At 49.5% G+C, this 68,826-nt stretch overlaps 4 protein-coding genes across 4 annotated transcripts in view; 3 read left to right on the top strand and 1 right to left on the bottom strand.

Moving 5' to 3' along the window:
• Window positions 1-25,615: 25,615 nt before the first annotated feature.
• B3GALT6 (beta-1,3-galactosyltransferase 6) lies at window positions 25,616-26,677 on the bottom strand. The gene has a single exon (XM_054395080.1). It carries the CDS (start codon window positions 26,675-26,677, stop codon window positions 25,634-25,636), a length of 1,044 nt encoding a protein of 347 aa, XP_054251055.1. The 3' UTR covers window positions 25,616-25,633.
• A 1,179-nt stretch (window positions 26,678-27,856) lies between these two features.
• SDF4 (stromal cell derived factor 4) lies at window positions 27,857-41,925 on the top strand. The gene is made up of 7 exons (XM_054394934.1): window positions 27,857-27,898; window positions 28,750-29,123; window positions 32,821-32,957; window positions 33,811-33,924; window positions 38,813-38,971; window positions 40,443-40,618; window positions 41,726-41,925. The coding sequence occupies exons 2-7, from the start codon at window positions 28,816-28,818 to the stop codon at window positions 41,900-41,902; spliced, it is 1,071 nt and encodes a 356-aa protein (XP_054250909.1). The 5' UTR covers window positions 27,857-27,898; window positions 28,750-28,815; the 3' UTR covers window positions 41,903-41,925.
• A 3,011-nt stretch (window positions 41,926-44,936) lies between these two features.
• On the top strand, window positions 44,937-52,997 carry TNFRSF4 (TNF receptor superfamily member 4). Its single transcript, XM_054394829.1, has 7 exons — window positions 44,937-45,078; window positions 47,702-47,824; window positions 48,809-48,910; window positions 49,941-50,007; window positions 50,895-51,127; window positions 51,766-51,891; window positions 52,927-52,997. The coding sequence occupies exons 1-7, from the start codon at window positions 44,937-44,939 to the stop codon at window positions 52,995-52,997; spliced, it is 864 nt and encodes a 287-aa protein (XP_054250804.1).
• Window positions 52,998-65,865: 12,868 nt separating this feature from the next.
• Window positions 65,866-68,826, top strand: part of TNFRSF18 (TNF receptor superfamily member 18) — a 7,992-nt gene continuing 5,031 nt past the window's right edge. Inside the window, exons 1-2 of the mRNA XM_054394830.1 lie at window positions 65,866-66,034; window positions 68,130-68,264. Coding sequence (XP_054250805.1) covers window positions 65,866-66,034; window positions 68,130-68,264 — 304 coding nt within the window. The remainder of the gene's footprint in view (window positions 66,035-68,129; window positions 68,265-68,826) is intronic.

Below are 68,826 nucleotides of genomic sequence, written 5' to 3' on the forward strand. Positions count from 1 at the left end.
ACATGCCCAGCATTTCACCTTTCCTCTGTAAAATACCTTAGGAAGAACATTTCCAGAGCTCAGGCCTCCAGTGTGAAGGTCTTCAGGAAAATTAGAACACAAACCCCACCCTGGCTGCAAGAACCTCACCTCAGAGAGGTTCTAAAATACCCAAAGGTAAAGGATTAATAGTGTGTAGGGGGGAAAGATCTCTGAAATTCATTGTGCCTCCCTGAAAGTGTCCTGATGAAGCTCCTTCTTATTCCTTCTTGCTCTGTTTAAAGACCTTTCCTGTCTGCTTGGCTTCTGACACTCAGTTAATGCTGAGAACAACTCTTCTGAATCCATCAAGCTGAAGTCAGGATAAACAGAAGTCAAATTAAATCTAGCAGGAGCAAATCCCAGTCTGGTGGAAAGCTGAGATAGACTCCAAAAGGCCTCTGTCATGCAGGCATGTGCAGGTTAGAGTGAATCCACCCAAAAAAGGTGTTGCAAATTTAGGCCAGTGGCATCTCTGTGCTGGAAAGTTTGCCTGGGCTGTCACATAACATTGGGCTGAGAGGAGAAGAGGATAGAAAGAGGGTTGATTCCTTGAGGACTGCCTGGGGCCAGCTGCAATTCCCAGTGAAATAAGTTTAAAAGTGCCCAGAGATCTGGCAATGTTTGGCACATGGCTCCTGATTCCAAGAGTGCTGAAGCCAAACTGCCAGAAATGGGAGAGTCTGGAATGTGCACTAAAATAAATATGTCCTCCAAGGAATTTCTTTTGTCTGAGGGTTCCTAGGCAGGTTGGCAGAGCTACAGCCCAGCACCCTGCTTCAGCTTTCTGTCAGTTCTGCACCATGAGGCTGCTGGAACTCTGCAACAGGTTGCCCAGGGAGGTGGTTGAGGCTTCAGCCCTGGAGATATTCAACAGGGTTCTGGGCAACCTGATCTAGTTGAGGGTTCCCCTGCTGACTGCAGAAGGGGTTGGATTGGATGAACTTTGGAGGTCCCTTCCAACCCAGACCATCCTCTGATTCCATCCAGGTTCTGCCTGGCAGTCCTCTGCAGTGCATTTTGTGGCTAATCTGCTGGAGTTTTGCTCTCTCATTCCTTGTGCAGTGAGAAATTTAGCTAGCAGCTGGATTTTAGAGCTCGTGGATCCTGATGGGCAGTGGTGCTGCTCTCCAGCCCATGCAGTGACATTTGCCCAGGTACCAGTGTTCAGTCTGAGTTCTTCTGTTGACTCTTCCACCACTAAATTAAATGCATGTTTGGCTGTGAATAGCCTTGATTGGGATTTTTTCAAGGGAGATGAGGTGTTGGAATAGGAGGTTTTTAGATCTGTGAGAAGAGAGCCAATCACCAGCCCTGCAGTGTTTTTGGAGAGGATCCACTTGGCCTTCTCCTCCAAGTTGTGGAATGAGTGTGTCACAGCTTTCATTTTGCAGAACTACTTCATGGCTGGCAAAGGGTCTGGTCAGCAGATCCTTGCTAAACAAATCTCTTATGAAATCCACACACATTTTGCAAGCTTGGGCAATGAAGAGGGAGCTGTCTGTACTACCATGCCCTGACCAAAGTTGCACTGAGAAAAATTGGTCTGGGAGGAGGAAGAGAAGGACTGGAAAGCAATGGAAAGGGGGAAATGGGAAGTGCAGAGGTGGAACTGTAGGAACTGTGCTGTGTGTTTAATCCGTGGCCTCCATACATCATAGGATCACACAATGGCTCAGGTTGGAAGGGACCTCAGACATCATCTACTCCATGGGCAGGGACACCTCTCAACTAGACTCAGCTGCTCAAGGACTCATTCAACCTGGCCTTGGACACCCCCAGGGGGGAGGCATCCACAACCTCCCTGGGCAGCCTGTTCCAGAGTCTCACCACCCTTGTAGTGAAGAACTTCTTCCCCAGCTCCAGTCTAACCCTGCTCTCCCTCAGCTTCAAACCATTCCCCCTTGTCCTGTCTCTAGACACCCTCCATGTCCATGTTCTGAACTCCTCCTTGCAGTCCATGTTCTGAACTCCTTGCAGTCAGTCCATGTTCTGAATTCCTTGCAGTCAGTCCATGTTCTGAACTCCTTGCAGTCCATGTTCTGAATTCCTTGCAGTCAGTCCATGTTCTGAACTCCTTGCAGGCAGTCCATGTTCTGAACTCCTTGCAGGCAGTCCATGTTCTGAACTCCTTGCAGTCCATGTTCTGAACTCCTTGCAGGCAGTCCATGTTCTGAACTCCTTGCAGTCAGTCCATGTTCTGCACTCCTTGCAGTCCATGTTCTGAACTCCTTGCAGTCAGTCCATGTTCTGCACTCCTTGCAGTCCATGTTCCGAACTCCTTGTAGTCAGTCCATGTTCTGAACTCCTTGTAATCAGTCCATGTTCTGAACTCCTTGCAGTCAGTCCATGTTCTGAACTCCTTGCAGGCAGTCCATGTTCTGAACTCCTCCTTGCAGTCCATGTTCTGAACTCCTTGCAGTCAGTCCATGTTCTGAACTCCTTGCAGTCAGTCCATGTTCCGAACTCCTTGCAGGCAGTCCATGTTCTGAACTCCTTGCAGTCAGTCCATGTTCTGCACTCCTTGCAGTCAGTCCATGTTCTGCACTCCTTGCAGGCAGTCCATGTTCTGCACTCCTTGCAGGCAGTCCATGTTCTGCACTCCTTGCAGGCAGTCCATGTTCTGCACTCCTTGCAGGCAGTCCATGTTCTGCACTCCTTGCAGGCAGTCCATGTTCTGCACTCCTTGCAGTCAGTCCATGTTCCGAACTCCTTGCAGTCAGTCCATGTTCTGAACTCCTTGCAGTCAGTCCATGTTCTGAACTCCTTGCAGTCCATGTTCTGAACTCCTTGCAGGCAGTCCATGTTCTGAACTCCTTGCAGTCAGTCCATGTTCTGAACTCCTTGCAGTCAGTCCATGTTCCGAACTCCTTGCAGTCCATGTTCCGAACTCCTTGCAGTCAGTCCATGTTCTGAACTCCTTGCAGGCAGTCCATGTTCTGAACTCCTTGCAGGCAGTCCATGTTCCGAACTCCTTGCAGTCCATGTTCCGAACTCCTTGCAGTCAGTCCATGTTCTGAACTCCTTGCAGTCAGTCCATGTTCTGAACTCCTTGCAGTCCATGTTCCGAACTCCTTGCAGTCAGTCCATGTTCCGAACTCCTTGCAGTCCATGTTCTGAACTCCTTGCAGTCAGTCCATGTTCTGAACTCCTTGCAGGCAGTCCATGTTCCGAACTCCTTGCAGTCCATGTTCTGAACTCCTTGCAGGCAGTCCATGTTCCGAACTCCTTGCAGTCCATGTTCTGAACTCCTTGCAGGCAGTCCATGTTCTGAACTCCTTGCAGTCAGTCCATGTTCTGAACTCCTTGCAGGCAGTCCATGTTCTGAACTCCTTGCAGGCAGTCCATGTCTGAACCTTGCAGGCAGTCCATGTTCTGAACTCCTTGCAGGCAGTCCATGTTCTGAACTCCTTGCAGTCAGTCCATGTTCTGAACTCCTTGCAGTCAGTCCATGTTCTGAACTCCTTGCAGTCAGTCCATGTTCTGAACTCCTTGCAGTCAGTCCATGTTCTGAACTCCTTGCAGGCAGTCCATGTTCCGAACTCCTTGCAGTCCATGTTCTGAACTCCTTGCAGTCAGTCCATGTTCTGCACTCCTTGCTGTTCCTGAATCCCAGCAAGTGCTGAAGAACACAAATTCCAGATGTAAGCTGGTTTATAAAAACAAAGTGGCTGGAGTTGTGAAGTGCCACAAAGTAGAACACTGACTTCCAAAATTAAAAACAAACAATCCAAACCAAAATGTTTGGGTTTTGTTTTGTTTTGTTTGGGTGTTTTGTTTTGTTTTGTTTTGTTTTTTTCTGACAGCAGAGTCTCTCTCTCTCTCTTTTTTTTTTTCCATCCAGGCAGAACAGAGCATTCCTGCTGCAGGGTGTGTTCTAAACAGGGAGTTCACCACCACAGCCCTATCAGAGAATCACAGAATGCCAGGTTGGAAGGGACCCCAAGGATCATCTGCTCCAACCTTTCCAGGTGAGTTGCAGTAAGCTGGCCCAGCCCCCTGGCAAGCTGAGGCTTAAAGCTGCCCAGTGGAGGGGAATCCACCACTTCCTTTGGGAGATGATTCCAATCTCTGACTGTTCTCATGGGGAAACATTCTCTTCTGGAGTCCAATTGGAATCTCCCCAGCAGGAACTTGTGCCCATCACTCCCTGCCTTCTCCATGGGACTCCTTGTGAAAAGGGAGTCTCCATCCTCCTGGTAGCCACCCTTGATGTCCTGGGCCATGGTCACAAGGTCTCCCCTCAGCCTTCTCTTTTCTTCTCTAGGCTGAACAGCCCCAGCTCTCCCAGCCTTTCTCCGTAGTGGAGGTTCTCCAGCCCTCTGATCATTTTCATGGCCTCCTCTGGACCCACTCCAGCAGTTTGATGCCCTTCTTGTATTTGGGGCACTGGGACTGAATGCAGTGCTCCAGGTGGGGTCTCACCAGAGCAGAGCAGAGGGGGCAGAATCACCTCCTTTGGCCTGCTGGTCACACAGCCCTTTAAAAATCAGTGCCAGCCTGCAGGTGCTCTCAGCTTTACAAGAAGAGCAGATGGAATATGCCCAAATTTTGAATAAACTTGTGGTTTTTAGACAAGTTTTCTTTGGCAGACCTTTTGCAGAAAGTCAACAGTTGATATTCATCTTGGATTGTTCCTGCCCTTTGAAAGAAGCAGGTGAGGAAACAATTCCTGTGAGGCTTTGAGATGTGAATGCAACCAAATCAGTCAGTGCAGGATCCCAGCTGGGTGAGGCATGTGAATCCTCAATGGACCAGCTGATAACTCATCCCCATGGTTCATGATATGGCTTGCACAAGAGGCAGGAAATCTTGGACATCTTTCTGAAGCTCATGAGACAATTCCAGGTTAAATGGAAAATGATGAACAGATGAAATTAAATCATCTTTCCAGCTTGGTAGAAGGTTGCTGGAGGAGGCACTGTGCTTCAGGGCTTAGCATTCTGGGCTGGGAGCATATCAGACCTGGCCTTCACAGATTGCATCAGGCTGGAAGGGACCCTCCAAGGGCATCTTGTCCAACCCCCCCCTGCAGTCAGCAAGGACACCTCCAGCTAGATCAGGCTGCCCAGGGCCACATGAAGTCTGATCTTGAATGTTGCCAGGGATGGGTCCTTAACCACATCCCAGGGCAACCTGTTCCAGTATTTCTCCATCCTCATTGTGCAGAACTCCCTCCTGTTGTTCAACCTGGTTCCAAACCACTGTCCCTTGTCCTATCCCCACAGGCCCTTCTAAGCAGTCCTTCCCCAGCCTTCCTGTAGGTCCCCTTCAGATATTGAAATGTAGCTCCCTGGAGTCTCTCTGGTCTCCCTGGAGCCTTCTCTTCACCAGGTCCCAATTCTTTCAGCCTATCTTCATAGCAGAGGTTCTCCAGCCCTCTGATCATCTTTGTGGCTTCCTTTGGACCCACTCCAGCAGGTCCATGTCTCCCTTGTGTTGAGGGTCCCAGAGCTGGACACAGCATTGCAGGTAAGGTCTCAGCAGAGCAGAGTGGCAGAATCACCTCTCTCAACTTCTATGCTTCACTCTCTGAAGTGGCCAAGCCCCAGAATTTCCTTGTAGCTGGTTTGCTCAACTGTGAGCTATGAACAGCCCTCACTTCAGGATGTGTTCTGAGATCCTGGGGCAAGTGAAGTACCTGCAGATGAAGTGCAGAGCTGATCAGCTGCTGGGAGGAATCACTCTTCTTCCCATTCCCCCTGGTAGTGATTCCCAGCTTTATGGATCCAATCCAACCTGGCTTTAGGGCAAACACAGCTGAGGCTGGAGTCAAACCAGGTCAGAGCCAAAGCTCCAAGCCAACAAATCCTGTTTGGGAGCTTGTGTGCTGGAGGGAGCTTGTGTTCCTTTGCCCACAAGTTTGCAGGCTGCCTGTGTGGTTCTGTGGTGGCCTGAGCTATGACTTCAGAGAGGGCAGAGAATAAGTAGCTGAGAATGAATAGTATTCCTTTTCCACAGCTCATTAAGCCTCTAATGAGTGACTTGCTGTGTTGCTTTTGGGAGGATGCTCTGTGGTTGCTGAGCAGAAGATGACAAATGTGTTTATTTGTGTGTTGCAGCTTGGAAAATTCCTCCAGTTGTCTTTCTTTGTTGTCTCTGACCTCAGTCAGAGCTGACAGTGTGGAGTCTGCCCAAGCTGGTGAAAGGGAAGGCAGGCAGCAGATCTCTGGTGCTGTGGATACCTCACCCCTACCTCACCTAGCAGAGTGCTCTTGACATGGAAGCTAAGCTTTTGAGTGGGTCAGATGATGGCTGCCAGTAGTCTTTTCAGCCTTTCTGCATCCTGCATTTCATAGGATCATTAAGGTTGGAAAAGCTCTCTGAGATCATCTAGTCCAAGCACCAACCCAACACCACTATGCCCACTAAACCCAATTGCCATGGCCACAGGTTTCTTGGCATGGTGACTCCACCACCTCCCTGGGCAGCCTGTTCCAATCCCTGACCACTCTTGAAGCATAGAAATTGTTCTTAATACCCAACCCAACCCTCCCCTGGTGCAGCTTGAGGCCCTTTCCTCTTGTTCTCTCACAACTTAAGAAGAAGAGACCAACCCCACCTCACCCCAACCTCCTTGCAGGGAGTTGTAGAGAGTGAGAAGCTTTCCCTAGGTTTCCTCTCAGTCTCTTCTTCTCCAGCAGAAGCCCAAACTACCTTCTTGGCAGCCTAAAGCAATGTATGAAATCAACCTCTGCCTGTCAAAGCCACCAGTATTTCATGGCAGAGTGCAGTTAACTGGCACCACACTGGGCTCCCAGTTTCACACATAACAGCTCACAGGTTGCTAAGCAAACAGCAGCAGTAACTTGAGAAGTGCAGCTCTTACAAAATGAGCTCATGTCCCTTCCACTTCTAACACAGAGTTTGTTCTGCACTGGCCTGACACAGAGATGGGAGCAGCTGACTTGTTTCATGCTGTTTTAGCAAAGAGCTGGCCCTAACCAGTGCTCAGTTTGGAAGTTCAGTGTTGCCAGGAGCAAAGACAAGGAGGTTCAATCCTCAAATTTAAAGCAAAAACCTGTGCAGCACCCTTAGGGTTGGCCACAATAAGCAAAGGTGATCCAAGGGCTGGAGCAGCTTTGCTGTGAGGACAGAATGAGGGAGCTGGGGGTGTGCAGCCTGGAGAAGAGAAGGCTCCAGAGGGACCTTAGACCTTCCAGTACCTGAAGGGATCCTACAGGAGGGCTGTGGGGGGACTTTTGATGAGGGAGTCTAGAAACAGGCCAAGGGGGAATGGTTTGAAGCTGAGGGAGAGCAGGGTTAGACTGGGGCTGAGGAAGAAGTTCTTCAGTAGCAGGGTGGTGAGACTCTGGAATGGGTTGTCCATGGAAGCTGTGGGTGCCTGTGGAGGTATTCAAGGCCAGGCTAGATGAAGCCTTGAGCAGCTGAGTCTAGTTGAGAGGTGTCCCTGCCCATGGCAGGGAGGTTGGAGGAGATGATCTCTGAGGTGCCTTCCAACCTGAACCATTCTAGGATTCAGTGATTCCAAAGTTCTGCAGTTTTACCTTCAAAGTAGACAGAATATGACCTAAGAGGCCACATCCTAGACCCTCTTGCTTCTGCTCACACTGTAAAGGAACACCTTGCTTCCCTGTGGTCACTCAGGGCATGGTCCACAGCTCCTTTCCAACAGGACAATGGAAACCAGGTGATAAAATGTATGGACAATGGAAATCAGGTGATAAAATGACAAACTGTGAGTTTGTCTGGAGAATTAAATTTTCCAGCACATGAGGGAATGTGATGGTGTTTACCATCAAGAGATGATTGGAGGCCAGTTGGATACAGAGCTCAGTGTCAAAAGATGATGGAGAACTGAGCACCATTTATGGAGGCTTTGAAAGGGATAAACAGGAAAGCGAACGTCAGAGAGGGAAGGAATTTGCCTTCAGAATGGAAGGCCTCCAAAGCCATCTGCTCACAGTCTAACCATGATAATGATTTATTGTCTCCTTTGGGCTGACTTGAACCTCTCTTGGCTGCCAAATGCAGAGCACAGGCCTGCCTTGCCCCAGGGAACACGAAACACAGACTCGCAGCAGAGATGACAACCAGGGAGCAAGCCCAGGAAAGGAGCTGATTTTGCCAGGTATGGATCTTTTGTCTGGCCTGGGAGGAATCTAATCCCTCCCTCTTCATTCCAAAGGGCTTGTAAAATTGGTGGCTTTCAGCAAGGCAGGAGCAAATTGCTCTCCAAACTAAGGGAGTGTGGTCATGCAAAGGGCTGCACGCCTCCAGCAGTGGGGAAATGAAAACACATTAAAAGGTAGGACAGGGCCAGTTCCAGGGGTGGTTATTGGAGGGGGATTGAGGCACTAAAGACAATTCATTAACTTACTTGCTGTAATTAATATCTAAGTTCTACGCATTTCTGGCCATTTTAATGGCCATGGTGGTCTTGGGCTGATGGTGGTCTTAGCTTGGACTGGATGATCTTAGAGGTCTTTTCCAACTGAAACAATTCCCATTCTATATGGCAGAACCAGCAGGGAAAATCAGCTGCTCTGCACTCACAAACCATGAGAGAACTTCTGACAGGTCCTTGGATGCATTCCTCAGAAGGGAAATGTGGCAGAGTAGCCTGGAGGTGTTCAAGGCCAGGTTGGATGAGGTCTTGAGCAACCTGGGCTGGTGGGAGGTGTCCCTGCCCATGGAAGAGGGGTTGGAACTGGATGATCTTTAAGACCCCTTCCAACCTAAACCATTCTATGATACTGGGATTTCAGTGCTGACAGAACAATACCTCCAACTTCTTATTTCACTCAGTGCTCAGTGCCAAACTTCTTCCTCATGGGGAGACACAGTGTTGTAGAAAGAAATTCTTCACAGTGAGACACTGGAACAGGTTGCCCGGGGAGGTTGTGGCTGCCCTCTCCCTGGAGGTGTTCAAAGCCTGGTTGGATGAGGTCTTGAGCAAGCTGGGCTGGGGGGAGGTGTCCCTGCCCATGGCAGGAAGGGTTGGAAGTGGATGATCTTCGAGGTCCCTTCCAGCCTAGATTCTATGCATCTCTGAAATGTCTGAGTCAAGGGGCAAACCATGCAGGGAACTGGCATCCTGAGTTCTGCAAATGACAAAAAGGGGTCCTGTTTCTACCAGATTTAGTCTGGTACACTCACAGAGCTGTGGTAGCCACCCAGTATCTCATGCCTAGAAGCATGCCTAGAAAAGGTCTGAGTGAGAGGTAGAGAACCATATAGAGAACTTCCATGGACTATGACTTTTCTCCTTGGGGGGGGAAAAAAAAAAAGTGAAAAAGATTGATGGAGCCAATAAATGTCTCTGAAAGCACAAGCAGCAGAGAGGGGGAACAAGGTAGAGACAGTTTCTTGTAATCTGCGGGAAAGCAGAATGTGGACCCCAGTCCTAGACTCTCCCCCTGCCTCCCTGTCATGTGTTGACAAGAAGATTTCAGAAAGGCAGCCAACACCCTCAGAGCACAGGGTGGGAGAAGCACGTAAGCCTGGCTTTGCCCAAAGTGAATCAAGATGAGATCCAGGCCAGGAAATTTGTTTTCATTCACTGGAGAATTTAATTAGCCATGGAAGGAACTCTTAATTACACTTAAGAAAAGAGGCTTTGGGATGCATGTGACTGAGAGCCAGTCATGTTCCACTGTCCTGAAAGTAAACACTGGGGGCCTAGGCAATTTTTTAGCTCATCTGAGTTGCAATGAAAATAACAGAGATGGATAAAGTTGATTCAAGCTTTAAGGAGAAGAAAGGGAAAAAAAAAAAAAAAGAAACCCAAACAAAAAAAGGCAATGAGGTACTTCCCAGGAGCATGGTGCTTGCATCTCCTCACAGGAACACTTGCTAGCCAAGCTACAGCTTCATCACTTCAAGATCAGAGCATGCACCAGTGACTGCCTTGGGCCAATCCCACAGGAATGAGCTCAGACCTTCACTTTTCCTTTGAATCACAGAGTATTAGGGCTAGGAAGGGACCTTCAGAGATCATCAAGTCCAAAGTGCCAAAGCACTTAGGGCAGGCTGCACAGGAACACATCCAGGAAAGTTTGGAAAGCCTCCAGAGAAGGAGACTCCACAACCCTTCTGGGCAGCCTGCTCCAGGGCTCCAGCACCTTCACCATAAAGAAGTTTCTCCTCATGTTGAGGGGGAACCTTCTGTGTTCTAGCTTGTACCAACTGTTCCTTGTCCTGTCTCTAGGCACCACCAGTTGGAGCCTGGTGCCTTCACCTTGACATCCACCCCTCAAATATTGATAGACATTGATCAGGTCCCTGCTCAGCCTTCTCTTCTCCACACTAAACAGCCCCAGGGCTCTCAGTCTTCCTTCATAGGATAGATGTTCAAGTCCCTTCATCATCCTCATAGCCTCTGCTGGACTCTCTCCAGCAGACCCCTGACCCTCTTGAATTGGGGAGCCCAAACCTGGACACACTGAAAGGAGATATTCCTTGGCTAGAGCCACAGAAGAAGCAGGCAGTGGAGGTGCAGGATGCTGGGGAGACTACAACTTGCTGCCCACTTAAAATGCTTATTTGGAGTCTTTATAATGAGGTTAGAATGAATTCACTTTTAATAATAATAATAATGAACAAATCCAAGTCTAAGTTTCCTCATTTAGTTCCCTGGCCTATATAACTCTTCAAAACTAAAGAATTGGAGATCCCAGAGGAATCTGGCATTAATAATAGATCACATTAAGAATAGATCTCACCCTGCCCAGGTGATCTCAATAGCTCTCCACAACCCTGCCCAGGGCAAGTCACTTTGCTTCCCACTGCTTCAGTCTTTTCTGCTGTACCTGAGGTAGAAGAAATCCTTCCTTGCCTTACAGATGTGCCTGTGAGGTTTAATGAGGCTTGATGAGTGTTATCAAAGCACTCAGAGATCTTTGATAGGATAAGAAGCTTCCCAAATGCCAAGCAGTGCTCTTTCCAGCTGAGTTAGGTCTAACTCAATAACTCTGATAGCACACAGATGGTATTTCCCTTGGTGATATTGTTGAATTTTGGCTATGAGGAGAGCTCTTGGGTTCTTGGCTACAGAATTGTGTAAGACAAACATCCTGAGGCTGGTGACCATCTGGGAGACTCTGATTAGTGGTAACATCTGCCTTTAGTCTCTGGATTCCAGATGGCAGAAAACAGCTCAATATACTGTCCAGGAAAGGCAGGAAAACCCAGAAGATCCCTTCTGCTGGTAGTTAAAGCACCATGGTAGAGTCTCTTGCTCTGTATTATGTGTTAGAGGGTCCTGCAAACAGCTGTAATATCACCCAAGGTGAAGAGACTTGCTCTGTGAGAGATGGAAACCAACCTAGGGGAAACAAGGCACATCCAGAGGGAACTCCAGGACCCTCTGCAATCATAGAATGGCTTAGGTTGGAAGGAGCCTCAGAGATCATCAACTCCAACCTGCCATGGGCAGGGACACCTCTCAGCTAGGCTTGGTTGCTCAACCTGGTCTTGGGCAGCTCCAGGAGGGAGCCATCCACAACCTCCCATGCCAGGGTAATGTCAGTGGCATCATCTTCATACTCAGAGTTGTAGGGCATAGTGCAAAGAGAAGGGGAAAGGGGCAACAAATCCACTGAGAGCTGTAGCTGCAGGGAAAGGGCATCCCCAGCCTCCCTGGGTTTGTTCTTTATCAGGTGGAGTTTTTCAGCAGCTGACACCCCCAAGGCCTTCTCCTCCAGAGTGGATCTGTGCTTGATGAGGACTGCAGGATTTCAGTATCCCTGAACTCAGACTTGGCCACCTGGGCACTGTTGGCTCATATTCAGCTGCCTGTCAATCAACACCCTGAGAATCATAGAATCATAGAATCAGTCAGGGTTGGAAGGGACCACAAGGATCAGCCAGTTCCAACCCCCCTGCCATGAGCAGGGACACCTCACACTAGATCAGGCTGGCCAGAGCCTCATCCAGCCTGGCCTTAAACACCTCCAGGGATGGAGCCTCAACCACCTCCCTGAACAACCCATTCCAGGCTCTCACTACTCTCATGCTGAAGAACTTCTTCAGAGAAGGTCTTTCTCTGCTGGGCAGTTTCCAGCCACTCTGTCCCAAGCCTGGAGCATTCATGGGGGTGTTGTGACCCAACCTGGAACTGACCTCAGCCTGTGTCCAGATCCCTCTGCAGAGCCCTCCTACCTTCAGGCAGATCAACACTCTCACCCAACTTGGTGTCATGTACAAACCTGGCAAGGAAGCACTCAATCCCCTCATCCAGATAAGACAGTAAACAAGACTGGTTCGGCCTTGGGAAACTCTTCCCCATCAGCCATGGGCTTCCACTGCTTTGCAATGGTTGTGCAGCTCTTATCTTGTCCCCTCTCTGGCTGTAACTCTGCACCAAGACAGGAAAAGTGTTTGTCCTGGAGCTGTGTGTTTTGGTGTGGCTTTGGTTGGTGGTGTTTTGTTTTGGTGTTTGTTTTTTTTTTTTTTTTTTTTCTTGGTGGGCTCTTCAATAACAGCTTGCACACACCAGTGTTATTCCATCCTTCCTCTATGAGCCCAGGGCCCTGCTCAGAGCATGCTGGGGACTGGAAACCACAGATGAGAGTAGGAAATGAAGGCATAAATCAGAGCATTAGCACGGCGCCCAGCTAGCAGTGCCACAGCAGACAGAGGACACTGCCTGGCATTGTCTCACCCATAAACCTCACTGGACGGACTTTGGAAGCTTCTCCAGCTTGGCCTCTGAATCCATCTCTACAGAAGGTTTGGCTTGAATGGTGGTGTGGAACTTGAGGGGAGGAGGGGGAGGGAAAGCAATGCTGGGTTTGAGGGCTGGGAGATGATTCTCTTTTGTGCTCTCTGTTGTTTTACAGCTCTTGCAATGAAGCACACAGGAGAGGAAAAGGAAAAAAAAATAAATAACCAATTGGTTTCATTTAGCAGAGTGGAGTTTCTCAAAAAAAAAAAAAAAAGTCAGAGCACAAAGTGGATCCATCACTCCTGCTTCTTGGCGGGGGAAACACTTAGATCAAATGCTGATCTATTCCCTCAGCACCAAAACTCCAATTATTTCTCATCAAAGAAAATCAGATTGCATGGAGTGACCAAATTTCTCTTCTTCTATTCCTGAGGGTGAAGTTTCCTGCATCCCCAGCAGGCTTTGGCTCAGCTAAGCAAGCCCCATCTGATAGGTGGAGGTGAGCATGGTGTGAGGACAACCTAAAGGACCGTGAAGCCTCTTCCTGCTGCTAAGTGGTGAGTTCACATCCATGCTGGGCCAGTACTGGGCAGCCACTGGGAAAGGAGAGATTGAGTTCAGCCCAGCCTGCAAACATCAAATGTTTTTTGCTTGCTGGTGGCCTTGGCAAATCAATCCTGTTTGGAATGGTCTCTAAGAGGTGGATTATGTCAGTGTCTTCCCCAGGGGCCCCTTGGAAGAAGAGGGCACACAGAAAGAGCTTTGTCCAGGGTGCCATGTCTCAGCACATTGCTGGGACAAGGGACAGAGGAGAGAAGCAAATGGCATCTCCCTGCCTGGCCTGTGCCCTGAGCCAGCAGCACACAATCTTCTCAATCTCCTGAGAAGAAACAGAGCCTAGGGTCAGTTTGCCAGTGATGGTCAGCAAGTGCTGAGCCCTGCTCTTGGGGCTGGCATTGTGATGTGTGTGTGTGAGGGGAGTCGTGGTGGCTGGGAGGGCTCAGCCCTGCAGAGAGCACAGCAAGGTCCTGAGCACCATCACCTTCCCTGAAGCCTTTAGGCTTGGAGAGTGCTCAGCCCACTGCAGGATCAGGCCCAGCATGCCTCATCTAGGCTGACCTAGGATGCAGTTCCCAGCTGTGTGCTGAATGTCCCAGCCCTCTGTGGGTTGGGCAGGGGCTGAACGTTGCTGCAATGTCCTCTTTGTTGGTTTAATTTTCTAATAACATATTTCCCTGAGCAATGCAGCCAGGCTGGAGCCATAACCCAGAACAGCAGTTGGCATGAAAAACTCTACTGTATTTCTGACACTAGGGTCTTTTATAGCCAGGCTATGATGGTTTCAGCACCAGTGCAATTGCAACCAAGTATTAAATATCCCAATTAGTGCAATTCACAGTTATTGACAACGCTGTTTTCTTTCCAACATTCCCCAAGGACAAGGAAGTGGTTCTGTGTCAGGCTGAAAGCTGCAGAAAGAGGAAGGAGTTCATCTGGAGGATGCTGCTGTGGGGCATGGATCTTCAGAGCTGGCTTTGGACCCCCTTGCTCTGTGAAGGAGATTGAGAGGTTGGAGTGTGTCCAAAGAAGAGCAACCAAGATGGTGAGTTTTTAATAGCATAGAACCATGGAATAGGTTGGGTTGGAAGGGACCTGAGAGATCATCCAGTTCCACCTCCACTGCCATGGGCAGGGACACCTCCCACCAGCCCAGGTTGCTCAAGGCTTCATCCAACCTGGCCTTGAGCACCTCCAAGGAGGGGACATCCACAACCTCCCTGGGCAACCTGTTTCAGTGTCTCCCCAACCTCTCTGGAAAGAATCTCCAACATAAATGTCACTTGGTGCAATTTGGGGCCATTTCCTCTCATCCTATCACTTCTTGTTAGGGAGAAGAGACCAACACACACCTCTCCATCACCTTCTTTCAGGGAGCTGTAGAGAGCAATGAGGTCTTCCCTCAGCCTCCTTTTCTCCAGACTAAATAACCCCAGGTCCCTCAGCTGCTCCTCACCAGCCCTGTTCTCCAGACCCTTCTTCCCTGGACCCACTCCAACCCCTCAGTGTCTTTCTTGGAGTGAGAGGCCCCAGACTGAACCCCAGGTGCAGCCACCTTCAGTTTGTGATTGTTACCCAGTGCAGCTCCATTCAAGCTCATTTCACTGATTTGCTCTAGATTTGCCCTGAAGAAAAACATAGGGGGGGGGTGGGGGGTGGTGGTGTGTGGAAATCTTCACTTTTCCTTCCCTCTAAGGAAACCTAATGGTATTCACAGACAAGGCTATGATCCTCCAAACACTCACACAGTTCAGCATACCCTGCCTGTGAAATGCCTGCAGGACTCATTTCAAAGCTCAAGAATTCCTACATGATCAATTTATCCCAATTTCTAATCTTTGATTCGATTTTTCCTTTTCCCCCTGCCATCCCTTTCCACCTTCAGTTTCTTGCTCCTGTAAAGCCAGGGTTAGGAAACAGCTGAGATGCCCAAGAGAGGCTGGGCTGCAAGAGTTAAAAATGTGCCAGTGAAATAAAATAATCCTAAGTGCCTTTTAAATAAACAGCAGTGTTACTGATGCAGTTGTTTAGGACTCTCTGTTCCAGCCCATTTCACTGAGCAAAGCCAAGTGAAATGAGCATTTGGTGCCTGAAAAGCAAGGGGGAAAGAGCCACAGGCCTCACATGAAAGGGGAAAGCCATGGAGTAAACAAACTGATTACATGCAAGAGGTTCTGTGTTTGCTGAGAAAGAAGTCAGTGCATCACAGCTTGCCTTCAGCCAGGGGAAGAAAGGACAGGTTCTGGAGGATTCAAGGAGTAGGGACACCAAGGGGAATCCAAGATCTCAGTGCTGCTGCTGGGCAGCCTCACAGCTGGGGTCAGGGTAGGATCAGGAAGATGTGGCTCAGTTCTTTGATTCGTGCTCCTGATCAGCAATCAGAGAATCACAGAATGATAGAGGTGGGAAGGGACCACTGGAGATCATTGAGCCCAATCTCCTTGTCACAGCAGGGTCACCCAGAGCAGGTTGCACAGGACAGCATCCCAGGTGGGTTTGGAGTGACTTCAAAGATGGAGACTCCACAACTTCTCTGAGCAGCCTGCTCCAGTGCTGCACCACCCTGAAAGCAGAAGTTCCTCCTCGGGCTTAGATCACAGAATCATCAACCAGGTTGGACAAGACCTCAGAGCTCATCAAGTCCAACTTATTACCTAATACCTAACACCATGGCTCCAAGTGCCACATCCAATCTTTTTTTGAACCCCTCCAGGGACAGTGACTCCACCACCTCCCTGGGCAGCACATTCCAATGGCCAATTACTCTTTCTGTGAGGAACTTTCTCCTCACCTCGAGCCTAGGTGGAACCTCCTAGGCTCATGTTTGTACATGTCCTCGTCCAGTCACTGGGCTCCACTGAAAGAAAAATCCTGGCCCCATCCTCCTGGCACCCACCCTTGAAGGAGTTTTGAGCATTGAGAAGATCTCCCCTCAGTCTGCTCTTCTCTAGGCTGAGAAGCCCCAAGGCACTCAGCCTTTTTTCATCAGAGAGATTTTCCAGTCCCCTCAGCATCTTCTTATCCCTTTGCTGTACCACCTCAAGCAATTCCCTGGACTTCTTGAAACACAGAGTCCAGAACCAGCCCTGGTACTCCAGATGACGTCTCACCAAGACAGAGGAGAGGAGGAGGAGAACCTCCCTCAACCTGCTGGCCACACTCTTCTTGATGTACCCCAGGATGCCATTGGCCCTTTTGGCCACAAGGTCACAGTGCTGGCTCATGATGATAGCTCTGAACCTCTCTTTTTTTCTTGACTCTGAATAATCCTGCTCCCAACTGCTGCTAACTCAGCCTCTTACAATTCCACATTCCAGGAATGTGCAGCCACTTCCAACCCGCTCCTGGCTTCTGCCTGTTCTTTTGTTTTTTTGCTAGGGGGTTCTTCGGGAGTGCACTTCCCATATCACGAAGGAATCCCTGATCGATATGAACCCCTGGCCTGAACATGGAAGTGGAAATGCAGTGGGAGGAAAGGGAATTAGGGCCTTTGATGTCTCATTTCATCTGGAAGGCATTGAGAGGCAAATGCTTTGGCATAAACAAGCTGTCAGAGGTAGGGAGTGAACGGATCCACATGGATCGGGTGGGATGCTCTCCCCACGAGCTGGTGTGGAACTGATGTAAGGCAAGGGATGGGATGGCTCCCAAGCATTCCCCTGCCTGCTGATGTAATCTCTCATTTGTCATGTGCCTTGGCTAAGGCTGATCTCTAGGCATGCCAAGGATGAGTGGAGGCAGACCTGCTGTCAATCCTGGGATAATTAACATTGGAAGAGACCTCTGGAGGTCTCTAGTCCAACCTACTGCTCAAAGCAGGGTCAGATCTGGGGGCAGATCAGGTCACTCAGGGTTTTACCCAATTGGGTTTGCAAAATCTCCATAGCTGGAGACTACTCAACCTCTCTGGGCAAGCTTTCTAACAACTGACTGTTCCCATGATGGAAAAAACCCCTTCTTTCAATCCAGTTTGAAGCTCTTTTATATTAGACATGCCCATTGTCTCTTGTTCCTCCTGCCATAACATCACTGCAAAAAGCCTTCAGCCTTCTTCTTGCTAACTTCTCACAGGTATTGCAAGCTTGCTATGAGCTTCCCAACAAATTTCCTTCTCCAGGCTGAACAAACCCAGCTCCCTGGGCCCTTCACCATATTGCTTCTCAGCAGCTTGTACCTAGAAAGAGGTAGCTGAAGGCTGCCTTGGCAGTGCAGAGAGTGTCCTGGGGTCCTCAAACAAGGATTTACAGGCCTGTGGTCAGGGTAAGGCAACTGCAAAGAGTGACCAACACACAAACAAGAAGTAGAGGAAGGAGTTTTCAAAGCAGGGCACCCATTGCACAGCTCATAGGCAGTGGGCTTTGGGGATCACATTGTCTTTAGTCACCAGCCTGTGTTTTGCTTCCCAGGGTGAGCAGCTCTTCCCAGTCAGATAAGCAAAATCCTCCTCTGTTCCCAGTCCCTTCATCTCTCTGCTATGCTCATGCCAACTTTACCCTTCCTCAGCTCACCAGACTTCACCCAGGTGATCTTGGAAGTCACCCCCAGAGCTCATTTGGAACCACTGCCTGCACTCAGGCACTGCCCACTTCTACAGGTTCCTACCCCTTGTCTCTGGGCTAAACATGGCTCTGGGTCTTCTGTGAGTCTTTTCCAAAACAAACAGAGCTGTTGCTGCACTGTAATGAAGATCAAGTTCCCCTTGTCCCAACTGGAATTAAAATCAAAGTAATTTTACCCCTTCAAGTTCCTCCTTTTCCTCTCAGTCCTTCCCCAGACAGGGACCTGTCTCTTCTTTAGCGACCTCAGTGCTTAGGACACCTGGGACAGGACATCTCTGCCTAGGTTGCTGATTCCACCCAGTTGCAATATTAATGCATTTCTTGCTGTCTCTCCCTCTCTGGGAGCCTGCAGCTTCCTGATCACTGCATTTCATTTGTCTCAGGTTTTAGAATTTATTTTGGTGACTCCAGCCCTGATGTCTGAGACTGGCTGAAAATAGTAACTGAGTCTGATCTTATCTGCAGCTATTAGAGACTTCAATTATACCCTCCCGGGACTATCTCTTACTCCTAAGAAATTAGATCTTGGTTATTGTTTTCTTACCCCTCTCTCCCTGTCCTCATAAACCTCCTAGCCATGGGCTTTGCTCTGATGAAGCTTTTCAGGAGCCAGCTTGGACTTTTACGAAGTGTAAGATAATCAGGCACTTCCCTTAGGTCCAGCCATGCCTGGATCCCAAAGGCCTCTGAGAGCCCTGGGAAGAGGTCATGCTGTTAGCAATTCACTGAAGGGAGGGAAACTGAGGCACAGAGTAGCTCTTAGTTTCATTTTAAGGACTCTTTTTAGTGGATTCTGTCAGAATGATGGATCCCCAGCACATTAAAGACTCAGAGCATCACAGACTCCAATTAATGGCTCACTTCTTCCTTTATAGTGAAGAAGTGGCCACCCTTGCAGGCTGCACTGGCCAAAGTTCAGCACCAATATCTTACTGCTCCACAGCAGATGCTACTTTGCACTTCCAGGAGCTAGAGAGTGTCAGGAGTAACTGCATCTTCCAGCCCCTGGTTAAGGAGTTGGCTAAGCTCTTCAAATTTGAACGTGTGGAGAGCAGGATCAGTTGGACTGGATGGTCTTGGAGGTCTCTTCCAACCTGGTTGATTCTGTGATTCAGGATGTCATAGAATCACAGAGTGGGAAGGCTTGGAAGGGACCTCTGGAGATCATCTAGTCCAATCCCCCTGCCAAAGCAGGATCACCCAGAGTAAACCACACAGGAACTCAACCAGGAGGGTTTGGAATGCCTCCAAAGATGGAGACTCCACAACCACTCTGGGCAGCCTTGTTCCAGGGCTCTGCCATCTTCACAATGAAGAACTTTTCTCTTACATTTAGGTGGAACCTCTTGTGTTCCAGTTGTGTCCATTGTCATTGGACACCAGTGAGAGGAGCCTGTCTCCATCCTGTCTGTTCACAGTTCATAACCAGTAGCTCTTCTTTTTGCCAGTGCCTCTGGTTAGGTCACCCTTTTGCCATTCAGTCACATCTCCTGGAGGCAGGAATCTCTCTTCTCTGTCTCTCTCCAGCCTTACACTGCCACCCATTGCTCTCTGCTATAGGACAAGAAGCAGCAGCAGCTGAGTGCCCCACCACCCTGAAAAGCTTTGCAGAAGAGTATGATAGAAGGTGAGTCAGAGAAGAAAGATAAAGCCCCACCACAATTCTGACTCATCTCTGTGAAATCAGGGCTTAGGAATGGCAAAGGACACCAGAAGAGCTTTAACTTTTCTAACTTCTTGTGCACAGCACCTCAACTTTGGGGAAATCCTTGGATGGCTGAAGATTTCCCCTGAAGTTCTTTGCAGCCAGATGCAGCAGGGTTTGTTTTTAGAAAGGGACACAGAATAGGACTCACACAGAAACCACTTGCTAGGGATTAGCTGCATGTTAGGGCAGGGACAGCTGAGACAATGGCACAGGCAAGCGTGCAGTGTGCAAACATCTAGAGAACTCCAACAGATACCAGAATTAATCTGGGTTAGCTCCTGGCCTCCTGGATCTTGGCAGAGCCACAGATTCCAGCCTGGAGCTCAGCACATTTATAGAGGTGCACAAAACACTTCTTTTATTGAGGTCAGGGCATGGAAAGAAAGACAAATATATTAGACAAGATAAGGTCAGGAAGATTAGACCCCAAAGTCCAGATCTTAGCACCTCAGTGGCTGCTGTGTTTACAGGCAAGATCTCCTATCTCTGGCTTGAGTCCTTCTCTAAAGTAAATAGGTGAAGTAAATATTTGTGACTCTGGTGGCTGGGATCTCATCTGGAGAAATGTTTTTTGCAGTCTCTTGTGTTATGATGCTTCAAGCCAGCTGGGGCCACCTGGCACTATCTGTTGCTCACATGGGCTGCACCTTGCCCCAGAGCCTCTTAGTGTGGAACTTCTCTGCTTGTCCAACACTTTAGATCCCAGCACTGCACATCAGCTTGCTGCCTGGAAAACAAACAGATGCTGTCACAGGACTCATATTCCCTGGATCCTGGCTGACAAGCAAAGCAGGGAATGACATGGACCACCAGAGGATGGGGCTTGTGGCTCTAAGTGACTAAATTCATTGGATGCTTTAGGTTGGAAGGGACCTTAAAGCTCATCCAGTTCCAACCCCCTGCCATGGGCAGGGACACCTCTCACCAGCCCAGGTTGCTCAAGGCCTCATCCAGCCTGGCCTTGAACACATCCACAACTAGATTTCTGTCCTGAACAACTCTTTCTACACTGCTGAGGTTCCTGCTTTGAGCCTCTTCTAACCAAGGAACAGATCTGCTTATGTCTCTTAAAGGCACTTGGTGACATCTAGTGACAGAACTGCATAGGGCAAGTAACATGGAAAAAACTAGGGAGAGTTCCAGTTGGATTCCTTGCTTCAAAGGCCTGCTGCAACAGAAACTTGGTTTGGATTGTTGATAGAGAAAAAAAAGAAGAAAAAATGTCTTTTTTTAAATGACAGGATCACAGAATGATGAAGTCTGGAGGGGACCTCTGGAGATCAGCCAGGTCAACCCCTGTGCTAAAGCAGGGCACCCACAAGCAACTTGCCCAGGATCACAATGTCCAGGTGAGTCTTGAATCTCTCCAGGGAAGGAGACTCCACAACCTCTCTGGGCAGCCTGCTTCAGGGCTCCAGCACCCTCAAAGTGAAGGATGTTTTCCTTAAGTTCAGGTGAAACCTCCTGGGTTCCACATCCCTGGGTACCCTCTTGCAGTATCTCCCCACTCTCATTGTGCAGAACTCCCTCCTGCTCTCCAACCCAAATCTCCCCTGCTTCATTGCCTCTCATCCTATCTCCCCAGGCCCTTCTAAACAGTCTCTCCTCAGCCTTCCTGTGGGTCCCCTTCAGATATTGAAATGCAGCTCTAAGGCCTCCCTTTTTCTGACATCATCACAGCTTAAATCATCCCCAATATTGCTCCCAAAGCACAATCAGGCTGAAGAGGGCTGTGTATTTATATGTACAAATGTGACCCTGGCAGGCTGATACCACCACACTTACGGATTTTTTTCCCCCCTTTCTTACATAGAACAATAAATCCCCAATACAGCAAAAATCTTTTATTAAAAACCACAGCACACAGATATCCTTTGGCCACCAAAGGCATACAGGGAAGGACATAAATAGATACACAATACATTTAATGTAATCACCAAGGGTTTTCAGCATCACAGAGAGCTTCAGCTTTCTAGCAGTTTATTTCCTATATCATAGAATGGTTAGGGTTGGAATGGACAAAGAAGACCATCCAGTTCCAACCACCCTGCCATAGGCACTAGACCAAGGTGCTCAAGGCCCCATCTGACCTGGCTTTGAAAATGTCCAAGCTTGGATTCTCCACAACTCCTCTGGGCAACCTGTTTCCAGTGCCCCACCACCCTCATGGGGAAGAATTTCATCCTAAATAGAAACCTTGGCAAAGAAGCAGTGTGCCACACCCCACCCCCAAATGGTAAAGTCATGTGGCTGCAAACAAACAAAAAACCAAAAAAGTGCAATTTCAGTCAGCTGCTTGAAACACTCAGCACAGCACCCCACACCAACTCTCTGTCAGCAAGGCACACTGAAGTAGCTCCCTTCAGCTTCAGACAGGCTACAAGAAACAGACTGAGCTGTTGCCAAGTCTCACTAGGCATTAACTACATAGTTCCTATTAGATACTAAAGTCAGAACTGGTATGGCCTGTTGGCATAAAGTAGTTCCAGTTCCAAGGTAAAAGCTTATCTTACACAGGTACAGGCAGCAAGAGATTGGAGACTTGCAGGTAGGGTGCTCTAAACAAAATATACATAGAATGGCTTGGGGTGGAAGGGATCTCCAAAGGTCCCTGCAGTGAGCAGGGACATCCTCCACTAGATCAGGTTGCTCAGAACCATGTTGAGCTTGGCCTTGAACATCTCCAAGGATGGGGCCTCAACTACCTCCCTGGGCAACCTGCTCCAGAGTCCCATCACCCTTGTTCTTCCTCAGCTCCAGTCCAACCCTGCTCTGCCTCAGCTTCAAACCATTCCCCCTTGGCCTGGCTCTAGACATCCTCATGAAAAGTCCCTCTGCAGCCTTCCTGCAGGATCCCTTCAGCTATTGGAAGGCAGCTCTGAGGTCCCCCTGGAGCCTTCTCCTCTCCAGGCTGAACACCCTCAGCTCTCTCAGCCTGTCCTAATAGCAGAGCTGCTCCAGCCCTTGGATCATCTTTGTGGCCTCCTCTGGACTCACTCCAGCAGCTCTGTGTCCTGACACAGAAGGGGACACCAGAACTGGATGCAGTATTGGAAGTGAGGTCTCAGCAGAGCAGAGTCAAGGGGCAGAATCCCTTCTCTTGCCCTGCTGCCCACACTCCTCTGGATGCAGCCCAGGATATGACCATGACCAGTTATTTTCTCTCCAGTATCAATGAGCTCTGCTGGAATGCTAAAGGCCTGCTTTTGAATTTAAATAATTTGCAAATAACAACAAAAAGCTCAACAATGTTACAGGTGAACTCTACAGGAGTCCTGCATGGCTGCCAACAGAAGCCTGGAGACTCCACACAGCTGCTTAACTTGGGGGTGTAACACTGCTACCTGGAACAGCTGAGGTGAGGATTTTTCTCCATGCTAACAATAATACTCAAAATGCAAAATATTTATGAAGAAAAAAACCCTTAGAAACCAGCATGATCTCACTAGGGCAGAGCAGAAAGGGAGGAGAACCTCCCTTGACCTGCTGGTCACACTCTTCATGCACGCCAGGAGAATGAAAACCACTTTGGTTTTTGTGGGGAAGAAGGTAAGGATGGGACAATAATGTAAACAATTCTATGAACGGAGTTCTGGGCAGAAATGGGTGCAGAGCACAGGACAAATGGGTTCCCAGCACAGGTTCTGGACAGAAATGGGTGCAGAGCACAGGACAAATGGGTTCCCAGCACAGGTTCTGGACAGAAACGGGTGCAGAGCACAGGAAAAATGGGTGCAGAGCACAGGTACTGCACAAAACATTCTTCCTAGCTTGAAACATGCAGCAGACTCTTGATGTGCAAGTTCAGACCCCAGTATTTTACCCAATGGCTTGCACAGCAGCAAATTCAAGTAGAGCTTGACAGGTAATTCCCCTGGATGTTACAGTACCTCCTTAAATGTAACATGACACTTAACTACCTTATTTTTTCCTATAGAGAACACATTGGCAATAATTATAAATAAATACCCACATGACAGGCATTGAAACACACACACACACACAATATTCAGCAACCCCAAACAGCACACAGAGACTTTTTAAGATGCTAAACCAAATGTAAGCTTCCTGCAATCTGGTTAAATTGTTGGTTATGAACAGTAAACCTTGCTGGAAAGCAGAGCTGCCTATAGAGAAGCAGGCCTTGGAATAGGCACATGCTAAAAGAGCTTTTTGTTGGCTTCAATGAAGATTGGTTTAGAAGGGAGTCAAAGATTTGCTCACATTTTCCAGAGGGAGAAAGATTTGTTCAAATTTCCCAAACAGAGGAAGATTTGCTCAAATTCTTCAAACAAGAGAATGAGTTTCCTCTGCAGAAGACTTTTCTTAACCCTCAATTTAATTAAATCAAGAGTAGAATAACCAAAAAGAACCCAACCCCATAGCTGATCACTGTGGTATGAATTAACCTGCTAATTTAAGATGCAAAAAACATTGGCACCCCTTTTTTTTGCTTTGCAGTTTGTCCCTTCCTGCAAGTGGGAACAGACACTGAGCTAGGGAGAGGAGGGAATGAAATGGTTTGAAAGTGCAATGTGCAAACAAAGAGGAAATCTCACCCTTAAAAAAGCCTTTTAGGCAGAAAACCCAAAAGTTTTGCCTCTCCTGAAAGATCTGTAGCTGACAAAGGTAACTGGAAGCCAGTAGCTCTGTAACAGTACTGGAGAAAGGAATTCTCTCCATGTGTTAAGAGGACCTGCCACTCAAAAATGTTGGGAATTACAGCCTTACCTAAAGGTCTGAAGAGAAATAAGATGGTGACAGTGTGGAAGTGATCTGTTCTCCAGCCACGAATGTCCTGCCTGCACTCACTGCTCAACACTGCATCTGATGCTGACAAGCTCCTGTCAGTACTGGAGTTACCTGTGGTGTAGACTAAGGGACATCATCCCACTTGCTGACAGAGCACTTGAACAATCCACTTAGGCTGCCTGTGAAACTATTTTTAGTTCCACTAAAAAGTGCTGTTGGAGAGGAAGGTGGAATTCAGAGTTTAGCTTCAGGGATCTCAGTGTGGCTGTTGGGAGATGAAGTCTCTTAGACAGCAATGGATCTCCTGAAAGGAGAGACAAAGTTCTCCTCAAACAGGAATGTGGAAGGTGGAGGAACCTATTTCTGTTGAGCAGACACAGAGTTTACTTTCTTAGCTGAGGTACCCATGTTGTGGCAACCTTGTCTGAAATTCTGAGTAGCTTCCACTGATCTAATCCTGCTAATTTACACTTTCCAGGAGTAATCCAGAACAATATAAACCTGAAGCCTACAATCTCTGACCTTGTAGCAGTCAGTGAGATGACAAACTGTTGGGAGAGGAAATGTTTCTCCATCCACAGTGTGTTTGGAGGATAAGCTAAGAACAACACCTATGCCTAAGGTTAGCTTGGTAGCAGAACTATTTGTTCCCCCCACCAAAAAGAGAATATATTCTCTATTTGCCAAAGCCCACAATTCATCTACCTTTCTAACTAGAGACTTACTCCATAGATGCCAGGTGATTTATGTACAGGATGTCTTTAAAACAACAAAAAACTTACAGACAACTGACACAGAAGGTCTAAGAACTCCAGCCCTGTCAGTCTGAGCACCTGCCAAGGATCAGACTCTCTTCCTCCCCTACCACAACTATCCCAGGTAATATTTTTTTCCCCTTCACTTGACTGCTTTTGTCAGTAACCAGCCACCTCTTCCCACAGCAGCAGATATGCTGCCCCATCACAGTCTTCAAAACCTTGCTAAGCAACAAACAGCAGATGCTAGCTTCACAATCTTACAGACAGCATAGAGGCCTGCCATGATCTTTAGCAAATAAATCCTAGAATCTGTTAAAAAGCTTCCAGCAACTTTCCATTCAAGTGATGTCCCCCAATCTTTCTGTGCTAGCCATCATTTGCAACCTATTATTTGCCTTCAATCCTGTCATGAGCCTTTTTTGGTTGCTGTTGTCACATTTCTCTGCTCTTTTTTTTAAACACCTCTACCTCATGCCACATCAAGTAGCTGTCAGGAGTTGCAGGGTTTCACTGATTGTGACATAATGAATCGTGCAAAATCGTTTGGAGTAATTTTTGTTTTTAAGCCCTAGTTACTGGGATTCTCACCCTGGAATAGTAACCAAGCTGACAGAGTCCCAACAACATTCTGCCTTTTCCTTCCTCAGGCTTCTCATGGGATGCCATCCTTCCTTTGGCAACACTGTGAAGGAGGCACTGCCCAGTCATACATGTAGGAAAGCCTGAGCTTAACCTCCTCCTTACAGAGCTTCCCTTCTTTAGCCAGGGTCTGGTGCTTTTCCAGCATGTCCTCGATGCTCTGCTTATGAGTTACTATGTACTTATTGTTGCAACCTCGCGACTTATACTCAGTGTCAAAACGAGGGTCGTGCACTCTCTTCACATCGATGGGGGCCAGCCACACCCCCAGGGAGACATCCTCACTCTGCCACATGTTCAGGTAGTCTCTGCTCAGACGCAGATAGTGCACCAGATCGGCAGAAATCACATAGCCACCACCCAGGGCGTATGGCAGGTAGTAGTCACAGAGCACCCAGGCGCTCTCTTTCCATTTGCCCCCCGATTTCACTCGGCCACGGCCAGAAAAGAAGCCCCAGTAGAGGCGCCGTGGCTCCTTGGCTCTCAGCTCTTCCACCAGGACATCCAAACGTACAAAGGTATCATCATCAGCCTTTAGGGCAAACTGGAAATCCAGGTGCTGATCCAGCCAGACGTAAGTGGCCAGGACTTTTGCAGTCAGGTTCTCGTAGGAATCCCGCAGCTCCGGCAGCAGGAGGAGGTCTCTGTGCCGGCTCTGCTCCACCTCCAGGCTATGAAGCTCCTCTGCCCCCAGCCCTGCGGTGCCGATCACAAAGCGGCTCCAGATGTCGTCATGAGGAGGTCGCCCGGCGCCCGACAGCCACGTGCTGCGGATGATGCTGCGACGCTCGCTGTACTTGGGGCCACTGGTGATCAGCACGGCCAGGAAGGCTGTTTCCTCAGGGGAAGGCGGTGGGACTGCGGGGAGCTGCGGCCCTCTGGCACCCCGAGGTGACAGAGCTGCAGGCTGGTTGTGCGGCAGCCCACGAGAGGCTGGCAAGGGTCGCAGGCCCTCCGAGGTGCACTTGGCCAGGTAAAGCAGGACCACGGCGAACAGTGACAGGCCGCCCAGGCCCAGGGCTGTCTTGTGGCGGCACAGCAAGCGCAGCAGCTTCATGGCTGCAGGGCCTCGATGAAGCAAGCGGGCCCAACCGCAGCCCCCTGCCTCTCAGGGACCCCCAAAATTTAGGCGGGAACGGCAGGAGTCCCGCCCCCGAAGGGCTGACAGCTTACGGCTGCCGAGAGGGGACAAGCTTCCAGGGGCAACCTCACCGCGCTTCGCCGTTCCTTAGAGGAGGTTCCATATCTCCTTCTTGCCTTGTCCCCTTCTCCTCGGGGAAGCGGCGGCTCAGGTCGGGAGGAGTGGCTGTGTCCCTGCTGGGCCTCCGACTCTGGCCCGGTGTGTGACAGCGGCCTCCGCTTCGCTCGCCGCTTGCCTTGTGGGGCAGGAGGAGTGGCTGCGCCTCGCATCATCTGACCGCACACGACAGCGCCTGTCAGCGGCCATCTTGCAGCAGGGCAGGAGAGGCTGAGATGCGGCCATTTTGGTTCCGGGCACAATGTGCTGTGTTGGCAGGTTTTGGGTCAGGGCAAGTGAAGCCGCGGGAGTTGCGTTTTGAGCCTACAGAGGAGCTGCGCCTCGGCTGGCTGGGCTTGCAGCCTCGATGGAGGCTTTGGTGCTGCGTTGTGGCGCAGGAGAGCACGTTGCCTTGTGAAAATAGCTGTGTGTTAGCTAGCTAGCTGATGTTCTGATTTCATAAGCTTTGGTAGCGGCGTGTTACATATTTTAGAGACTGCCGAGCGAAACGGGTAAGCACAAAACTAGAGATACACGTATAGCCAGGACCTGACAGGGAAGTAAAAAGTCTTTCACGCTTGGAGAAGGAAGTCTGCCTTATCATTAACTGAGGTAAGGAACAGCGTGCGACAAAAACTATTTAGAAATTTTAGCACTGCAGAGTTTCGTCTTCCTTCTTTACCGGGCCACGGCAACCTGTCAGGTCTTATGGATCTGGAAGGACCTTCTGTGAGGGAACAGGGCGCTTCCTTGCCCGTCTTCAAGATGGCCGCTCCCACACGCACTGCGCTCTGACGTTATTTAAACGTAAGTGCGTCTTGCCCGCCCTGTTCTCCTCCCTCTGGCCGGGCGGGAGGGGGCTCGGGGACCTCCGCACCGGTGACGTCCTTCCGTTAGCAGCCACCGCGGGGGCCGAGGCATCAGGGTGAGGGACGGTGAGGCTGAGGCTGAGGCTGGCTTCCCCGCGGCCTGTCACGGTTCTAGAAGGTCGCGTCCCCCTCTTGCAGGGAGGAGACCACCGCCAGCGCCTCGGAGATTTCGGTGAGTGCGTGTGGCCCTTGCTGGAGCGGCGTGAGGACCGCCACAACCCTTGGAGTCGGGCAGGGCAGGGCAGCCCCGGTGGAGAGCTGGTCTGGGTGGGCTCCCCTGCCCGGGGCTCTGCTGTGTTCCGTGGATCTGTGGACTTCATGCTCCTCGCCGCTCTGTCTGTTGGGCTGAGGTCCTGTTCCCTGTCCCAGCGCCCTCCGAACTCCTGTGGCAGTGATTTTCACGCGGCGGCAGCAAGCAGCTCATGACAAACCCGCCCCTGGGGGCTGCTTTTTCTGCCGGCTGTCGCCTCTGCCTTCCTAGCTCCGCTTTGCACGCTGGCGTTGGTCATACAAACTCGGCCATCTCTTTCCGAAAGTGACCTTTCCGTCTTCTAGCCTTTCTGAAGAGGTGATCTTGTTGAGGTCTGTGGAGGCTGTTGTGCTGTCGTGGCTGTTTCTGCAGCAGTGCTGCTATTTGGGACGTTGCCACGGGCTGAGCTTGGGTTGCACATTCAGACTCTAAGTGCTTCGTGTGCTAAATGTTTAGGTCTCAGTTGCCAGGCCAGCACATGCCATGGCACCTGAAGGCAGCTTTCAGAGTATAACCGGGCCCTTTAAAGGATATTATCATCCAAAGTCCTTTGGCAGAGGTTGTGGCAGACTGAAAGCTGATACAGCTTCATTTTATTATTCCCATAGGGTTTTGGTTTTTTTTTTTGTTTGTTTGTTTGTTTGTTTTTTTAGTTCTTCCACAGCAAATATTTGTGTGGGTGGACTTCTGAATGTTAGGAGATCTTTTATTAGTGACACAGTTTTCCAGAGTTCCATTTGCATCTGTTTCTTCCTTTTTGTTTTCTTTTTTAGGATCGTTTTAGTCCATTTGCAGTCATTTAATCAGCAAATACTTGGAATAAAAAGGAGGAAAAAAAAATGATGTCAAGACAGGCCTTTCTCTGCAGTTTGGGATCTCTCTATTTGTCCCTTCTCTTTATATTTCTTTTGATGGATGTGTATGCAAGGCCTGCAAATAACTCTGCCCTCAAAGAAAAGCCAGCTGACAGCAAAGATGAGAATGAGATCTTGCCCCCAGATCACTTGAACGGGGTCAAAATGGAGATGGATGGACATCTCAACAAGGAATTTCATCAAGAAGTTTTTCTAGGAAAAGAGATGGAAGAGTTTGAGGAAGATTCAGAACCCAGAAAAAACAGGAAGAAGCTCATGGCCATCTTTTCAAAGTAAGTTCTGTGCAGTGCCAAGAACTGTGCAGCATCCTAATTTGCAGTTTTTTCTGTAATGCTTGGAAATTGTAATAATGAGGGGGAAAGCCCTGGGCCACAAATCTAGGCTGGGTGCAGAGTGGGTTGAGAGTAGCACTGGAGAAAAAGACCTGGGTGTGTATTGATTGATGAGAAGCTCACCATGAGCCAGCAGTGCCTTCATGCAGCCCAGAAGGCAGCTGTGTGCTGGGCTGCAGCAAGAGGAGTTGTGGCCAGCAGGGCAGGAGGGGGGATTCTGCCCCATGACTCTGCTGAGACCGCAGCTCCAATAGTGCAGTCAGTTCTGGTGTCCCCAGCATCAGAAGGACACAGATCTGCTGGAGTGAGGCCAGAGGAGGCCACAGAGATGATCCAAAGGTTGGAGCAGCTCTGCTGGGAGGACAGGCTGAGGGTGTTCAGCCTGGAGAGGAGAAGACTCCAAGGGGAACTTAGAGCTGCCTGCCAGGGCAGGCCAAGGCCACAGTGAGGGTGTCTAGAGCCAGGCCAAGGGGGAATATTAGAAGCTGAGGTAGAGCAGGGTTAGACTGGAGCTGAGGAAGAAGTTCTTCAATACCAGGGTGGTGAGACTCTGAAGCAGGTTGCTCAGGGAGGCTGTGGATGCATCAAGGCCAGGAGATGTTTAGGTCCAGGTTGGATGAGGCCTTGAGCAGCTGAGTCTAGTTGAGAGGCATCCCTGCCTGTGGTGGGGAGGTTGGAACAGATGATCTCTGAGGACCCTTCCAACCTAAGCCATTCCGTGATCATACTTTGTTCATGTTATTAAGGTGTAAGGTTTGTGTCAGCTAATAGGCTGCCAGATGCTTGGGGGTCAGGAAACGTGGTGGAAATGACAATCAAAATCTGTGCATTGGAGACACAAGGTGGCAGAATTGGATTTATTTGCACTTGGGTAGGATCAGAGACCTTTGGAGGTCCCTTCTGTGACCTGCCAGCATGGTACCAAGCAATCAATCCAAAGCTTACATCCTTATCTCACAGGGTGACTGAGAATAAAGTTGAAACATGGAACAAAAGCTCTCCAAGCTTTTCTTTTTCATTTTTTTTTTTCATCCTAGGCAAGCAGGCTGCACATGACTGAGAGAACAAAAGACATTTTGCCACTCTTTATTATTTCATTCTCTGAAGTCACTTTAGTGGGATGTTTTGTTAGGAGTGCTTTGGGATGTCCCACTCTTCACTACCACCTTTGGAGTGCCCAATGCCTGCCTCAGAACACAGATTGCCCATCCCTGTGTTAGAAAATCAGTTTCCCTTATCAGTGTTAGGTTGTTTAGCAGCACACAATTATCCCAGCTGGTTATTGTTAGTGGAAGTGCTTTCAGCAGCCCTTTTTGAATAGGTGGTTATCTAGGCAAGCCTGGGCAGGCCTTTCTTCTTATCTCCTGAGGTGGTAACCTCACAGCAGGTTGTTTCAAATGATTTTAAGTGTTGCTCTCAGAAGCAGAAGTGCTGTTGGTAGACACTGGAAGGATTTCTGCCTGCTTGGTACAGTGAGTGCCTGGTAGCTCATTAACATCTGAGTCACTGCAGGCTTCTTGTGCACTGTGGCAGCAGAGCATAGGTGGACTTCCAAGAGCTGGAAGAGCAATAAGTGGGATGATTGTTACCTTCTTCTCCAGCTATAGAATCATAGAATTGTTAGCGTTGGAACTGGATGATCCTTGAGTTCCTTTCCAACCCCCCTGCCATGGGCAGGGGCACCTCACACCACAGCAGGTTGCTCACAGCCACATCCAGCCTGGCCTTCAAAACCTCCAGGGATGAGGCTTCCATCACCTCCCTGGGCAACCTGTTCCAGTGCCTCACCACCCTCATGGGGAAGAATTTCCTACCATCCAGTCTGAATCTCCCCATTTCTAGTTTTGTTCCATTCCCCCCAGTCCTATCACAACCTGACAACCTTAAAAAGTCCCTCATGTGATGTGATTTAGATGGGAAGTACAGTTTGGAAGTAGTTAAGTTTGATGGCTTTGATCTGAGGAAACTAGAATGTTAAATGTAGAGGGGGGAAAATGCTTTGTTTTCCCTTTTGGTTCCATATCAAACCCCACATTTCTTCACCTGCTAAGTGCAAGGTGGTGTGAGGGAAACATGAGCATTTTCCTGGGCTGGCCATTGACACTGAAAAGTCACTGGTGCAGAGCCTGTGCATGTGTGGAAAGATGTGAAGCTGGAGGAGGGCAGATTTAGCTTGGACATCAGGAAGAAATTCTTTCCAGTGAGGGTGGGGAGACACTGGAACAGGTTGCCCAGGGCAACAACCCAGTGGCTGTCCCTTCTCTGGAGGTGTTCAAGGCCAGGCTGGATGAGGCCTTGAGCAAGCTGGGCTGGTGGGAGGTGTCCCTGCTCATGGCAGAGGGTTGGAACTGGATGATCTTGAAGGTCCCATCCAACCCAACCCATTGTATGTGTCTGTGAATATTTAAACCACCTTAATGCTGCATTTATTAATAGAGCTCAGTGTTGTCAAAAAAACGAGGTGCTGGGGTTATTTTGCTTAAGCCTTTAACATTTAGTTGACATTTAACAGCAAATCACATACTTTATAACTTCAGTTTCAATGCTAACACTTCAACACTGTTCAGGCAGTGATTAGAGAAAAAAAAAAAAAACAAACCCAAAACACGACAGATTAAAAACCAAAGACAGTGAGAAAAGATAAAAACCAGAACCGAACTGGGGATTTTTTTGTTGTCTTTGTTGTTGTTGTTCTTAAAATTGAACAAGAGTGGGTTTGCTGTGCTTGAAATAGAGCCCTGCCTCATAAATGTCAGTGATGTCTTTGCAGTTTCAAGTACTGTTATGTATTTTTTAATAACTACTGAATAAGCTGCTCCAAACCCCCTTCAAGTGACATGCAAGCCTTTGGTATTTGTTCTTCAACTCTGATTTTTATGTTTAAGAAGTACAGGTTGCCCAGGCAGGTGGTTGAGACTCCATCCCTGGAGATGTTCAAGGTGAGGCTAGACAAGGCTCTGAGCAACCTGATCTAGTGGAGGATGTCCCTGCTGACTGCAGAGGGGTTGGGCTGGATGACCTTTGGAGGTCCCTTCCATCCCAATCCATTCTGTGATTGTATGGAAGCCCTTGCCCCAGGGTTACTCATCTTACTTTCATTGTTCTTGATGGTCAGGACAGTTGTGGTGGGATTTAGGCAGACACAGAGATATCTTGGAAGGTCCAGGTAAAAAGGACTTGGACAAGAGAACCTTGAAGAGGGAGTTAGTGGTTTGAGAGAATGTTAGAGATGGAATTTTTTCCAAGCAGTGGAAGTCTGCAGCAGCTGAGCCAAGAGGGAAAAGAGCTGCTGTGCCATGAGTGATGTGTTTGTGGTTTCCTCAGCCTCACAGAGTTACTCAGAAACAAAACAGTGAAATGAGTTAACTGAGAGCAAAGTGAAGTGTTCCTGGGTGTTTAAACTGAGGACTAACCTACATGTTGTAGGGACTTAAATTGAATGATGAAATTAATTAATTATTAAATAAATGGCTGATTGGTTCACCCTGTACTGGAAAGAATGTGCACATCCAGAGAGGGTTTCTAGATTGATTCTTTTCTGCAGCAGCCTTTGTGGATTATAAAGCAATTTAGAGTTTAAAAAATAAGTTGTTCCTCATCTCAAGCCTCAAATCTAAAAATCTTCCTTCCTCCACAGGGTAGATATAAATAATGACAAAAAAATAGGGGCAAAAGAGATGCAGCGTTGGATCATGGAGAAGACAGATGAACATTTCCAGGAAGCTGTGGAAGAAAATAAAATGCACTTCCGAGCTGTGGACCCTGATGGGGATGGTAAGAAGCCCCCCAGCACCCCAGAACCCCAACACCATACCATGGCAGAGGTTGGAAGGGACCTCTGGAGGTCATCCAATGCAACCCCCCCTGCCCAGGGCAGGATCATTCAGAGCAGGCTGCCCAGGCTGCCCAATTCCTCCATCTCCTGATGAAGTCAGTTGCTAGGTTTTGGCTGCTCTTCACGTGGGCTGTGGCAAACCCCAAGTGCCTCTGGATTGCTGTAGTCACAATTTGGATCCCTACAGAAGACAATAGAGCGAATGAAGCAATCCCACACCCCAGCCAGCACTGCAGTTCTGTGGTGACTGCTGTGGTCACAGGAAATTGTAACAAGTGGCTCTGGCAGGGATGGGGTGAGGAGTGTGACAGAAAGAAGTTTTATTTTTGTGAGGCCTGTGTCTGCTTTAAAGCAAGATAAAAGGGAATTGGGTGATAGTTTCCGTGTTGCCATTCAGGAAGCTCAGGGTGGTTTTTACAGTGCTGGACTAAAAGATCTCAGCAGGTGCTCTTAAGGAATTTTAGCAAAGGTTTGTGGTGATAGGATGAGAGGGAATGGGTTGAAGCTGAAAGAGGGCAGATTTAGATTGGAGATCAGGAAATTCTTGACAGTGAGGGTGGGGAGACACTGGAATGGGTTGCCCAGGGAAGTGGTGGATGCCCCCTCCCTGGAGGTGTTCAAGAATGAGGCCCTGAGCAACATGGGCTGGTGGGAGGTGTACCTGCCCATGGCAGGAGATTTGTCACTATGTGATCTTGAAGGTCCCTTCCAACCCCAACTGTTCTATGAATCTATGAACTTACTTAAACAAAAGTTTGTCATTTAAGTGCTTTATGTGACTCTTTCTTACAGGCCACGTGTCCTGGGATGAATATAAAGTTAAATTTTTGGCAAGTAAAGGCTTCAACGAGAAAGAGATTGCAGAGAAGATCAGAAACAACGAGGAGCTGAAAATAGATGAAGAAAGTAAGTGCTAATCATTGGAAGTGTGTTGGGTTTTTCTTTTCTGATGGCAAAACCCTGTTTGTTGATACAGAAGATGAGTGTTTGAGTTGTTCTTGTGCTTCTACACAACTAATGTCTAAATCTTAAGGCAGAAGTAATCATTTCCTTTTCCAGCTCAAGTCTACCATCCTGACACTCTCACTGTAACTACTGAACACTGAAAAAATCTTGGTTGCTTTGTGCCTATTTGAACAGTTTGCAGTTCATTTACTGGTAGCAGCCTGCTAAACTTTGTCAGATCTGTGGCCCATGGAGCTGTTAGCAGGGGAGCCAAGTCCCTTGGTGCTCCAAAGGGAAGGGAGCTGCTGTTGACAATTCCTGCTCTAAATCTGAGGGGTGCCTGTGGCCCCCAAACAGGGTTGTGTTAAATAATTACCTGCTGAGGGACTGCAAAGCATCCTAGGAGCTAATAGCAGAAGGCTGCCTAACAAATCTTTCATGGTTCATTTAAGTTATTTAGAGAGAGAAAGAGATTCTAGTTTATTAAGGGAGGGCTTTTGGAAGTGGGGAAAGGATGGAGGAGGAAATGAGATCTTAGATTCAGAAGTAACAAGAAAGAAATGATCAAGCATTCATCTGAATCTGTTTTTTCACTCTTCACAGAGTAATCTCCCTGCTTCCCCCCCTCACTTTCAAAGTGTTTAAACTGACTGTGCAGTGCAGCACTAAAGCCTTAGCCTTTCCTTGCAGGAATTAGTCATTGAAAAGGGGCTGATGTGATATTTTCCATTGATCAAAAAGCAACTAAAATGCAAATGAGCCTTTGAAGTTTTCTCTGGCAGGGAAAACACCTGTGCAGCGTGTTCTCTGGCAGTGTGGTTAAGAGCAGTTTACAGGAATGCTCATCAAGATAGAAAAGATTTGCTGAATAAGGGAAGTCTGCACAGAGTCAGTTTCCTACCTGGGTAACCAGCCTTGTTTGGGAAACTCAAACTGGTTATCTACCTCTTCCTGAGGGTGGTAGCCCAAAGTTATCTCTGCACTCTAGTGTCAAAGTCTCCTTTTTGGGGCTGTATGATGAAAAATAATTGAATGTGTGGAGCTTAAGGAGTGTTCTGAAGCTTGTGCCGGGGCACAGGGCGGTTTGGGTGCCGGGGCAGAGGGCGGTTTGGGTTGCAGGGGCAGAGGGCGGTTTGGGTTGCCGGGGCAGAGGGCGGTTTGGGTGCAGGGGCACAGGGCGGTTTGGGTTGCCGGGGCAGAGGGCGGTTTGGGTGCCGGGGCAGAGGGCGGTTTGGGTGCCGGGGCAGAGGGCGGTTTGGGTGCAGGGGCACAGGGCGGTTTGGGTGCAGGGGCAGAGGGCGGTTTGGGTGCAGGGGCAGAGGGCGGTTTGGGTGCCGGGGCAGAGGGCGGTTTGGGTGCAGGGGCAGAGGGCGGTTTGGGTTGCCGGGGCAGAGGGCGGTTTGGGTGCAGGGGCAGAGGGCGGTTTGGGTGCAGGGGCAGAGGGCGGTTTGGGTGCAGGGGCAGAGGGCGGTTTGGGTTGCCGGGGCAGAGGGCGGTTTGGGTGCAGGGGCAGAGGGCGGTTTGGGTTGCCGGGGCAGAGGGCGGTTTGGGTGCAGGGGCAGAGGGCGGTTTGGGTGCAGGGGCAGAGGGCGGTTTGGGTGCAGGGGCAGAGGGCGGTTTGGGTGCAGGGGCAGAGGGCGGTTTGGGTTGCCGGGGCAGAGGGCGGTTTGGGTTGCCGGGGCAGAGGGCGGTTTGGGTGCAGGGGCAGAGGGCGGTTTGGGTGCAGGGGCAGAGGGCGGTTTGGGTGCAGGGGCAGAGGGCGGTTTGGGTTGCCGGGGCAGAGGGCGGTTTGGGTGCAGGGGCAGAGGGCGGTTTGGGTGCCGGGGCAGAGGGCGGTTTGGGTTGCCGGGGCACAGGGCGGTTTGGGTTGCCGGGGCACAGGGCGGTTTGGGTGCAGGGGCAGAGGGCGGTTTGGTGTGCAGGGGCACAGGGCGGTTTGGGTGCAGGGGCAGAGGGCGGTTTGGGTGCCGGGGCAGAGGGCGGTTTGGTGTGCAGGGGCACAGGGCGGTTTGGGTGCCGGGGCAGAGGGCGGTTTGGGTGCCGGGGCAGAGGGCGGTTTGGGTGCAGGGGCAGAGGGCGGTTTGGGTGCCGGGGCAGAGGGCGGTTTGGTGTGCAGGGGCAGAGGGCGGTTTGGTGTGCTGGGGCAGAGGGCGGTTTGGGGTGCTGGGGCAGAGGGCGGTTTGGGTGCTGGGGCACAGGGCGGTTTGGTGTGCAGGGGCAGAGGGCGGTTTGGTGTGCAGGGGCAGAGGGCGGTTTGGTGTGCAGGGGCAGAGGGCGGTTTGGGGTGCAGGGGCAGAGGGCGGTTTGGGTGCAGGGGCAGAGGGCGGTTTGGTGTGCAGGGGCAGAGTGCGGTTTGGTGTGCAGGGGCAGAGGGCGGTTTGGGGTGCAGGGGCACAGGGCGGTTTGGGTGCAGGGGCACAGGGCGGTTTGGGTTGCCGGGGCACAGGGCGGTTTGGGTGCAGGGGCAGAGGGCGGTTTGGGGTGCAGGGGCACAGGGCGGTTTGGGGTGCAGGGGCACAGGGTGGTTTGGGGTGCCGGGGCACAGGGCAGTTTGGGCACCCGGGCTACAACAGGTTGAGAGAGTTGGGGCTGTTCAGCCTGGAGAAGGGAAGGCTTCCAGGGACGCCTTAGAGCAGCCTTCCAGTACCTGAAGGAGGCTACAGGAGAGCTGGGGAGGGATTTTTGACAAGGGCTTGGAGTGAGAGGATGAGAGGGAATGGATTGAAGCTTGAGGAGGGGAGATTGAGACTGGAGATTTAGGAAGAAATTCTTTCCAGAGAGGGTAGGGAGACACTGGAAGAGGTTGCCCAGGAAGGTTGTAGATGTCCCCTCCCTGGGAGTGTCCAAGGCCAGGTTGGATGAGGCCTTGAGCAGCTGAGTTGAGTTGAGAGGTGTCCCTGCCCATGGCAGGGGGGTTGGAGGAGGTGATCTCTGCGGTCCCTTCCAACCTGAGCCATCCTAGGATTATTCTCTGTCTACTTCTGTCATTGCTATAACTAAAACTTGCCATTCACAAACCTGCCCCCCAGATTCATGTTAAGTCTCTGAAGGTTTTCTTTACTCTTCACAGAAAAACATTCCCTGAAGACCAAACCTTTCATGGCAACTTGCAGTTCAAAAATGGAAATGCAGCCATTGGTGGTTTATTTTTTTTTTTCCCTTCCTCTTGTAACTCAACAACCCAAAGCATTCAGGAACTGTTTCAGACAGTTTAATCCACTTCTAAAAAGTTGGTTATGTAGACTTGAAGTCTTTCAGAGTGTCTTTAACACCTGTGGGAAAACAAATGCTTCAGGTTAGACTCTGAATGTCTTTGGCAGATAGGGGAGTGTGCTCCTGACACTGTTTTTTCCACTGTGTCATTTAGAAAATGCCTACAGCAGTCAAAATACTCCACACAGGTGGTTTTTCTTTACTCTCTGGTTATGTACAGGAGTACTAGGTGTACCCAATGTGTTGTGTTTTGCAGGGGAGGATTGCGTTTTCTGTTTTCTTCAAATCAGATGCATATTTTTAGCAGCAACTCATTTACAAGTCATGATTCTCACTTGACCTTAAGACAGATTTGCTTCAGTGCTTGTTGGCAAGGTGTGAGGTGAAATGAAAGAGGTGGAAATGTGAAGAGATGGTGATGCTGAGGTGGGACACCTGGACTTCAACTTGCATTTGCTCCTTGCAGCAAAACTATTTCTCTCCTGGGGAGGGACTTTTTACAAGGGCTTGTAGTGACAGGACAAGGGGCAATGGATTTCAGATGGAGGAGGAGAGATTGAGACTGGGGATTAGGAAGAAATTCTTTAGAGTGAGGGTGGGGAGACACTGGAACAGGTTGCCCAGGGAGGCTGTGGATACTCCCTCCCTGGAGGTATTCAAGATGAAGTTGGATGAGGCCTTGAGCAACCTGGGCTGGTGGGAGGTGTCCCTGCCCATGGCAGGGGGTTGGAATTGGATGATCTTTGAGGTCCCTTCCAACCCAACCCATTCTGTGAATACACTAATAAAATACAGGCAAGGTTCAATAGTCAGAATGGAACAGACAGCTGAAAGGAGGAACAAGTGCTTGTGTCTTTCAGTAACAGGACTAAAGGTATTTACTGGCACTTAGCTTAGCATCTCTCCTTTATTTCCAGGCTTTCTTTTCTCTTAACCCTCTTAGAGTCCAGATAAGTCACATTTTCAGGCTTGAAGTACTGCATGGTGCCTCTGAGTGCAAGGATGTTAAGTTCTCTCTGGGTAGGCAATTCTTTTAAATTCTGAACTTTTGACAGGATGAATGAAGAAAGAAGGAGCAGGGGCAGGGCAGAAGCCTCCTCACAGCTTTTCTAGTCTTGCTCTGTGCCTTTGCTTCTATTATTGTTTCAATAGATGCTTTGTAGAGAAGCTGTCCAAGTTCCCCTAGGCCTCAATATTTTGACTGTGCCATTGTGCAGGACTGCTTTGAGGTAGGACACAAAAATGATTTATTCAGAAGCAAGCTGTTGAGGCAGGTGAAAGATTTGTGTTTGTAGTGGGCTTCAAAATGATGAAAATAAGGAGAACAAGAACTGCTGAACAAAGCTGGATTAGAACCAGCTCCCAATACTGACAGGACACCACTTTTCACTTGATGTGGTAGAGTTTTGATACAGGTGCAGCTAAATCTTTATTTTCATCTCCTAATTCCAGTTCAGTTGTTTGCTTAAAGGACCTTTCCCAGTGTTTCAGCACAAACTAATTGCACTTTATTTCCTCCCAAGCACTAATTTCCCCTGGGTGTTGAACTCAGGTGATCTGTCAGATAGCAGAGGTCATCCCTGTTGGAACTTTAATCAGATTGAAGGTGACAGCATCAATTTGCTTCCATTTCTAGCTCAGGAAGTTCTGGATAACCTGAAGGATCGGTGGTACCAAGCTGACAACCCACCTCCTGATCTGCTCTTGAATGAAGAAGAGTTCTTGTCCTTCCTTCACCCAGAGCACAGCAGAGGAATGCTGAAGTTCATGGTGAAAGAAATCATCAGAGATTTGGGTATGAGATTTTTGAAACACACTTCCTGGGGAGCTGTTGACTTGCAAATCATTTTGCTGTGTAGATGTGAACTGTGTCAAAAGTGTGCCCAGCAGGATAGGGAGGGGATTCTGCCCCTCTGCTCTGCTGAGACCCCACCTGGAGCACTGCCTCTAGTTCTGGTGCCCCCAGCATGAGAGGGACATGGAACTGCTGGAGTAGGTCCAGAGGAGATGGTCAGAGGACTGGAGATCCTCCCCTGTGGGGACAGACTGGAAGAGTTGGGGCTGTTCAGCCTGGAGAATGCTCCAGGGAGACTTGAAGCAGCCTGAAGGGGACTACAGGAGAGCTGGAAAGGGACTTTTTACAAGGGTTTGTAGTGATAGGATGAGAGGAAATGGATTGAAGCTTGAGGAGGGCAGATTTAGGCTGGAGATTAGGAAGAAATTCTTTCCAGTGATGGTGGGGAGACACTGGAACAGATTGCCTAGGGAAGTTCTGGATGTCCCCTCCCTGGCCAGGTTGGATGAGGCCTTGAGCAACCTGGGCTGGTGGGAGATGTCCCTGCCCATGGCAGGAGGTTGGAACTGAATGATCTTTAGGGTCCCTTCCGTCCCAAACCATTCTGTGACTGTGTTGTTAGGGCCTTGCACTGTTGTGGATCAGCCTGCAATTTTGGCACATATTGTTTGCTCTGCTCTGCACATCAGAGGATGTGATGAGTAAGAAACTGTTGGCACAAATGCTGGCACCTCTATGGAGTTGTCTGTGTGTCTCTCAAGACTAAATTTAGACTCTGGGTGGTAAAGAGCAGCACAACATTAGATGTTGGAAGGATATTCTGAGTACCTCACACAAAGAGGATCAGCTGACACTGCTTTACACTGCAGTGCTGCTGCATTGTAGGGTTGCTGTAGCTGTAGTAGATGTATAGTAAATAAATAGTCAAGTCCTGTAAACCATGGACATGTTCTGAAGGGGAGGGCACTGATTGCTTTGTCCCTCCCCAATACAGCAGCTCTGTAGGAATTGTGATGCACAGCCATGACCATGGAAATAAATGGCTGAGGGTTCTAAGAAAAATCACAGATTCCCAGAATGGTTTGGGTTGGAGGGGACCTTAGAGATCATCTAGGTCCAACCACCCTCCCACTAACCCAGGTTGCCCAAGGCCTCATCCAGCCTGGCCTTGAACACCTCCAGGGAGGAGGCATCCCCAACCTTCCTGGGCAACCTGTTCCAGGGTCTCCCCACCTCCCTCTGTCATGAATTTCTCCCTGGTGCCAGTGTGTCCTTCAGGAAAATGATATTTTAGTATATTCTGTATGGTTTTTAGCCTTCCAAAACATTTTATGTGTGCCACAACACCCAGTTGTGGCTGATCCAAGATAGAAATGGTAACTCTTCTTTTCTCTGTTAGAGTCAGGATTGTACCAGTGGCATCTCTGACACAAAAGCAATTCTTTTCAGTTTCTGTGTGCTCCTCTTGCAGATCAAGATGGAGATAAGAAGCTCACCCTTTCAGAATTCATTTCCTTGCCTGTTGGGACTGTAGAGAACCAGCAAGCTCAAGATATTGATGATGACTGGGTGAAAGACAGAAGGAAGGAATTTGAGGAGGTCATTGATGCTAACCATGATGGCATTGTCACAATGGAGGAGCTGGAGGTAAGTTCCTCACATGGTTTGTTCTAGGGTTTTGAAAACCAATAGTTTGTAAACACAGGATTGAAACTGCTTCAGTGGAGTCCAAAACTATTTGAACTTCCAGTGTGTAGAAGACTTTAGATTGTGGTGGTGCTCTGGAGTGCTTGCAGGTGGTGTTAATGCTTTTTGTTAAGAGTTTTCCTCCCCTGATTGTTGCTCACAGGGTTTTGGGTCACACAGACACTTGGGTGGATTTGGGAGTGGATGAAAGCAAGTCACAGACTTCATTAGGTGCATTAGTTAATGGGACAATGAGTCACATTTTCTGTTACTAAAGGTGTAACTTACAATCTGTATTATTCATTAAAAAACAAACAAAACAAAACAGCCAAAAATAAAGCAAACAAAAAAAACCAAAACCCAAAACAGCAAACCAACCCCAAGGACCAACAAAGCCTGAGGCCCCAGCAGCCTAGAAAATGGCAGAGATCTCCTTTTTGTCACAGGCTTTTTCCTCTTCTAACAAAACCAAACTGTTTTTGAGTGGTAGATTCTCATTTATGGCCTTTTTGGACTTTGGTGGGCAGAAGTGAGGCTTAGATCTAATAAAGCTGGGAGCAGGCTGTCCAGAGAGATTGTGGAGTCTCTTTCTCTGGAGACTTTCAAGACCCTTCTGGATGCATTCCTGTGTGACCTGCCCTGGGGGATCCTGCTTTGGCAGGACCTCAACAGATCATCCAGTCCAACCTTTCTACCAGGGCAGGATCACCTAGGGCAGGTCACACAGAAACACAGATCACAGATGGGTTTTGAACATCTCCAGAGGAGACTCCACAACCTCTCTGGACAGCCTGCTCCAGTGGTTCTGTGACTTGGTGTTCAGAGGTCCCTTCCAACCCTCTTACCAAAGCAGGATCAGTTAAGGCAGTTCACAGAGGAACACAATCAGATGGATTCTGAATGTCTCCAGAGAAGGGAGACTCCACAACCTCTCTGGGCAGCCTGCTCCAATGATTCTGTGACCCTCATCTCCAGAGGAGCCTCCCAACCCCCTACTGTTCTGTGGCTCTGATGTGCAGAGCTGTGTGCTTAGTGATGGGAAATGATTTTTCTTGCCTATTTTTGTAGGAATACATGGATCCTATGAATGAATACAATGCCCTCAATGAAGCCAAGCAAATGATAGCAGTAGCAGATGAAAACCAAAACCACCACCTGGAGCTGGAGGAGATCCTGAAGTACAGTGAATACTTCACAGGCAGCAAGCTTATGGACTATGCACGCAACGTCCACGAGGAGTTCTGATCCTGCTCTCTTTTTCCAGAGCTCTCAAGCACTTTCTTGCTTTGAAAACAACAAGAAAAAGAGGAGAGAAAAAAAAAAAAAAAAGAAAACAAAAACCCACCCAACCCTCCAAGAGACAGAAAATTACTTTGCTGCTATCTGTGTTAGTCTGCCTCCAGTGTGTTGTCCTAGGCTCCAACCTTCCGTCCATACATAGATCTGCAGCCTTCAGTGTGAGGTGGTGGTGGGGAGGGGGTTGCAAAAATGAGTCCCTGAAGAACAGGACATGTACTGGACTTGCATCAGTTTGTGCAGTGAATGCAACTGGAGGTTCAGCTGCTGAGCATAACTGGGTGGAGGCTTCTGGAATATTCAACTCTTTGTTGCCCTCGTAGCTGCTGATCTGTGGAAACAGAAAGTGACACTGAAAGATGTTGGCTGAAGGGGACTGTTGTGGGTCAGCCAGGTTGTGGAATGATGCAGTGATTGGCTGATCTTCCAGCTTCTCAACCTACTGATGTGTTGAGAATGAGTACAAGGTCTTCTTCTCTCACTGAAGTGGGAGGTGTGGGGAAGAACTTTTATTTTAAATCATAGAATGCCAGGTTGGAAGGGACCCCAAGGTTCATCTGGTCCAACCTCTCTGTTCTAGAGAAACTTTTTCTCTCCTCTATTTTGTAAAGCAAACTGGTTCTGGAGTGGCAGGTTTTGTGTTTGTGACTGCACCTAGAATATGAGGGACTTGAGATTGCTTCTGTCTTAGGAAAAAAAAAAAATCACATTTCATCTTAAAATGAAACAGCAGGGAAGGTTTCTTTGTGGTCTTAAAGATGTTGGATAGGATCATGGAATGGTTCAGGTTGGAAGGGACCTCAGAGATCACCTCTAGTGTGAGGTGTCCCTGCCCATGGCAGGGGGTTTGGAACTAGATGATCCTTGTGGTTCCTTCCAGCCCTGACTGATTCTATGATCATCAACTCCAACCTCCCTGCTGTGGGCAGGGATGCCTCGTAAATAGACTCAGCTGCTCAAGGCCTCATCCAACCTGGCCTTGGACACCCCCAGGGAGGAGACATCCACAACCTGCATGGGCAGCCTGTTCCAGAGTCTCACCACCCTCCTACTGAAGAACTTCTCAGCACTCAGCTCCAGTCTAAGCCTGCTCTGCCTCAGCTTCAAACCACTCCCCCTTAGCCTGTCTCTAGACACCCTGATGAAAAGTCCTCTCTGCAGCCTTCCTGTAGGATCCCTTCAGAATGTCTGGGCTTGGAAGGGACCTCTGGAGATCATCCAACCCCCCCTGCCAAAGCAGGATCACCTAGGGCAGCTCACACAGGATGACTAAGATTCCTTTAAGTATGGTTACTACCTACCTTTAAATTCATTGTTAAAACTGATTTTAACTGCTTGCTTTTGTGCGGGTTGATGATGATGATGATGATGAAGCTGGGGGAAACACTGGCTCTGCTTTCCAACTGCAACATGCAGTCAGCACTTGGGAAGCTTTGGAATCAGTCTGGGTTTTTTGGTTATCTGTGAAAAGCATCTTGTAACAGAAGGGTCATATTCACTACTGTCTAAAAAGAGAACATTTTATTTTTGCTCTGGTTCCATCTTTACTGTAAAGAATTAAAACCAAACCCCAAACCCTCTTTCTGAAAAAAAAAAATCCAAGTGAGATGTTATATTTGATTAAATTTATTCTCTTATTATAATGTAAATAGAAATATTGCTCTCTGTTTCAATCTTCCAATATTCTCTCCTTTTCTTTTTTTTCTTTTCTTTTTTTAGGGAGAGGTGTTTTGGTTTTGTTATACAGCTTGTATCAGAGTCTTTTTTTTTATATATACACATAAATCTCTTTTCATTAAATATTTTTTTTTTCCTCCATGCTTTGGAAATGTTGCTGCTTTTAGGATTGTTAGTGGGAACAAAAATCATTCAGAGGATGAAGAAATTGAAGTAGGGTTTGGAAAGAACTGTTAGGGGTGCATTCAGTTGCTAATCTTGTCTGAAAATGAGTTTGCTGCATTAGTCAGAGAATCATAGAATGGTTTGGGTTGGAAGGGACCTCCAAAGCTCATCCATCCAATCCCCCCTGCAGTCAGCAGGGACATCCTCCCCTCGAGCAGGTTGCTCAGAGCCTTGTCCAGCCTCACCTTGAATCCCAGGCATGCTGAAATCTCAGCACCCAACAGGCAGAGGCACATGGGGTGCTGGTGCAGAGTGGGGATGACAGGCTGAGGGAGACAGGGTTCAGCCTGGAGAAGAGAAGGCTCAGGGAGACTTTAGAGCAGCCTTCCAATAACCTGAAGGGACTGTGAGAAAGCTGCAGAGGGACTGTTTGCAAGGGCCTGCAGGGATAGGATGAGAGGCAATAGTTAGAGAAGAGCAGATTTAGATTGGATGTGAGGAGCAAGTTCTGCACTATGAGGGTGGTGGAACACTGCAATAGGTCACCCAAGGAGGTAGCTGAGGCTCCATCCCTGGAGATCTTCAAGGTGAGGCTGGACAAGGCTCTAAGCAACCTGCTCTAGTGGAGGATGTCCCTGCTGACTGCAGGGGAGGGTGGGGTAGGTTCCTTTTACTTATAGCTCTTATCTGTAAAGGTTTTCAGATCTTGCCTCTGAGCTGCTTTAATACTCTTCACAACCAGCAGGATCCTCTCTTGGAGTTCTCCTGGTGTTGAAGGCTCTAATTCTGTGCATGGAGAGGTCTGTACCTGGCTGGAGACACTCTGCTTTTAAGGCTATAAATAGAAATCTTTAAATCTTTTCAGCTTGCTGTCTTTCTGCCTATGATTTTTTTTTTTTTGAGTTGTGAGCTGGAAAAAAAAAAAACCAAAACAAAAACCAAACCACCAACAAACCCCAAAACCCCAAAATTAGGTATGTAGGGTGTGGGGTAAAAGGATGGGGGCGTGGAAAACCTGCTGGGAATTTCCCAGTGCCTGACACATGAATTTTGTTCTGGTCACCAGCAGGTTTAGAAACACTTGGCCAAGAGTTTGCCAGCAGTTAAGGCAGGATTTGGCTGGGAGAGCAGAGGCTGCACCATGGGAGCTGTAGGTTTTTACTCAGCCTTTTCTGCTCTCCTGTTCTTGCTGCTGGCAGCCAGCAGCAGCCCCTGCTTGGGGTTGAACTGCAAGGAACATGAACACGTTTATGGTGGGAAGTGCTGCAAGGACTGTCCCCCTGGTAAGTCATTTTCCCTGGATTTTGGTTATATTTGGCATAGATATTTGTAGCAGCTCTTGGTTTCTAGCCCCTATAGAGGCTGGAAAGCAGCTGGGTGGAAATATTCAAGTCTAGGAAGTTTAAGGTTGGAGATAAAGTGTTTGATGAGGAGCCTTCTATCAATCTAGACTGGCAAGGATTAGTTCTGTAAGCTCCTAACCTTAGGAGAGTTCTCTCTGTGGGAGCTGCACAATCCTGAACACCTTCTGTGGGGCTCAGCTTCCTTAATGTGTCTCTGGTGCCTTTTCACTGAGTGTGAGCTGAGAAAAGGGAGACTCAGAGTCCTTTGGGTCAGAAATGATCTCAATCATTCTCTAACTCTGCCAAGGCTGGAGCTAAGCCTCAGCACCACATCTCTGCCTCTTTAAAACCCCTCCAGGGATGGGGATTCAACCACCTCCCTGGGCAGCCTTGAGCAGCTGAGTCTAGTTGAGAGGTGTCCCTGCCTGTGCTGGGGAGGTTGGAGGAGATGATCAATGAGGTCCAGCCTGAGCCATGCTATGCTTCTATGATCATAGAATTGTGGAATCAGTCAAGGTGGGAAGGGACCACAAGGATCAGCCAGTTCCAACCCCCCTGCCATGGGCAGGGACATCTCACACTAGATCAGGCTGGCCAGAGCCTCATCCAGCCTGGCCTTAAATACATCCAGGGATGGAGCCTCAACCACCTCCCTGGACAACCCATTCCAGGCTCTCACCACTCTCATGGGGAAGAACTTCTTCCTCACATCCAGCCTGAATCTCCCCACTTCCAGCTTTATTCTATCCCCCCCAGTCCTATTAGTACCTGACATCCTAAAAGGTCCCTCCCCAACCTTCAGGTACTGGAAGGCTACAAGAAGGTCACCTTGGAGCCTTCTCCAGACTGAACAGCCCCAACTCTCTCAGTCTGTCCTCATAGGAGAGGAGCTCCAGCTCTCTGCTCATCCTCATGGCCCTTCTCTGGACACTTTCCAGCATGTCCATAGCCCTCTTGTAATAGGGGCTCCTATGATAGATGAGGCTGCCCAGGGCCACATCAAGTCTGATCTTGAATGTCTCCAGGGACATTCAACCACAGCCCTGAGGAAACCTGGTGCAGTGTCTCACCACCCTCATTGTGAAGAACTTCCTCCTGATGCCCACCCTAACTCTGCCCTGCTCCATTATCAGACCATTGGCCCTCGTCCTATCCCCACAGACCCTTCTGAACAGCCCCTCCCCAGCCTTCCTGTAGGTTCCCTTCAGATACTGAAATGTAGCTCTAAGGGTCTAAGCTGCAACTTCAAATCTTGCCTGGGGTGTTCTGCGCCTCTTTCAGGGGAGTTGCTCTCTCTATCCATGAGTCTGCTGCACAAAAGCAGATCTGGTATGAACTGATGGCACTGCTGTGAGCTTCAAAGACACCAGCTGGAATAAATCCAACTTCCCACTTAAGACCTGAGGCAGTTTTTATTGCATTATCCTCACAGTACTTAAATCTGAGGGTTTCCAAACCCCATTTAAAGGATGTTTGCATGCAGATAGCAAAATCTTTTATCTCTGTAGGTTTTTCTTCCTCTTTATACTGAAAGAACTTTTATCAGGCTTTTTTTTTTGCTGCTGCTGAGGAAACATTTCATCACAGTCTCTTCCTCGTTGTAATATAGTAAGAGTGTAGAAGTGTGCTGCATAGTTTTTGGGCACCAGACAAGTCTGTGGCAGCAGTTAATAATGACTCAGAAATGGAAGGACTGAGCCAAGAGACTTTCAGTCCCTGGATGGGGCTACAAGAAAGCTGGGCAGGGACTTCTGACAAGGGCTTGGAGTGATAGGATGAGAGGGAATGGATTGAAGCTTGAGGAGGGTAGGTTTAGACTGGAGATAAGGAAGAAATTCTTTGTAGTGAGGGTGGTGAGGACTGGAACAGGTTGCCCAGGGAGGTTGTGGATATCCCCTTCCTGGAGCTGTTCCGGGCCAGGCTGGATGAGGCCTTGAGCAACCTGGGCTGGTGGGAGGTGTCCCTGCCCATGGCAGGGGGTTGGAACTGGATGATCTTGAAGGTCTCTTCCATCCCAACCCATTCTGTGGATCTATGACTTGGTGCTTATTGTTCACCTAGAGAGTGGGAGAATGGAGCAGAAACCCAGTTTGTGCTAAGGAGGTATCCAAGCTCAGCTGTGGAGCCTCTGCTCATTCAAGCTGTCTGTGGAGAGCAGCTGGGGAGGCAGAAGGAGCATTCCTGGTTCCTTTTCCAAATTCACTGTTAGCTTAGATTCATAGAAGGGTTTGGGTTGGAAGGGACCTTAAAGTTCATCTAGTTCAACCTTCCTGCCATGGGCAGGGACACCTTCCACTAGCCCAGGTTGCTCTTTTGAGTCAGCTGGGGCAGTGCCTCAGCTCTCAGCAAGTCACCAGGCTCCTGCTAGCCCATTTTAGCTGCCTCATTTGCAGTGGTGCTCTGGGTTCCAAAGCTTTAGGGATCCTGGCCATGTCTCCACCTGCTGAACATCTTCAGTCAGAGTGGTGAGTGGCAATGTCACTTTGTGGGCCACTCTTTCATTCAGATACCTGAAGATGAGGAGGGTTCCCTCCTGAGAGCAACCAGGTGCTCTTTCTTTCAGGTGAAGGGATGCAGTTCCGCTGCACTGCGACGGAGGACACAGTCTGCAGGCCCTGTCGAGATGGACACTTCAGCAGTGAGCACAGCCACAGGTTCTGCAACAGCTGCACAGTCTGTGACACCTGTGAGTCAGCTCCAGAGTGGTCACTCCTTGATGCACACCCTAGGGGGGGAAGCAGGCCCCATGTGCTTTGTTATCTTTGCAAGGTTGATACCATAGAGACCAGCAAGTCCAAAGTCTGGGTCAGCATTTCAGTAGCTGACCTCATTCATGGAACCATTTGGGTTGGAAAGATCATCACTGAGCCTTGGCCTTGAAGATCATCCCCTCCAACCATTCCCTAACTCTGCCAAGGCTGGTGCTAAACCATGGCCCTCAGCACCACAGCTCTGTGGCTTTGAAGCACCTGCAGGGGTGGGGATGGAAGCACCTGCAGGGGTGGGGATTTAAGCTCCTCTGGGAATGGGAATTTACACAGAATCACAGAACTGTCAGGGTTGGAAGGGACCTCAAGGATCCTCTAGTTCCAACCCCCCTGCCATGGGCAGGGACACCTCACACTACAGCAGGTTGCTCACAGCCACCTCCAGCCTGGCTGCAAAAACCTCCAGGGATGAGGCTTCCACCACCTCCCTGGGCAACCTGTGCCAGTGTCTCACCACCCTCCAGGGATGGGCATTTAAACACCTCTTGGAATTGGGCATTCAACCACCTCCCTCAGGAGCTTTTTGCAGTCTTTGAGAAGCCTTTCAGTGAAGAAGTTTCTTCTGATGTCCAGCCTAAACCTCCCCTGGTGCAATTCAAGGCCATTTCCTCTCCTCATATCACTTGTTACAAGGGAAAAAGCCCAACCCTCACCTCACTCCAACCTCTTTTCAGGGAGCTGTAGAGAGTGAGAAGCTTTTCCCTCCTGGGCTGGTCCTGGTTGGTACTGCTGGCAGAGCCTTCAAAGGGCAGCAGTCTGGCACTGCCTGGAGTCTGCTGTTTTGTGAGCTGCTGCTGGACTCTGCTCTCTGCAGCTGGTTTTGCACACAACAGGGAGGCACTGGGTAATTTATTTTGTTCTTTCTTTCCTTGTCTGTCACTCACCCTGAATTCTGCTGCTAGGGAAGGGCAGTGTGGAGGTGAAGAAGTGTGAGATGACCTCTGACAGGATCTGCAGGTGCCGTGCAGGTTACATGCCCGTGGTGGGGACCACACCAGGAAGTGGTAAGGCAGCGATGTCTCAGACTCTTGCTTCCACTTCAGAGGAGGTGGTTGGTTCCCCTCATGTAAAAGCCTTTCTCATTGATCTCATTGCTGTCTCCACACAAGTGTCAGAGCAGGGGCACTGCGCACATCCTTGCTGAGAAATCTTGGTGTTCTCCTTGCTGTCAGAGAATTGTCAGGGTTGGAAGGGACCTCAAGGCTCAGCCAGTTCCAACCCCCCTGCCATGGGCAGGGACACCTCACACCACAGCAGGTTGCTCACAGCCACATCCAGCCTGGCTGCAAAAACCTTCAGGGGTGAGGCTTCCACCACCTCCCCTGGCAATCTGCTCCAGTCTCTCACCACCCTCATGGGGAAGAACTTCTTCCTAACATCCAGCCTGAATCTCCCCACTTCCAGCTTTATTCCATTCCTCCCAGTCCTATCCCTCCCTGACACCCTCAAAAGTCCCTCCCCAGCTTTCTTGTAGCGCCCTTCAGATCCTGGAAGGCCACAAGAAGGTCTCCTGGGAGCCTTCTCTTCTCCAGACTGAACAACCCCAACTCTCTCAGTCTGTCCTCATAGCAGAGCAGCTCCAGCCCTCTGCTCATCCTCATGGCCCTTCTCTGGAGAGCTGAGTCCACAATGAGCCAGCAGGGAGAACAGGAAATCTTCCCAGCTGCAGACTAAAATGAACCATTGAGCTCTTCATAGGTTCCAGAATGGTTTGGGTTGGAAGGGACCTCAAGGCTCAGCCAGTTCCAACCCCCCTGCCATGGGCAGGGACACCTCCCACCAGCCCAGGTTGCTCAAGGTCTCATCCAGCCTGGCCTTGAACACCTCCAGGGAAGGGGCAACCTGTTTCAGGGTCTCCCCACCCTCACTACCAAGAATGTTGCATCACTTCTGACCCAGTGACTGTGATTTAGGGGGGGGGGGTGGTGGATTTTGTTGGGGGTGTTCTGTAAGCTGGGCTACTCCTATAAGCTTATTGCTGTACTCACCGTGTCACTGGCATGACCTCAAACTCTACCTCTTTCTTTTTCCCAGTGTGCTCACCATGTCCTGAAGGATCTTATTCCCTGGGGCAAAATGAAAACTGTCAGCCTTGGACCAAGTACGTAGCACTGATCCTGACAGGGTCAGAGCAGCATTTGGGGGTTTGCTTCTGTAGCAGGTGGTGCCCAGGTGGCTGTGTGTAGAGTAAACCTGGAGTAGGTGCAATGAAACCATGTTCCTTGTGGATTCATGGAATGATTTGGGTCTCAATCTGCCCTCCTCAAGTTTCAATCCGTTCTCTCTCATCCTTTCACTCCCGGCCCTTGTCAAAAGTCCCTCCCCAGCTCTCCTGGAGCTCCTTCAGGTACTGGAAGGCTGATCTAAGGTCTCCCTGGAGCCTTCTCTTCTCCAGGCTGAACAGTCCCAACTCTCTCAGCCTATCCCCACAGGGGGAAGGTTCTCCATCCCTCTGATCATCTTTGTGGCCTCTTCTGGCTCTGCTTCAGCATCTCCATGTTCCTCTTAAACTGCACCAGACCTGGGTGCAGTGCTCCAGGTGGGGTCTGAGCAGAGCAGAGGGGCAGAATCCCCCTCCCTGGTCCTGTTTGTGACTCTCAGCAGCCTTGAGCAGTCTGTGTACTGACCTGAAGCATTTCTCTGCCTCCTACCCTTCCTCCCTTCACCTACATCAACAAAATTTTCCTCAGCTTTTATTTTTTTTTTTAATGAGAAGGTTCCCTTGCCAAATGTACTTGAAGGCTGTGACATGTAGAGATGCTAAGAGAAACAGAGGATCAGGGTTGGGGTTTTCTTTTTTTAACCCAGTGATAACTTCAACCAGTTTGGTTGTTTTTTTCCATATCTGTAGACTCTAGGAAAGGTGAAGCTAAGCTCCTGCTGTTAAAGCAAGGATTAGAAAGTTCCCTCACTTGTTCCATAGGGATCCCTTTGGAAGTCACTCTTGAGCTGTCTGCAAGAGAGCACTAATTTATTTTCCATCTCCAGCTGCAGCCTTCTTGGGAAAACCACACTGCAAGCAGGAACACAAACAACTGATGCTGTGTGCAGCAACCATGCCACACATCCGGCCAGCCCTCAGAGTGCAACACTTGCTCTGAACCTTTCCACCACTGACCACAAGGACAACATGTCAACAGCAACCTCCTCACCATCCAGACCCAGCCTGGGTCCTTCCATCTGCCTGGACACAGAGAGCAGCCCCACAGAAACCAACTGGGGTAAGGAGAGGCAATGGCCAAGTTTAGTCTCTCTGTTTACTGGAGCTGCTCAGGAATTTTCACTTGAAACTGGTTTTGCTGGAAGTGAAACCACTCTTCCTCACAAGCCCTGTCTGTAGATCAGGGAGACATGCACAACATTCCAGCCATGGAAGGGTCTTGGCCATGGCCTTGAACACCTCCGGGAGGGGACATCCATGACCTCCCTGGGCAACCTGTTCCAGCGTCTCCCCACCCTCACTGGAAAGAATTTCTTCCTACTCTCCAGTCTAAATCTGTCCTCTCCCAGCTCCAAGCCATTTCTTCTCCTCCTATTTCTCCAAGCCCTTGTCAAATGTCCCTCCCCAGCACTCCTCCAGCCTCCTTCAGCTACTGTGGAAAGCTGCTCTAAGCTCTCCCTGGAGCCTTCTCTTCTCTAGGCTGAACAGCCCCAACTCTCCCAGCCTGTCCCCACAGAAGATGTTCTCCAACCCTGTGATCATCTTTGTGTCCTCCTCTGGACCTCCTCCAGCAGCTCCATGTCCTTATGCTGGGGACAGCAGATTCCTTCTTCTGAAGCTGGGAAGCCATGGAAACTCCAGCTGGATCCATCAATCTTTGGTTTTGGTGTATTTGTTTGTTTGTTTGTTTTCTTCCAGGCTCTTTATCCCTCATCCTCATCTGTCTGATACTGCTTCTGGTGAGTGGCATCTCCATCCTCCTGCTGGTTGTCCAAGCAGCCAAAGACCAGAGCAAGAAGAGGCCTTGCAGAAGCAACCTTCAGCGTGAGTTGGTTTTGCTGGGGGGACAAATACACAGGGGAGAGAATACTTAGAGCTCCTCTTTGAACCTGGATTATTGTTTCAGTCACAGTGAAGCCTTGCCTGGCATCTGCACTTGTGGCTGATCCTCTGTTTAGTTTTTGGGGCACTAGAAGTTAAATGTCTTGAGTTTGCATTCTTACAGAGCAGGGGTTCCATTCCTGTTGCCATGCAGAAGGATCTTCATCCCCCTCTCCCCCCCCAAAAAAAAATGGTGAAATGGTTTTTCTGCAGGGAATCCTCTTCAGTACAGAGGGAATCCAGAACCAACAGTCTTTAAATTTAGAGTACATTGTGGTTTGGGTTTGGGGTTTTTTTCTGTCTGCATCGAAAGGGAACTGTCTGGAAGAGTCCTCTACAAACACAGGCAAGGTTTGAGTGAGAAGAGCTGAGTCAAGTGGCAGCCTGGCAGCCCACAGCTGCCTTCTCTTCCATTCCCAGAGCAATGGTCAAGTGTATTCTCAGTGCTCCCTGTGCTTGAGGTTTCCTAGCACTGAGCCAAATAGCACTCAGAGGTACCAAGACCCCCATGACCCTTGAGCAGTCCCTGGATTCCCTTTTCCTAGAGTCCTAGAATGGCTCAGGTTGGAAGAGACCCTAGAGAGCATCTCCTCCAACCTCTCTGCCATGGGCAGGGACACTTCTAGACAAGGCTTCATCCAACCTGGCCTTGAACACCCCCAGGGAGGAGGCAGCCACAGCCTCCCTGGGCAACCTGTTCCAGACTCTCATCACCCTCCTCCTGAAGAATTTCTTCCTCAGCTCCAGTCTAACCCTGCTCTGCCTCAGCTTCAAACCATTCCCCCTTGGCCTGGCTCTAGCCACCCTCAGGAAAAGTCCCTCTGCAGCCTTCCTGCAGGTTCCTGCCCTGTTCTACTCTGTACCCTCTCCCTCTCCCTCTCCCTCTCCCTCTCCCTCTCCCTCTCCCTCTCCCTCTCCCTCTTTGTTGTTCTTCATCTTGTTGTTAGATGATGATGATGATGGTTATCTGTCTTTCAGAACCACAGAGCTGCCGAATTCCTATCCAGGAAGAGCAAATTGACTCCAATTCCACTCTCATCAAAAACTGACTCCACCTCACGTTAAGCCTTCCCTGCACTTCTGAGCTGATCCATGGTAACCTGTGCTATGCCTTCCTGCAGGTTCCTGCCCTGCTCTACTCTGTACAGTCTTTTTTCCTTTTTCTCCTCTTTCTCTCTTTCTCTCTTTCTCTCTTTCTCTCTCTCTCTCTCTTTCTCTCTCTCTCTCTTTCTCTCTTTCTCTCTTTCTCTCTTCTCTCTCTCTCTTTCTCTCTTTCTCTCTTTCTCTCTTTCTCTCTCCCTCTCTTTCTCTCTCCCTCTCTTTCTCTCTCCCTCTCTTTCTCTCTCCCTCTCTTTCTCTCTCCCTCTCTTTCTCTCTCCCTCTCTTTCTCTCTCCCTCTCTTTCTCTCTCCCTCTCTTTCTCTCTCTCCCTCTTTCTCTCTCTCCCTCTTTCTCTCTCTCCCTCTTTCTCTCTCTCCCTCTTTCTCTCTCTCCCTCTTCCCCTCTTCCCCTCTTCCCCTCTTCCCCTCTTCCCCTCTTTTCCTTTCCCTTCTGTGGCTACCTGCGTGGCTGTAGGCAGCTGTCTCATTGCACTGCAGTTCCCTTGGGTCTCCTTGAGTGGCTCCTTTGGCATTAGAACCTGTGGGAGTAGCTGTTTTTGGTGGGATCAGGAGGTTCTTTCTCTCAGGCAGGTGCTTGTCTGCAGCATCCCCCTTGTCAGGGCTGAGCTGATGCAGTTCTCAGTGCATTTGCAGCCAGGGCTGTGTGTGGTGAGGGGCTTTGGGCTGCTGAAAGCAGACATGAAGCTCCCAATGCTGATCACTCAGCAAGGAAATTGAACCCTCTGATTTCTGACTGGGTTTCTCCCTTGTGGTGCAGTTCTGAGGGGCTAAGCTGAGCACCTTTCTGCTCAGTGCAGACATCTCTAGGGTTTCAGTTTAGCTCCCAAATCAACTCTCCTCACTTTAGAGCACCCCCCGATGAACCCAGCCAGCTTCCTTTCCTGCTTTCATTGTCCAAACTTATTCCTTCTGGATCCAGTTGGGTGGCACATGGCAGATGTGCCCCCAGAGAGAGTTGTCACTGCTGGTGACCCTCAGGCTGGCTGTGCACCTGAATTCTGGTGCTTGCCTGTGAAGTGACAGCTGAGAGATGACTTTTCACTGCCACTTCTCTCTTCCTGCATTTCTTCAAGCACCCCCCACTGAGCAAATGTCATCTCAGAGGCACACTGAGCACTGCCAGGCTGACAAATGGAATTACTCATGATCCCCCAGGCAGCTCCAGAGCTCCAAGTGCTTGGAAAATCTCCACTTGTGTGTGTGTGGTAAGCAGGTTGTGTGGCTTACCAGAAGGCAAAGGGTATGGTGACTGCTGATTAGAGCACTGTGAAGTGGAAACTCTGGTTGAAAAGCAGGGGAAAGGGCAGGGTGGCTCTTGCCTGCCCTGTGAGCTTTAGTGTTGCCATGGATGAAACCATCAGGAGCCTTCTTCTGCAGCCCACACAGCTTGTGCTTCCTCTCAGGGGCACATCCTGTTGCTGGGCCTGTCTGAAGCAGCCAGGCTGCTGCAAGTCAAGCTTTGGACATCTCCACAGTGAAATTGCTCTGGAGGACTTGATTGCTTGCTGTGGATGTGGAGAGAAAGCCACCAAGTGAGTTTGGTGCTGGGAAAGTCTGCTGGCTTCAGTTCAGGAGCACCTGTGTGGACGTTTGGAGTTCTGCTGCTGCTGCTGCATGATCATTTTGGGATGGTTTAGAAAGCAGAAACTCCTTGGGTGTCCTCTGGTGATGAGAGGACTCTTAACACACTGCTGTCTGGGCCTTCAAGGGTTGCATTTGAGCAAAGACCTGCAAAGATCATGGAAGAGTGGAGAGATGTCTCAGCTGTCTGCCCATCCACCTGGTGCATGCTGGCAGTGGAAGCTGCACTCAGAACTGTTCCTGCTTTGGTCTCCCTGCAGTTCAGATGAATTGCTTGGGATGAATTTTACCTCTGCCACGTTTCCCACAGGTTCATTGCTCTGCAGTTTGGGCCAGCATTCAGATATTTTTTTTTGTTTAGATTAGCAAGTTCCAAAGTGGCTGTGAGGAACCTTGCAGACTTCTAGCTGTTGGTGGCATTTAAATACCTCAGTGTCAGTGTTCAGGGAGAAGAGGAAGAAGAAGAAGAAGTGAATTAGAAAGTCAGAGTCACTGAGAAGTAATTTTTTTTTTTCACTTCAATTAGAATTCCTTGATAGAGGAATCATTAGAGAGGAAGGGATTTTTATACCCATGTGCCCAAAGAGGCAGCAGGCAATGTGCTCAGGAATACAGCTGGTGTCTAGGAGCATGTTTTGAAACATAGAATTTCCTTATATGTTATACATATGGTGGCCTTTGGTTGCCTGGTTTTCAAGTGTATATATACAATGTATATAAACACCTCTAGTGTATGCCAAGTCTGGTGCTGACTCCTTGGAATAAACCCTGCTGGCAGCTGGGATGCACCTGTGTGCTGTGGCTGATTGGAGAGCACAAAGGAGAGAAAAAAAACAAAACCAAAAACCAACAAAAGAAAAAGTCCTTCCAGTCCTGGAAACAGGCTCAGCAGGCTCTGAGGTCACACAGCACTGCTGCTTGCCCCTGGATGTCTCTGTGAGCTCAGCAAGCTCTGGCTGGTGTTTGTGAATCCAGCCTGGAGCTTGCTGGGATGTCTGAGATCATAGAATGGGTTGAGTTGGAAGGGACCTTAGGGATCATCCAGTTCCACCCCCCTGTCATGGACAGGGACCCCTCCCACTAGCCCAGGTTGCTCAAAGCCTCATCCAGCCTGGCCTTGAACCCCTGCAAGTTTGGAGCTTCCACAATTTGTCTAAGCAACCTGTTCCAGTGTCTCACCACCCTCATAGTAAAGAATTTCTTCCTCACCTCTGGTCTAAATCTGCCCTGCTCCAGTTTCAACCTATTCCTCCTCATCCTATCACTCCAAGCTCTTGGAAAAACTCCCTCAGCAGATTTCCTGTAGCCTTCTTCAGGTACTGGAAGGCTGCTCTGAGGTCTTCCCGAGGACTTTTCTTCTCCAGGCTGAACAAACCCCAACTCCTTCAGCCTGTCCTCATAGTAGAGATGCTCCAGCTCCTCAGCATCTTTGTGGCCTTGTCTGCCCCCTCTCCAACAGATCCAAGTCCTCCTTGTGTTGGAGGCTCCACATCTGGATGCAGTACTCCAGGTGTGCTCTTACAAGAGCAGGTCAGAGGGGCAGAATCACTTCCCTTGACCTCCTGCCCACACTTGTGATGCAGCTCAGGATACAACGATGAGCATCAGCCCCTCACCACCCCAGAGCCCCTGCTGGGAATGCAGAAGGTCTTTGAAAGTGTGCTGGGGCCTGAAGGTTGTCATCTTGTGGTGAGCTGGCTGGGCAGGGGTGAGGGGATGGGGTGGATGACTGCCCTGCTGGAGAGCAGCTCCACAGAGAAAGACCTTGGGATGCTGGTGGGCAGCAAGTTCTGCAAGGGACAGCAATGTGCCCTTGTGGCCAAGAGAGCCAATGGCATCCTGGGGTGCAGCAAGAAAGGTGTCCAGCAGGGCTAGGGAGGTTCTTCTACCTCTCTACTCTGCCCTGCTGAGACCACACCTGGAATGCTGTGTCCAGTTTGGGGCTGCCCAGGTCAAAAGAGACAGAGACCTGCTGGAGAGAGTCCAACAGAGAGCCAGGAGGATGATTTGGGGACTTGAGCATCTTACCTGGGAAGCCCTGGGGGCTGTTTAGTCTGGAGAAGAGAAGGCTGAGAGGGATCTGATCAATGTCTATCAATAGCTGAGGGGTGGGTGTCAAGGGGAGGGGGCCAGGCTCTTTTGGGTGGTGCACAGTGACAAGACAAGGAACAAGGGGTTCAAACTAGAACAGAGAAGATTTCAGCTCAACATGAGAAGAAACTTCTTTCCAGTGAGGGTGACAGAGCCCTGAAGCAGGCTGCCCAGGGGGGTTGTGGAGTCTCCTTCTCTGGAGACTTTCCAAATCCACCTGGATGCATTCCTGTGCAGACTACCCTGAGTGATCCTGCTCTGGCAGGGGGGTTGGACCTGATGATCTCTGGAGGTCCCTTCCAGCCTCTGATATACTGTGAGACTGTGAATCTGAGCAGTGCATTAGAGCTGAGCTGGCTGGAGGGGTGGTGTGGATGCACCTGAGCAGTGCATTAGAGGACACAATCCCAAGCTGCAACCAGGGGAGGGTTCAGGCTGGGTGTTAGGAAGGAATTCTTCACAGCAAGAGAGATTGGCCCTTGGGATGGGCTGCCCAGGGTGGGTGGTAGAGTGTTTAAAATCAGACTGGATGAGGCACTCAGTGCCATGGGTTAGTTGATTAGATGGTGTTGGGTGATAGGTTGGACTTGATGAGCTCAAAGGCCTTTCCCAACCTGGTTCATTCTGTGATTCTAGGGAAGAGCCAACAGCTCCTCAGAAGTGATGCCCCTCGAGGGTGGAGGCTGCTGTGCAGAGGCCATGAGGCACCTACTGCATTGCCACCCAACTCAGTGAGGGGCAGACAAGCAAAGAGCTCTCTGAGGATGTGGCTGACAGGATGAGAGCAGCCCACAGTGACAGAGGAGCTGGTGGCTTGGCACCAGTGCTGCTGTGGCAGCAGAGCTCCTCTGTGCTGTGGCCTCTTCAGCTGTTCCCATGAATCTTCACTTGGGTTTTTTGCTGGTGGTTTTGGGGTTTTTTTTTTGCCCTCTGGCTCAGCTGCAGAGGAAGATGCCTCAGGGTCTTCTGCCTTCCCAGCAGGAGGTTTCCTGCCAAGTAGGACAGAGGTTCCTTCTGGCTGAAGAAGGAATTAATGCTGACCCTGGAAGTGCAGAGAGGCATTTATGGGTTTTGAGGATTTATTGGTAGATTCATGGAATGGTTTGGGTTAGAAGGGACCTTAAAAATCATCTAGTTCCATGGCAGGGACCCCTCCCACCAGCCCAGGTTGCTCAAGGCCTCATCCAGCCTGGCCTTGAACACCTCCAGGGAGGGGGCAGCCACAACCTCGCCCTGGGCAACCTGTTCCAGTGTCTCCCCACCCTCACTGCAAAGAATTTCTTCCTAATCTCCAGCCTAAATCTGCCCTCCTCAAGCTTCAATCCATTCCCTTTCTTCCTACCACTCCAAGCCCTTGTTCAAAGGCCCTCCCCAGTTCTCCTGTAGTCCCTTCAGGTACTGGAAGGATGCTCTGAGGTCTCCCTGGAGCCTTCTCCATGCTGAACAGCTCCAACTCTCCCAGCCTGTTCCCACAGGGGAGGTTCTCCAGCACTCTGATCATCTTTGTGGTCTCCTCTGGACCTGCTCCACCAGTTCCATGTCCCTCTCATGCTGGGGGCCCCTTGGGATTTGGCTGTTAGGATCTTGTTGATTTAAACCAAACCAAGGTGGATATTTCACTTTAAGTAAAGGAATAACATTTCTTTTTCTTTTTTCTTTTTTTTAAATTGCCATATTCAGTCCTTGTCACTCCTTCATGAAAAACTTGCTAGGATTTTATGTTCCAGTCCTCCCTAAAATGACAGAGAGGAGTTAAAATCAGTCAGAGAGTCTTGAACAAATTGGTGCTGCCTTCTGCCCACGCTCACCTTCCTATGTGCCAGGAAGGAAACTTTCCCTTCTCAAAGGTCTGGGCTTGTGGCACCAAGTTTCTGGTTTTTTCAGCCCTTCAGATTTCCCCTTCTTCAGGCACTTGGGACAGAGCTTCATCTAAGCTGATAAAGACAGGGCTGTGATGGAAATGTTCCCCAGTGCAATGCAGTAAGCTTTGAGGAGTCAGCTCTGCTAACCAGTGCTAAGTCTGGCTCGAAGTGTGAGCTCTCTTGGCAGCTGGGGGGCTTGGGACAGCTCTGACTTGTCCATTAAATGCCTCTTGCCACAGAGCCCTGATTCAGGAGGTCACTTCAGCAGGTGCAAAACCATCTGCTGAATGCTGTCCCTGAAATGTGGCCTCTTGATTCACAGAATGGCTCAGGCTGGAAGGGACCTCAGAGAGCAACTCTTCCAACCTCCCTGCCAAGGGCAGGGACACCTCTCAGCTGCTCAAAGCCTCACACAAGCTGGCCTTGAACACCCCCAGGGAGGAGGCATCCACAACCTCCCTGGGCAGCCTGCTCCAGAGTCTCACCACCCTTGTAGTGAAGAACTTCTTCCTCAGTTCCAGTCTAACCCTGCTCCCCTCAGCTTCAAACCATTCCCCCTTGGCCTGTCTCTAGACACCCTCATGAAAAGTCCCTCTGCAGCCTTCCTGCAAGATCCCTTCAGCTATTGGAAGGCAGCTCTGAGGTCCCCCTGGAGCCTTGTCTTCTCCAGGCTGAATCCCCCCAGCTCCCTCAGCCTGTCCTCATATGGACTGCTACAAACCCAAGCAAAGCAGGACCAAACCCCCAACTCCTCCTGTCAGCAGAATTTCCACCCACAGATTTTTTTTCTTCCCCCCTCTTACTATCAGGCTACCAGATGTGGCTGCCCAGATGTTTAAGGCTGTTTAAACTGAAGGAGATTTTTTTTTTTTCTTTTTTTCTTGTACACTTTTGGAGAAGGCTTAGGACAAGACCTGGTGAGATTTGAGAGTTATGATGGGGAGGGAGGGAGAAAAAAAAAACAACACCTGATATCCAAGAGCTGGGTTTTGGAGTGCAGAGTGGCAGTTAGGATCTATTGCATGTGCAGAGAAACCACAGGGCTCTAACTGCATTTTTTTTTTTGACCTTGGCTTCCTCCTTTTGACTTTCTTATTTTTCTTTTTTTTTTTTCCTCTCTGTTCTTTTTTTTTTTTTTTTTGGTTTTCCCCAGCAGAGAGATGACCAAGTTTCTGCTCCTGTGGTTACCTCAGCTCCCTTCTTATCTCCTGCAGATTTTTTCTCTCCGTCTCCTCCCTCCGTGTCAGAGTGACTCAGGTTTGCCATGAGAGTCTTTGAAGGTCACATCCGTTGGCAGAGGCTGTGCCAGGTGCTGCTGCTGCTGCTCTGGGAAGGAAATGCACAGCTTGGTAACGTCAGGGGCCTGGGGCTTTGCCTCTGTCTGCTTTAGTTTCCCTCTCTGAAATGTCACTGATGTCACCTGGCCTCTGTGCTGTTGGGGCTGTCTGCGAGGATTCAGAGAGCCATGGAACGGTTTGGGTTGGAAGGGAGCTTAAAGATCATCCAGTTGAAGCCCCCTGACATGGGCAGGGACACCTCCCACCTGGCCTTGAACACCTCCAGGGAGGGAGGGAGCATCCACAACCTCCCTGGGTAACCTGCTCCAGTGTCTTCCCACCCTCACTGGAAAGAAGTTTTTCCTAATCCTCAGTCTCAGCCTCCCCTCCTCAAGCTTCAATCCTTTTCATCTCATCCTATCACTCCAAGCCCTTATGAAAAGTCTTTCCCCAGCTCTTCTCTAGCCCTACCTTTGGTGGCCAGGCTGTGCAGACACAGACTCATTCTACAGGCTAAGCAGAGCTCTGAGGGATGCAGGGGCCCCAGCACCTCTTGAAGGAAGGATCCCCTCGCAAAGACCAAATTGTTTTGGGGTGATCATTTGTTTTGGGGTGATCATTTGTTTTGGAGTGGCTTTTGGTCTCCAAAAACCTGGCCAGAAAGCATCCTTTTGTTTGCCTCCTGCAAAATGAGTGCACCCATCCCCACCCATGGCATGACACAGACTGAAGAGACTGAGAGTCACCCTTTGGAACAGGCTGCTCAGGGAGGTGGTGGAGTCACCAACCCTGCAGGTGTGCAAGAAATGTGGCAGTCTGGGACATGCTTTAGTGGCCATTGTGGTGTTGGGTTGATGGTTGGATTCCATGACCTCAGAGGTCTTTTCCAGCCCAAACAATTCTATGATTCAACCTGCCTAAGGAGCTCATGTGTGGCACTACATTAGACACCCTTGCTGCTGTCACCGTGGCTGATTCCTGTGGCAGGTTTGCAGGGCAGCAGTTCTTGGTGTGTGCCAAAAGAGGGCAGGCATTAGACAGGCTCTGCAGCACCCTGAGGTCTGGGAAGCCCTGGAGAAGCCATTCCTGGGCATTGAAAATCTCAGGGCTGGGCTGAAGGTCAGCAGAGTTGAAAGGAGCACAACAATTTTGTTTTCCAGTTTCAGGTTGCCCAGGGAGGTGATGGTGTCTCCATCCCATGGATACCTTCAAGGCCAGGCTTGATGGGGCTCTGAGCATCTTGATCTAGTTAGGGATGACCCTGCTGACTGCAGTGGGGTTGGACTAGATGAGCTTTACAGTTCCCTTCCAACCCAAAGCAGTCTGATTCCTAATTTCTGGCATGTTGGTCCAGCTAATCCTGGAGACAACAAGAAGTGAAGTGGTGAGGGGGTGAGAATCACAGGAACATTCAGGTTGGAAAAGACCCTCAGGATCACCAAGTCCTTCCTGATGATTGAAAAGGACTTTTGGTCCCCTCAGGAGGTGCAGAGAGAGCTGAAAGCCCACCCAAGATCAGGCAGCAGCATGGAACCTAAGAGCACTGCCATCAAGTTAGCTCCAGGGCTGAGCAAGAGGGGACAGAAGAAATGTCACTACCTGACATCAGCCACAGGCAAGGTTAGCTGCAGAGAAAAAGAAAACAACCACCCCAAGATTTCAAAGCCAGATAGTCAGGTTGGTGCTGAAAGGTCACTGCTGACTCTTGAGGTTCAGGCTTGGCAGGTGCAGCTGTGGGCTCTGAGTGTGCCACCAGCTGGCAGCCTCTCTGCATGGCTGTGCTGCCTGAGAGAGAATCAGAACAGGTAGAGAGCAGCTCAGAGGAAAACAACACTCAGAACTCAGAAGAAAAATCAGTTAGGGTCAGAGAATTGTCAGGGTTGGAAGGGACCTCAAGGCTCAGCCAGTTCCAACCCCCCTGCCATGGGCAGGGACACCTCACACTACAGCAGGTTGCTCACAGCCACATCCAGCCTGGCTGCAAAAACCTCCAGGGATGAGGCTTCCATCACCTCCCTGGGCAACCTGTGCCAGTGTCTCACCACCCTCATGGGGAAAAATTTCTTCCTAACATCCAATCTGAATCTCCCCACTTCTAATTTTCTCAATTCCCCCCAGTCCTATCCCTCCCTGACACCCTCAAAAGTCCCTCCCCAGCTTTCTTGTAGCCCCCTTCAGATCCTGGAAGGCCACAAGAAGGTCTCCTGGGAACCTTCTCTTCTGCAGGCTGCACAACCCCAACTCTTTCAGCCTGTCCTCATAGGAGAGGTTCTCCAGCCCTCTGCTCCTCCTCATTCTTAGTTTCTCTTCTGATGAAGGCCAAGCACCCTGGGCAGCCTGTTCCAGTGCCTGACCACTCCTGCAGCACAGAAAGGCTAAACTGAGCAATGTGTTGGCTGCTCTGCTCTTGGAGACCCATATGTGGTGGATTGAAAAATCCTCACACACACCCCCCAGCATTAAATTTGCCAGAGCAGCTCAGCTGGAAGCAAATGGAAGCTGGATTTACAAGCTAAAACTACAATCTGCCATGGAAAGCAATGAATCTGTGCAAAACAGTTACAGGGATTTGCAATTAATGAGGAGCACAAGAAGGGCCAGGGGAAGCTAATAACTTCTCTCTCCCTTTTACCCCCTTACAAAAAGGACAAGAGAAAGGAGCAGAGAGATATTTTGTTAGAATTAGCCCAAACAATGCAGCCAAGGCCAAGCAGAACCCAGTTGGTATCTTCCAGCCCAAGGAAGTGAGAAGAAGAAAATATTTTGTCCAGCTGAAGTCTTTCCTCTCTTCCAATGGGATGGTTTGGAACTATCATTATTTCCCTTTTTACACCCAACTGGTGGTTTGTTTACATTCTACCACTTTCTGCTCAAGATCTGTGGGGAAAAAATATTTAAAGGCATAGCCCCAAATCTACCACACCACAGGTGAGGAGCACCTCTGCTGTGAAGATAAGCTGAGAGGGTTGGGCTTGTTCAGCTTGGAGAAGAGAAGGCTCTGGGGAGAGCTCAGAGCAGCCTGCCAGGGTTTGAAGGGGGCTGCAGGAGAGGTGCAGAGGGACTTGTTACAAAGGCAGGTAGTGACAGGATGAGGAGTGAGGGCTTCAAACTGGAAGAAGCTGGATTGAGATTTAGGAGGTTGTGGAGAGGTTGCTGCTGGTCTCTTCTCACAGGTCATTAGTGATGGAACAAGAGGGAACGGCCTCAAGCTGAGACTGGATAGGTTCAGACTGGACATCAGGAATTTTTTTTTTTCCCAGCAAGAGCGGTCCGGGATTGGAATGTGCTGCCCAGGGAGGTGGTGGAGTCCCCAGCCCTGGAGGTGTTTAAAGGTGGTTTGGATGTGGTGCTTGGGGATATGGGTTTGGGGTGTAGGGTTCTGGGTTGGGCTTGGTGATCCTGAGGCTCTTTCCCAACCTGGATGTTTCTGTGACTCTGTGAGATGAAACATTAGGAAGAAATTCTTCCCCATGAGAGTGGTGAGGCACTGGAACAGGTTGTGGAGGCTCCAAGGCTGGAAGTGTTCAAAGCCAGGTTGAGATGGAGCCTTGAGCAAGCAGGGCTCGTAGGAGGTGTCCCTGCCCATGGCAGGGAGATTGGAACTGGATGATCTTTGGACTTGGTGATCTTGAAGGTCTTTTCCAACCTGGTTAATGATTCTGTGAGTCAGTCTTTAAGGTCCCTTCCAACCCAACCCATTCTGTGATTCAATGAATTTTTAGGAAGAAAGTGTGGAACACACTGAAGAAAGGTTGTGGGCAACCTAACCAGGCTGCCCTGGCTGTGTCTGAAGCTGAGGAAAGTGTCAAATGCTGTAGGCAGGACACTTTCTGGAGACACTCATCTCTCCTTACAGCTCTGACTCTCCCTTGACCTATTTGTTATCATCTGTGGTGTGGAAGAGTCTGTTAAAAATTGCTTCTGCACCAGGACTCCTCTGCTCAGTGAGAGGGAGGCTGGAGGTGGAAGTATCTCCACTCTGCACACATGAAAGCGACCAGGAGCTGCAGGAGCAGGCAGAAACCCCCAGGGTGCAGTGGAAACAGAAGGGAGGGAAGGGAAGAAGCAAACTGTCTGCACTCCAGGAAGCTTGCAGATGCCTCTGTGTGAGGCAGGAGAAGTTGGAATTGAAACCTAGGGGATGAATCCAGGCAGCATGTCTGTGCCTAGGGATGGTTCTGTCACCTAAATCCCAGGATTGTGAGGAGTTTTATGTGTCTCCAAAGAGCTCATTGCAGCTGCTGTCAGATTTGGTCCCAGGGCTGATCCTGCAGGTTCAGGTTGTTCCTTCTCTTCATTCCATGCTATCCATATGGAGTTATGGCAGCTCTGGGAAATAATTTCAAAGGCTCCTGATCCAGAGTGGAAGAAATTGAAAGCAAAGATGATCAGAGGGCTGGAGAACCTCTTCTGTGAGGATAGGCTAAAAGAATTGGGGCTGTTGGAGAAGAGAAGGCTCCAGGGAGACCTTTGAGCTACATTTCAGTATCTGAAGCGGACCTACAGGAAGGCTGTGGAGGGACTGTTCAGAAGGATCTGTGGGGATAGGATGAGGGGCAGTGGTTTGAAAGTGGAGCAGGGCAGAATTAGGTTGGACATCAGGAGGGAGTTCTGCACTCTGTGAGTGGTCAGACACTGGAACAGGCTGCCCAGGGATGTGGTTGAGGTCCCATCCCTGGATGCATTCAAGATCAGTCTTGCTGTGTCCCTGGGCAGCCTGATCTAGTTGGAGGTGTCCCTGCTGCCTGCAGGGGAGGTTGGCCAAGATGCCCTTGGAGGGTCCCTTCCAACCTGCTGCAATCTGTGAATCAGCAGAACTGGAGTCACACAATCTGCATGGCTGGCTGCACCTGCTGCCTACTGCAGTCTGCTGCTTAAACCCTTCAAGCCTTCCCCACTCATCAGGAGCTCCACAGCCAAACATACAGCCTGAGGGCTGTGACCTTCACCCACTAATTGGGACTGGAGGAGCTTGAAAGTTCCCTCCCAACCTAAAGTCATCCTCATTTCATCTGCAGCCTTTTTCCATTGCACTTCAGCTTGTAGCATCCTTCTTGCAAATCCACTGACAGAGTTTCCCATCTCAACCTGCTGCTCTGCTGAGGGAGTTACTGGGCTGTGGTTGCTTTGCTCTGCCTTTTTTTTATTTTTTTTGCTTTTTTTTTTTGCTTTGCTTTGCTTTTTTTTCTTTGCTTTGCTTTTTTTTCCTTGCTTTGCTTTTTTTTCTTGCTTTGCTTTTTTCTTTGCTTTGCTTTTTTTTCTTTGCTTTGCTTTTTTTTCTTTGCTTTGCTTTTTTTTCCTTGCTTTGTTTTTTTTTTCTTGCTTTGCTTTTTTCTTTGCTTTGCTTTTTTTTCTTTGCTTTGCTTTTTTTCTTTGCTTTGCTTTTTTTTCTTTGCTTTGCTTTTTTTTCTTTGTTTTGCTTTTTTTCTTTGCTTTTTTTTCCTTTGCTTTGTTTTTTTTTCCTTTGCTTTGCTTTTTTTTCCTTTGCTTTGCTTTTTCTTCCTTTGCTTTGCTTTTTCTTCCTTTGCTTTGCTTTTTTTTGCTTTGCTTTGCTTTTTTTTGCTTTGCCTTTTTTTCCTTTGCTTTGTTTTTTTTTTCCTTTGCTTTGCTTTTTCTTCCTTTGCTTTGCTTTTTTTTGCTTTGCCTTTTTTTCCTTTGCTTTGCTTTTTCTTCCTTTGCTTTGCTTTTTTTCCTTTGCTTTGCTTTTTTTTCCTTTGCTTTGTTTTTTTTCCTTTGCTTTGCTTTTTTGCTTTGCTTTTTTGCTTTGCTTTTTTAAAATTTTCTTTCTTTTTTTTTTCTTTTCCCCCTCCCAGAATTTGATGACAGAATAAAACCTCTGCCCCGCCCCCAGTGATGACACTGGAAGAGTTGCAGCCACAAAAAGCACAGTGCCCTTCTCCTCAGGGTCAGAAGGAAGATCCCTAGGTGCAGGACAGTCCTGAGAGGATCCCACCTTGCTGTGCTCTGGGCTTGGGCAGCTGCAGGCATGGCTGAGCAGAGCAGGGGAGTTGCTCACTTCAAGCTTCAAGCTTGCTTGCTGCTGGTGCTGGGGCAGTGGGCACTGAAGACTGTGGCCACATCGTGCCAGCATGGAGAGCTGAGAGCCATCAGCAAGGATGAAGAGAAATGCTGCCCCAAATGCAGCTCAGGCACAGGTAAGGGCAGGATGGGGCTGCTCTCTGTTTGGCAGGGCAGCTCTGTGCCAACCCAGGGTCACAACCAAGTTGTGGCGAACAGGAGAGGGAATGAGGGTGGTGAGACACTGGCACAGTGATCAGTGTCTCAGGGAGGTGGTGGAAGCCTCATCCCTGGAGGGTTTTGCAGCCAGGCTGGATGTGGCTGTGAGCAACCTGCTGTGGTGTGAGGTGTCCCTGCCCATGGCAGGGGGGTTGGAACTGGCTGAGCCTTCAGGTCCCTTCCAACCCTAACAATTCTATGATTCTAATTAATTCTCTGAATGTCTGTGTGCCAATGTCTGTCTGTCTATGTCTCTTGAGTAACTGCAGGTGCAAACCAAACTGGCAAGGGCTTCCCTCCTGCCCTCTATAACCACAGAGTCATAGAATTGAGAGGGTTGGGAGGGACCTCAAGGACCATCTCGTTCCAGTCCCCCTGCCATGGGCAGGGACATCTCACACTAGAGCAGGTTGCTCACAGCCACATCCAGCCTGGCTTTAAAACCCTCCAGGGATGAGGCTTCCACCATAATGTGCCTTAGCTACAGCTTGGACTCTCATTTCAGCTTTATGACATGCTTGTACTTGTTACACTGCAGAGGGGAAGGCAAGGCTGAAGTTTCTGTGGGTTGGGAGGTGTTCACTTAACCCTGGCTCTGAGCCCTTGCTCCATTCAGAGATGGCTTCAGAGCTGGTGTGTGCTGTTGAGACTTCAGAGGGGGTACAGTCAGTGATGCTCTCTGTGAGGCTGTCCTTTGCAATTTGTGGTCCTAAAGATAGGAAGCATCCTGCTTTCCATCCCTCCCTCCTGCTTTCCATCCCTCCCTCCTGCTTTCCATCCCTCCCTCCTGCTGACCTGTGCTCTTCCCAGACAACCTCTTAGGTGATCATTTTAGTCTCCACAGCCTACTCCAACCTGAATTCTTCCCTGTTCTTGGGATGGTGGTGAGCTGGCAGTGGATTCTCACCAAGCCAAATGAAAGCACCAGAGGTGGAACAGGAGAGCTGCAGGACTTTACTGGGTGATGTTTCTGTGCCTCTTTGGCTGAAGGACAGAACAGGTGACTCTGATGGCCTCTTCCATGGTCTCAGGGACACGCACACTCTTCTTCCTAATTCAGAGCTGTCCACAGTGGTAGCCAGAGCTGAGCAGCAGGGATGCTGCAGCTGTTTGCCTGACCTCCATGCACCTTCCTCTTCTGTTTGTCCCAAAAGAGTGGGACTGGAAGCCTTGCCTGGCCCCTGTGGTAATGTTGTGGTCCTCACCCACTGGTAACACACAGCAAGAAGCATCCCCAGGCTGTTCCCTTTTTGCTGCATGACTCTTCTGAAGGCAAGTGAAAGGAAGCCAGTGGGTAGAGGAAGATGTGGGCAGCTCCCTGCTGGGGTACATTCCATCACCACCCTCAGGAAACAGACATTGCTTGGTCTTTACTCTTCACTGTGGGGTTTTAAGCACACTCCTGAAGCAGGCAGCATTTCCCTATCTCTTTTTTTTTTTTTTTCTTTTTTTTCCTTTATGGTTCTGCAGCTTTCTGGGTGAGCTCCAGTTTCAAACCATTGCCCTGTCCCCACAGGCCCTTCTAAACAGTCCCTCCCCAGCCTTTCTGTAGGTCCCTTTCAGATATTGAAGTGAAGCTCTAAGATCACCCTGGAGTATTCTCTTCTCCAGGCTGAATAACCCAAATTCTTCCAGCCTGCTCCCATAGCAGAGGTTCTCCAGCTCTGATCATCTTTGTGGCCTCCTCTAGACCCACTCCAGCAGGTCCATGTCTGACCTCTGTGATTCTGGTTCACCTGTGTCACCAGTAAGGCTAATCATAGCGTTGGCAGGGTTGGAAGGGACCTCAAGGCTCAGCCAGTCCCAACCCCCCTGCCATGGGCAGGGACACCTCACACCACAGCAGGTTGCTCACAGACACATCCAGCCTGGCTGAAAAAACCTCCAGGGATGAGGCTTCCACCACCTCCCTGGGTAACCTGTGCCAGTGTCTCACCACCCTCATGGGGAAGAACTTCTTCCTAATGGTGAAGTCAAATTCTAACCTCTGTGACAAAGGCTTTTTCTTGGCAGGAAACCACAGCCCATGTCCAGACATCAAGGACCACGACTGCAAATGCAGCCAGGGGTACAGCTGTGCTGACAGAGCCTGCTTCTACTGCCTGGAGCTGCCTGATTGTGAAGAGGGAGAGGAGCTGGACAGGCTTGGTAACCAGACCAACACAAATCCCTCTGAATGCCAGAGGTCCATCTATGTGGCTGGCTGGCAGCACTTCCTTCACTTCTCACACCCTGCTTCTGGGAGGGCTCTTGACTCAGAGGGAAATGGCACTGAGAGCTGTGACTAAAGCCTTTGCTTCTTGATTTTCTAACTCTTCCTAAGCCTAAGGCTTCCATTTTCATGCTCAGCCTTGCAATGTCACTGTTCTTCCAAGCTGCTAGAACTGTCAGCAGGAGAACTCTTTTGTCTTTCCTCTTAACTTTACACCTTCTGCTGGCACAGGTTGCAGCAGATTGGAAGGGACCCTTCAAGGGCATCTTGGCCTACCCCTCTGCACTCAGCAGGGACATCTCCAACTAGATCAGGCTGCCCAGGGACACATCAAGTGTGATCCTGAATGTCTCCAGGGATAGGACCTCAACCACATCCCTGGGCAACCTGTTCCCCAACCTCATTGTGCAGAACTCCCTCCTGATGTCCAACCTAAATCTGCCCTGCTCCACTTTCAAACCACTGCCCCTCATCCTGTCACCACAGACCCTTCTGAAC

This window comes from Indicator indicator, chromosome 32 (assembly GCF_027791375.1).
Source record: "Indicator indicator isolate 239-I01 chromosome 32, UM_Iind_1.1, whole genome shotgun sequence".
NCBI classification, from domain to species: Eukaryota; Metazoa; Chordata; class Aves; order Piciformes; family Indicatoridae; genus Indicator; species Indicator indicator.

Coding starts and splice junctions, on each gene's coding strand:
- B3GALT6 (XM_054395080.1), bottom strand. CDS start 26,677: ATGAAGCTGCTGCGCTTGCTGTGCCGCCACAAGACAGCCCTGGGCCTG.
- SDF4 (XM_054394934.1), top strand. CDS start 28,816: ATGATGTCAAGACAGGCCTTTCTCTGCAGTTTGGGATCTCTCTATTTG. Junction 29,124..32,820: donor CTCATGGCCATCTTTTCAAA/GTAAGTTCTGTG, acceptor CTTCCTCCACAG/GGTAGATATAAATAATGACA. Junction 32,958..33,810: donor TGTGGACCCTGATGGGGATG/GTAAGAAGCCCC, acceptor TCTTTCTTACAG/GCCACGTGTCCTGGGATGAA.
- TNFRSF4 (XM_054394829.1), top strand. CDS start 44,937: ATGGGAGCTGTAGGTTTTTACTCAGCCTTTTCTGCTCTCCTGTTCTTG. Junction 47,825..48,808: donor CTGCACAGTCTGTGACACCT/GTGAGTCAGCTC, acceptor TTCTGCTGCTAG/GGAAGGGCAGTGTGGAGGTG. Junction 48,911..49,940: donor GGGGACCACACCAGGAAGTG/GTAAGGCAGCGA, acceptor TCTTTTTCCCAG/TGTGCTCACCATGTCCTGAA.